This window comes from Nannobrachium achirus (genome assembly GCF_963921795.1).
Source record: "Nannobrachium achirus genome assembly, chromosome: 5".
NCBI classification, from domain to species: Eukaryota; Metazoa; Chordata; class Actinopteri; order Myctophiformes; family Myctophidae; genus Nannobrachium; species Nannobrachium achirus.
Window position 1 is genome coordinate 38,762,670 of NC_137814.1, and position 72,089 is coordinate 38,834,758.

At 41.7% G+C, this 72,089-nt stretch overlaps 2 protein-coding genes across 2 annotated transcripts in view; one reads left to right on the forward strand and one right to left on the reverse strand.

Moving 5' to 3' along the window:
- Nucleotides 1–273: 273 nt before the first annotated feature.
- LOC308285052 (uncharacterized protein) lies at nt 274–50,176 on the reverse strand (the record flags this gene model as incomplete). Its single annotated transcript, XM_080725770.1, has 41 exons — nt 274–352; nt 2,485–2,657; nt 4,041–4,155; nt 12,647–12,824; nt 14,752–14,961; nt 15,214–15,309; nt 15,805–15,930; nt 16,846–16,920; nt 17,429–17,501; nt 18,778–18,908; nt 19,278–19,460; nt 20,197–20,295; nt 20,796–20,876; nt 21,182–21,308; nt 21,962–22,104; nt 22,858–22,864; nt 23,138–23,236; nt 23,604–23,719; nt 24,101–24,232; nt 24,641–24,727; nt 25,681–25,845; nt 27,083–27,196; nt 27,676–27,845; nt 29,120–29,264; nt 29,838–29,945; nt 30,095–30,184; nt 30,383–30,554; nt 30,697–30,885; nt 31,057–31,127; nt 32,167–32,256; nt 32,526–32,705; nt 33,372–33,407; nt 35,294–35,375; nt 35,606–35,647; nt 37,010–37,075; nt 41,655–41,717; nt 42,357–42,401; nt 42,560–42,604; nt 43,981–44,070; nt 45,014–45,067; nt 50,000–50,176. 41 exons carry the CDS (start codon nt 50,174–50,176, stop codon nt 274–276), a joined length of 4,524 nt encoding a protein of 1,507 aa, XP_080581896.1.
- A 19,620-nt stretch (nt 50,177–69,796) lies between these two features.
- Nucleotides 69,797–72,089, forward strand: part of LOC308285054 (uncharacterized protein) — a gene marked incomplete at both ends in the record, with an annotated part of 40,707 nt that continues 38,414 nt past the window's right edge. The window contains 2 exons of the mRNA XM_080725772.1: nt 69,797–69,868; nt 70,826–70,897. Of these exons, the coding sequence (XP_080581898.1) occupies nt 69,797–69,868; nt 70,826–70,897 (144 nt within the window). The remainder of the gene's footprint in view (nt 69,869–70,825; nt 70,898–72,089) is intronic.

Consider the following 72,089-nt stretch of genomic DNA (forward strand, 5'->3'; position numbering starts at 1 on the left):
CCCTTATCATTGAAATGCATTGGCGGAACGCAGATTCCACTCTCATAGGTATTTTGGTGTGAGGGCACCCTAACAGAGTATTTCTACATTGCAAGATTGATACTTTTACTCAAGTAAAGACATTTAGTACTTTTTCCACCACTGCTTTTACTGCAGTTTCCAAATAAGAGAGGATTCTGTAGGTATCAGGGAATGGTTGGCAACCCCAGCGGTTACCTCCTATAGGAGGAGCCTTGCCCCCTGTGGTGCATTTCCACCTGAATGGCCAGGTTGCTATGGTTTCCTGCAGACACGACAGCGGCTGATGACACTCTGTAGAGAAGGTCCCTTCACTGTCCGAGAAACAGGTTTACTGTGGAGCAACACACATACATACACATTACATACAGTATGAGAACAGGTTTACTGTGGAGGAACACACATACATACACATTACATGAGAACAGGTTTACTGTGGAGGAAGGAACACACATACCCACACATACATATCGTTGTTGTCGGGTGTCCTTTTGGACATATTATGTCCAAAACCTTAATTTTTTTGTTATTATTTTAAAAGCAATTTAAAATAGTGAAAATAGCTGACGCATTTGTGATTGTAGATCTGCTATTTTCACAACTTTAGTGCAACACTCTTGTATGATGAAGCAGGGCTTTACTTTACCAAAAAAACATACACATTTGAAACTTGGAGATACAAGGTTTCTGCCTGACAGTGACGATATGCATTCGATTTAATGCAAAATAGAACCTCTTGTCGGAATTGTTATTTTAATCCAGTTACTGGCAAGTGGCAACTATGGCATCAGTCAAAATTGCCTGCTGTGAAGTGTGGGACAGAAAGGAATTCTTTGAATCACTTCTTTTTTTGCCTATATTCAGTATAGATACAACAAGCAGTCATACATACTAGATAAGACATAATGTTTTCTTGTCCACAAATGAAAAGTATGTTACTTTGATAGCGTGTTGTTTAAACAGATGCTAGGTTTGATGTTTACTGGGTATCATAGTTACATTGTAGCACTAATTTGTTAAGTTAAGTGGTGTTTTTGCAAGTCTCTGTATGGTGTTTCTTGTGTCAAGATCCAGTCACAAAACATTACAGGTGTGCACAGTAGTTGACATTAAGGCTGAGTTCAAAGATGAGTGTGGTCCAAGCAAGGGTATTAATTAAATTATCATTGCCACACCAAGCTAATGGGGCTGTTAAGTATGACATCATTTTGTAGGCAGAGGAGAATTTCTGCCCCCAGTTTCCGTGAATCTTTTTACTATTTTTACTATTTACACATTTTTCTTCTCTTTGTTGTTGAAAGGAAAGTGTTAGAATTATACTTTAGTCGTTATTCTTTAGTCTTTGTTTTTTGAAATAGCGAGGGACAGAAAATGCTCTGGGGGCAGATTCTCCTCTGCCTACAAAATGATGTCACAGCTTAAAAGCCCCATAAGCTTCCACTGGATACTTGTCTGTAACTGTTTGAACAAGCCCCCCTTGATGATATATGAACTGTTACACATTGGCTTTGGGGTTGCAGCTGGTGTGATCCCAGAGTGTAAAGAAAACTAGATACCATCTTGCAATGGTCTCTCGTTGTCTTTGCACTCTGTTTACTTGACCTTGTTGTTTGTTGACTAGGGTCCATGACAAGCCTACTCCAATCTCACAAGTTGCACTGGTTAAATGCTTAAATTGTAAATTGTAATGTGTGGGAGGGAGAGAGAGAAATAGGGAAGAAAAAAACAACAACAACACAAAGAATACATGTTGGGGAGAGGTTTAGTTTGAACTAATTTATTTAGTTCAATGGCGTAGATAGATGATGTATGTACATTAAGCCTCCCTCTAGCTAGCGTCACGTCTATACTGTAGCTCAAAATGGACACAAAATGGTAAATGGTGCATTTATATAGCGCCTTTATCCAAGAAGCTTTACGGAGATTATGCATTACATTCACCTATTCACACACACATTCATACACCGATGGCGGAGGAAACCATGCAAGGCACCAACCTGCTCACTGGGAGCAACTCTCCTTTTGCACAAAGTAGTGCAATGCAAGATACAGAGCATTGATTCTAGTTGTTTTCTCCATTAGATTAAAGTGCTTACTTTTCACTTTTTTCAACTTGTATTACTTGTCAAAATACATTTTATTTGTCTGCCTCATCTTTTTACCATCCCAAGTAATAAAAGTTGAAAAAAGTGAAAAGAAATCTAATGGAGAAAATGACTAGAATCAATGCTCTGTGGATGAACAGGAAGTAGTGGTAGGGTGTGACTCAAAGGGATCTGGCGCCCTCTATCTTGCATTGCACTACTTTGTGCAACGACACTAACTCTTGGGGAGCCCGGGATCGAACTTGGAACCCTTGGGGAATCCTCCGTGTTCTAAGACGGCAACTCTACCCCTGAGCCACTGCCCCCCCCCCCCCCCCCCCCCCCCCCAACATCTTTAGCCATGAGAAGTGAAAGGTTTTACCTGAACATTTTGCTGGGGTCGAGGGAGGACAACCAGTAGCTGTAGGAATCCGGGTAGTAGTTACAGGTTCCTCTGCCATGACACTCTATGAAGGGCACCTGGCGGAAGGCTTCCAGACAGGAGCCAGGGGACGCCAGGGGCTGAGAGGAACCCTCTGCACCTGCACCCGTTTGCTGGGAGGTGGAGGACAGGTTGCAGGTGTGGGAGAAAAGGACAGGAGAAGAGAGAGGCAGAGTGAAATGAGGTGGATCACAATTGGACCACAATTAATGGAAGAACACCTGGTTTTCATCCAACATGGACAAAAGATATCAACGCCAGCTATGAAATACCAACAGAAATACTGTCAACAGATCCACAAGAGAGGAACCTCATAGGCTCTAGGACCCTGTGATGACACTAGGGGCCCTAATATGATGCTCTTATGCCCACATCGTATGGGTTAATTAAGTGATACCGCCACCATCCCGACACCATCCTTAACCCATTTAGGCCTAGAATTATTGAATGCTTTAACCAGTGAAAAATAGCAGATATACAAGTTCACAGCGCGGCACCGAGTGCTTGTAGATCTGCTATTTTGGAAAAAGTCGTGAAAATGTGTGCAAATCTTTGAATATATGTATTTTCAAAGCGAACGTTTGTAACTCAAATTTTGCTTCTGGGTGGTCCCTGGAACTAGATATTTTGAGATGGGGGTCTGTGGCCAAATAAATATCATTTTGGGGGTCCTTCTAATGCAAAGGTTTGAGAACCACTGACATAGTAGTCTCTCAAGAGCCAAATAACTGAGCTCCATTTAAGTGAAAAATTCTTGGCTGGCCAGATTGCTGACATAGAAACATAGGTTTTTCAAAAAATCTTAGAAGGATTCAAAAGACACTTCGAATCGGGTAAAAATTATAATTTCACGATTTTTCAAAAATAGCAGATCTACAAGCTTGCAGCGCGGCACAAATTATAATTTCACGATTTTTCAAAAATAGCAGATCTACAAGCTTGCAGCGCGGCGAGCTTGTATATCTGCTATTTTTCAATAGTTAAAGCATAAAATAATGATACACAATAATGTGTACCCTTTCTAAATATGCAAATCGTGCTGAATGCAAACAGTTAAGGTTTAGACTCTGCAGGTTTTACCTGCCTTGCTGGGATCGAAGGAGGGTGAAGTGGGGTACCATAGGTTTAGAGCAGTGCTTCTTGAAGTGGTGTCTGCAGGGACCCCTAGGGGTCCTTGAGAGGGCTTCCATGGTGACCCCATCAAAATGTGTTAATATAGCATCAAATCAGTTGAACCACTTACAGTTTAATATTTTTCTATTTTTATAATTGAAAAATCTTTAAGAATTGTGAACAATTTAGAAATGTTTTTGGGGGTTGTTAATATAAAATATTTTCAGAGGCCAAATACATTTGTGGGTCCTTGACAGGAAAATGTTTGAGGACCACCGGGTAAGAGAATTATGTGTGAAAGTAAGACAAACAGATAAACTGAAATGGAGGAAGGACAATCACACAAATATGTTTGTCCCTGCAGATGCGGCAGAGAGCATTACCATGACAAAGGAGTATCCAGTCCAGAGGGAATCCCAACCTCGTGGACAGTTTGGAATCTGGATGGTTTGACTGTGGATGGCTATGGCATTAGAGGTGAGCTCACACACCGAACACCTAGATAACATAATGTGAACACACGCACACACACACACACACACACACACACACACACACACACACACACACACACACACACCTATACTGGTAGATGTGGTTTAGCAGGACCCTTTAGCTCAAACCTGCGGTTTACAACATTAGCAGGACACCACTTTCCACTTGCTTTACTAATATGTGGAGCATGTCAAAAAATCTATTTTGAGCCATAGAACACATATTTCACTTCAAAAGTTGAATAAACTCAACACAACTCAAGTTTTAACAATCTGACAAAATCCTACATTAGGAGGACATTAGATAATTAGGTTCTAAGCTCCGCCCATGTGAATTAACAGGACTAACAACATTAACAGGACAGCTGCAATTAAACACATGAAAATATGTCACTGCAGGGTATTTAAGGGTCAAATGTGATTAAATGTGACATAGCTAAACACAAACAAGGCATTCTATTGATGTTTTTAAATCTCTTCCTAAGACACATTTGTTTTTTCGCTGGCTTTTAATGTTCCTTAATTTTCCTCTACACTCATGTCATCAACATGGATCTGTCCCATATAGCGCCCCCATCAGGCCGATTTTTTCAAACACATTTTTTGACACTGCTCCTACAAATTTTGCCCTAAAATCACGAAAATCGGTACACCCCACATTCTCTGAGCCAACCAAAACTATACATTGTCCACACAACTAGGAACCAATGCCAGTTACATCCGTCTTTGTGTATACATGTGACCTGACGGTCGCTTATCTCCCGATTAGGGAGTCTTACTGGTAGGCCTGTTTGTCATTTATGCACCATGTACAGCACTTCGGTCAATGTCTCTTGCCTACAGTGGTGTGTTACTGTTTCAACACCTGACTTGCCCTCAGGATCAACCATACAAGTGGAATATAAGCCAGTAAACATGCAGGACTGGAATGACATCGATACAAAGCTCACTAACTAAGTGTTGTTGGTGCCACTGAGATGGTAAACTACAATTCAATGCAATATGACTACTGTGTGTGCCTGAGAACAGGCTGAGAGATGTGATTTCAACATCTTCAATGTTGAGCTACTGTTAATAAAGTTCTGCAGTGAACAAAACTAGCATTTTCATCCATCTTGGTCGAAGGGGGACATTGAAAATGTCATGACTGAGGGGTCAATAGACTTAAGCTTTGTGAAGTTAACTTTACAGCTCGTCTGTTATTCTTGACTTCTTTAGAGATTTTCATAAGAGATTTACTGGAAGGGTTATAAGACCAAAAACTATAGCTGAAAAACACACCAATCATGAACAAGGTTCAACATTTATTTTTTGTAGGACACAGGAATGTAGCCCTGCCCCGCTGTAATCAGACAAAATTCGGGGAAGACCGCCAAAGCACCTCAGACCGTAGGGATGGGACAATATACGATATTATCGTTTATCGTGATAAAAAACACTCACAATAATCATATTGTGGAGATTTAATTTATCGTGATATCATCCTCTGTCATACACTGGGATCAATTCACCTTTTATTTGCCGAGCTGCATATCCAGTACTATTTAAACCCTCTATAATTGGTAAAAGGTACATAATATATGTACTTGATACAGTAGTTTTTTCACTCTCTACCAAATCTCTTTGCCAAAAAATAGACGATCTACAAGCTCACAATGCTTCGTGCTGCGAGCTTGTAGATCTGCATGATTACTGCATGATTGATCTGTCGCAAAGCCCTCTCCCTAACTGTGAGGATTGGACGACAGCGTAGCAAAACACTTCCACCCAAAGTTGGCTCCCATAACCCGCTAAAAAGCCCGTACCTTGGCCCCCCATCGACCGGGAGAGACGGGGCCAGCACCCAGGGGGTACCCAGGGGCCCAGCCACCGCCAGGGCTCCCCACGGACCCCCTGAGAAAAAAATATGGGAAAATAGTCAAAAGTAGCCGATCATAAATGTGACCCGATTAGGGAGTCTTACTGGTATATAGGCAAATTAATATCAAAAACATTTATATTACATTATTACGGCCATGGTGAAACGTTGCTGCTGGGGGACCTGCTACAGTGATTATAGCTACCCAGAACATTTGAAGGGAGCATTTTTCAAATCATTTTCCGAAACCAAAATCTGCCTTAGACTGCAGCCTGTCGATTGTAGGTATAAATTATCGATACATTTGTTGTTTTTGGGTCAGTTTTAAGTGCACTGCAATTAAGCAATGACATTGTTTTTTCCAGCGGGTAAATGCACAGGAAGAAAAATTAAGTGAATCTTTAAAATATAGCAGATCCACAAGTCTAGGTATGCAGGTCGCCGGTTCGATTCCCGATCCGGACGACCTTTGCCACATGTCATTCCCCATCTCTCTCCCCATTTCCTGTCTGTCTACTATCCTAACAAATAAAGGCATAAAAAGCCCAAAAAACTAATCTTAAAAAAAAAGAAAGTCAGGTCTGAGATTTATCACCCAGCCCTACTTTAATGTTGAGTTACATGTTGTATGACATCATTTTTGTAGCTGCAAGGAATAATTATGGCAATTATAATTTGATAATTGATTTGCAGTATCTCATAAGCTACAGTGCGTTACTGCATCCCCATTATTCAGTTGCCTGCAAATGTATAAATAGGCTACTTTTTCCAGAATTATGTTTAATACCAGCGTTAGTCCAGAAACCCCCACATTTACATAAATCAAAACATCTATTTTCAATAAAGTAGTAAATGAGGATCTCCCTCAATTGATCTTTTCGAGAAATTAAATAAAGGTTGAATGAATGCAAATCTTTTGTATTGCTAAATGCTCATGATGTCCCCGAACATGCCATGACAAGGCAAATGTTTTCTTTGGATATTAATGTTATCACCACCGGCACCACCAAGATGGTTACTTTGTCAACTATCATTATTCTGTTATTGCTACCATGCTGTTATGTAAAAATGTTCATATTCTGTTCACACAGTGGTTCTCAAAGTGAATTCCAGGTTGGAATCCACTTTGAGAACCACTGTTCAGGCCCAGGGACTCTGACACTGTTGTTTTTGACAACAAATTTTGATTTAGTTTTGAATAAAATGTCATTTAATTTTAGTCATAATTTAGTGACCTGAAGAGTTTTAGTTTTAGTCTAATTTTAGTCGACTAAATATCATACATTTTTAGGCGACTAAATCTACAGTTCATTTAGTCAACTAAAATGTATTTTGGCAGGCCTTGATGGCATCGTAATGAGTGATTTTACACTTGGTTGTGTGCTGAAAATAGCAGATCTACAAGCTCACAACGCGTTGCGCGACACGTTGTGAGCTTGTAGATCTGCTATTTTCAGCACGCAACACTTGAGAACAACCAAACATAAAATGACTCTCTACTCCACTAGTCCCTCCCTAACGTTTTAGTCTAGTTTTGATTTTGTTGACGAAATTGTCAATATAATTAGTCTTAGTTTTAGTCATCACAGCTTAGTTTTTATTTAGTTTTTGTCAGTGAAAGAAATGCAATCGACAAATACTTTTCGTCATAGTTTTAGTCAACAACATCTACACTGCTCTGACAGTACAAATGGAACCAAATGAACACTAAGTCTCATGATGCAAGGTTAAATTAACATTATCTGTCTGTCTGTCTGTCTGTCTGTCTGTCTGTCTGTCTGTCTGTCTGTCTGTCTGTCTGTCTGTCTGTCTGTCTGTCTATCTGCCTGCCTGCCTGCCTGTTTGTCTGCCGATTGTTAACCAATTTGAGTTAAGCTCTCCTCCACTCTTTTCAAAGATTTCACCTTGTGCAGGGAAACCCTTTCACTCATTCTTTCCACTGTAGCCCACTTGCTGATTACTAGCTTGCAATGCAATCAGCCACTGATCAAATTCACCTGTGCTGCCTGCCCATCCCCCATCCCCCATCTCCCTCACTGCACTCACTCAAAACTGTGTGAGTGAGAAGCTGCCTGTACAAGGCAAGGCTTTAAATACTGTGAATATGTGTGAAAGTAAATCCTACGTGTTACTTTATGCTTAGGGTAGTCTTACTAGTGACTATATACAAATGGAACCAAATGGAACTCATAATCTGTGTAATCTATGCACATGGCTTATTTTTTTGTTCTGGTTAGTTAAAGCAGTGGTTCTCAACCTCTGGGTCAGGGAATTATTTTGGGGAGGGGGTCCCCAGATGATTATCTAAATGACTGTGCACCATTGCTTTCTCTCTGAACAGTAAACATACAGCATAAGGTTTAAGTGTAAGGGTATCTTCAGATTTCTAAAGTACCCTTCCGTAATCAATGGGGGCAATTTACCCCTTTTTGTGCAGATATATGACCGATTTGTTGCATGTCTGAGTCATCATGTCATCACTGAGATGCCATAGACTCCTACCTACCCACTGTCTGACGTGACCTACCACTGCCGGATGCACCCACGCACACGCGCACACACGCACCTCATCCCGGATTGTATAACAGATTTCTTAAGCCCGGTTCACAATGCAACATGCTAGCCCAGATGATCCTTTTGCCGTCCTATAACCTAAAAGCCTAACATGGGTTGTGACAGCACTGAGAGTAGAGACGTGCTACAGCCAATCAGAGAACAGGACAGGTGGCTTGTTTGATTTAATTCACACATTATTTTCTTTTATATAATTAAAAGACTGTTTGTCTGTCTGGATCAATCAAGTGATATAACTTTAATAATTCTCGTGGGCGAATCCAGGTGTGACAGAACACTCTCAATGGAGCTATTGTAGTCCAGCCTGAGGATGCAGTAGCCTAGACTCTGAACCTCTTCAGGCGATAAAAGCAATATAGTTGCAAATTCTTTATCCTCACGTGCGTTGTGTCCCACTTGAGCTCCTCTTTATTGTGTACTTCAAGGAACTTGTGTACTTCAAGGAACTTTAAATCCCTGCTCCCTCAAGCAAGGAGATGAGGATTAGATTTGAGTCTGGAGGAATCAAGCAGGTTAGACTGATTGTAGTCCGAGCATTTCAGGCAAAAAAGTGCGTGATTCCATCAAAATACTGCACAAACTGGCCGGACTATAGTAACATTGTGTCACATATGAGGAAATGGCATATTCGGGACAACCTTGGTAGTAGGCTAATAAGGCTATGCTTTATTCAAGCCAAACGAGACACTCTATTTGGTGCTTTATGATCCCACAGGGAATGCTACAATTTGTCAATCAGTGTCATCACCGATAAACAAACTTTTACTGCACTGTTTTTACAGTACAGTAAAAGTACAGACAGTACAGTACAGACAGTACAGTTCAGTGATAAAAGGTCAAGGTCACAAGCTTATTTAGAATAATTTGACCTTAGAATTGTAGTAAGCTACTTTGGTGTCATATACTGTATCTGAAGGCTAGTGAAGTCACTGATCTACAAGATGTACACACAATTCGTAACACAAGAATTTTGCCTATACTGTGTAATACTGTGTAGAGGAATAATTCTAGAATCAGTATCGGGATTTAAAGGGATATTCCATTTAAAAAAACTCTGCCTTGCATGGGTCTGCCTCCCCAGGCTCAGGGCCTCTCCCCACACACACCCATTGTAACTTCAAACTCCATTATAATTTTTTCTGGTGACTCATACTACCCTCCTAATACATGAGCAGGCCATGTTTTTTTTCCGATACAATTTTTCATTTATTTGTAATAATTTTAATTTTTCAAATTTTCCCAAAGAATTATAAAAAATAAATGAAAAGGGTTATTGAGAAAACACGGCCTGCTCACGTATTAGGAGGGTAGTATGAGTCACCAGAAAAAAATAGTGTGTGTTTTTAATGAAGTTTGAAGTTACAATGGGTGTGTATGTGGAGAGGCCCTGAGCCTGGGGGGAAAGATAACATTTACATCAAATATATAAATATTAAAAACTGTTCAGGGTGTTCATAAAAGCCTGATTAGATGATAAAGTGACCAAAATGATCTGTAGGCTTGAACTTAATTAGCATTTTTACCCAAGGGTAAAAATGGTGCCTGGGTGCCTGCCTACTCCTGTATGTCGGAGTTAACTTGAACTCATATGTACTGTACATGATGTCATGGTCATGATGTGGTCATGTGATACTGTATATAGGAGCTACGCTGATCAGCATACATGACTGTGCAGAGCTGCTACCAGTGGTGCTTTGGGGTTTTCTTTTCAGGGCGGACGGTCATTTATTGACGTCACATGCACAAGCGCCTTTAGATGTGTGCGTGCTAACTAAAAGTTTGCTTTGAACAAATCTCATCTATCACAGTAATGGAGCCAGGTAGCCTGAGACACACACAATGCACATACAGTCACCGCTGGAAACCTACAGTAGGTGTTAAAGTAGCCTATCCATATGAATAGGGGGGTATGTGCAAGCCCACCACTCACTGCCTGCCTGGTAAACCTGTTATGCGAATAGCCATTTGATTACCATGGTCATCACTTGTATAGCTACACATTTTTAAAGTGACAGTTTAAGTACTTTCTAATACCTCTAGAGTGACAGTTTAAATTAAACATTGCCAAATTGACAAATATTATGCAGAAATTGTGAAAATAGCCAATCTACATCCTCGTGAGCATGTAGATCTGCTATTATTATTAATTTAGGGGGTTGTGTCCTGAAAAGGTTGAGAACCACTGCATTAATCCATTTAGGCCTGGGGCCGATTCTAAAAATGCCTTTTAAATCCGGCCAAGATTTTCATTAAGAAAACAAATGCAATTCATTAATAAAAAATAGAAACATGTAAGAACCACAAAATGTACAGTCAATTGGATGAGTGGTTTGTAAAATATGCATAGCCTCCTTGGAGTGAGCTAAAATGTTGGCAAACTTGGAAAATGGACATTAATATAAACGTGATTTTTTGGGACGTTTTGATTAATTATTACACAAAATAACAATACAACAATTGCAATATCTGGTTAAATTTGTATAATTAAGAAACATTGTCTGTATGTTATGCAAATCATGTTGCAGGCCCATGGTGTGGCAAACCACCAACATGGTAGACCCCTGAACAGTGTTTATGCCAAGTTTAGTGTGCATTGGAGCAACGGTGTGCCTGTGGCAGCCAGGGGCCCCTGGGAGCCACATTGGGCCCCTTGTGTTGCTATTATAATGGCCGACCCCTGAACGGTGTTTGTTCAATCAAGTTTAGTGTGGATCGGAGCAATGGTATGCCTGTGGCAGCCAGGGGCCCCTGGGGGCCACATTGGGCCACTTGTGTTGCTATTATAATGGCCGACCCCTGAACGGTGTTTGTGCAATCAAGTTTAGTGCGGATCGGAGCAACGGTGTGCCTGTGTCAGCCAGGGGCACCCGGGGGCCACATTGGGCCCCTTGTGTTGCTATTATAATGGTAGACCCCTGAACGGTGTTTGTGCCAAGTTTAGTGTGGATCGGAGCAACGGTATGCCTGTGGCAGCCAGGGGCCCCTGGGGGCCACGTGGGGCCTGTGGTGTTGCTATTATAATGGCAGACCCCCAGAACGGTGTTTGTACAATCACGTTTAGTGTGGATCAGAGCAACGGTGTGCCTGTGGCAGCCAGGGGCCCCTGGGGGCCACATGGGGCCCTTGGTGTTGCTATTATAATGGCAGACCCCTGAACGGTGTGTGTGCCAAGTTTAGTGTGGATCGGAGCAACGGTGTGCTTATGGCAGCCAGGGGCCCCTGGGGGCCACATGGGGCCTGTGGTGTTGCTATTATAATGGCAGACCCCTGAAGAGTGTTTATGACTAACGTTATTCACCCAAAATGCTATGTCATTGAAATGTTCATAAAAACATGTATGTGCATTAACAGGACTCTGACACCCAGCCAATCAGGTGCTTCAAAACATACACTGTGTGTGAATATTCATGAGCTTGTGTATGAACATGCAGTAGCATTACACAACCTATGGGGGCGCTGTTCAGACACAAAAAAGTCGGGTGTATGTGTATTAACAGGACATCAACAAAAAAAGGTGGATTTGGGCTCTCTAGACCAATAGAAACACTTCTGCTATTTCAGAATTGTCCATGAATTAGCAGGACACCAGTCCTGTCCTGCTAATCCAAAATGTCCTGTTAGTGTGGTGTGTATTCAGGCCAATTGTCCCGTTAAACCACATTTACCAACACACACACACACACACACACACACACACACACACACACACACAGTTCAGTATAGGCTAAGCATAATAGTTCTATGTTCTGTACAAAGTAAGAAAACAGCTTCAGGTTCATGGTGGTCTATAGTTATAGTGCAACATATTTGGTTTTATGTGTGTGTGTGTGTGTGTGTGTGTGTGTGTGTGTGTGTGTGTGTGTGTGTGTGTGTGTGTGTGTGTCTGTGCATGACATAGCAATAAAATCTGCACACATGAGCAGCATTCTGGTGTGCAGATTTCATTTCGAATTTTTGATCCAGCACCCTTTTGTCACTTTGGAAAAAAGGACCTTTGTCACTTTGTGGCCTTGTGTCACTTTGCGTGTGCTTGTTCATAACACGTGCATGTGTGTGTGGCTACCTGCTGATGTAGCCAGCCAGCTCGGCTCCACTGATGGACACCATGGTGGCAGGCATCTGCTTGTCAGTAGACAGCCAGTAGGAGTAGTCGTTGCGGGAGGCATAGCGACAGTTGCTCTCCGTGTCACAGAACAGGTAGGGCATGGTGGAGAACCGAGGGAGACAGCTCCCCATTGTACCTGAAAGACAGTGTCAGGTGTTTGTTCAAACAATATCAAATCAACATTGTTAACTTTTTCAGTGCCAGATGTTGTTATTTATTATTGGGTTTTGTGCCAGCAAAAGCACCGTACCTTTGCGATGTTATAGACAAAGATGTATTATTTTTTTTTCATCATTATTATTTTATTTTCTCCTTAAATAGGTGTACCGTGGCTCTACCAGCAGTAGAGGGCAGCCTCATGCAAGAATTAATGTGAAAATGGCCGCAGTAGGCTGCCGTCCGTCAAGGCAGCTCAGTCGCTACAGAGCAATAGATCCAGAGAAAATAACATGGAAGTGTTTTGTTACTCCATTGATGCTAACGTCCAGTGGGTTTTTGAGAGTACTTTTACGGGAGCTGTCTCTACAGTACACACCCGCGCGACCCCTCATCAGTTTACAGACATCAAACCAAGGTACAAAAGAACGAGCCAAAGAACGTACAATTGGCATTGCGCCGCCGTCAAAAATGGGGCGAACGGGAACGTCCAAAGCGTGGATAGAGTTAAAGAAGATCCTAAAATAATTCAGAATATATCGTTGCTGTAGGGCAGAAACCTCCATATCTCCATATTCTTACTTTTTGTGATTTTTCGTAAATTAACGGCCAAGCCAACAGGCTGGCCTAGCCTACTTGATCATACTATATAAGCCCCTTTTCCACTGGCCCAACACCACACCACTTCACACCACACCGCCTACTTGTGCCAGGTTTTCCACTACAAGGACCTGGGTAGAGTGGTGTGAAAGTGGTACTAAACGTGGTACTAAAAAGTATCCAATCTAGAGTAGGTCTGAGCTGGGCCAAACACTTCATAATGATCACTCACTGACTTCTCATTTAGACCACCAGGATATAGTTGTAATACATGATAATAGATTCTATATAACCACTATTATAATCTAGTGTATTATAATTATCATAGTAATACATTAATACTTATAGTGTATTATAATCACAGTTATAATCCATTATAGACATAGTGTATTATAATTTAGGATAGTTGTAATGCAAATTTATATTGTATTATAATCACAGTTAAAAGGGTCAATTTGTTTCTTACCGATAGGGGTATTTTTGTGTAATGGAAAATGTAGATATTTTTATGTGGTGCAGTGTGGTGTGGTGTGGTGTGGTGCTAAAGCTGCAGTCGAAAAGGGGCTATAGTGTCACACAAAAGCTTATCCGCAAGCTCTAAAGTTTTGAGCTTGTCGATCTGCTACTTTTGCTATTTTTGAATTTGAATCCTGAATAGTAACTGTTTTGGGCTTATGAGGTTTCCGCCCGACAGAGGTGATATACTGTAGGTACAATCCCATCAATGTATTATTATTTTAGAACACTGGTTCTTAACGTGGAGTCCAGGGAACCCTAGGGGTCTTGGAGGGGATTCCAGGGAGTCCCCAAATGATTCATAGTTAAGAACCGTGACTGTAAACTCCCAGAACCCCATTTGGTTCCATTTGTACACTCTTGGGGTTAAAATGAACACTGATGATTTTACAGTGTAGATTGGGGTTCCAGAGATAATAAAAAATGTATCAAATGGGCGTCTGTGGAATTCATAGGAAACTGGAGGATCTTGTAATGGCACAGATCACTGGTTTAAAGCATAAACCTTAAAACTACTAGTTTTGGGATTGGGAACGGACTTTACTGTTTGCTTTAAGGCTTCACAAACAAAGAAAAAGATAATAACAAATAAATCACTACATTCAAAACAGCGGGTATAGGCTATAGCCAATCCACAAGCTTACAGCGTGCCGCGATGTGACGCTTTGCATGGTTGTAGATCGGCTATTTATGACAATAATTATTATCTAAAGAAATGCGATTAGGCGATAATGTAATAACTGTGACAGGCCTACTGTAGTTCTGATCAGTAATAATCTTTGTGTTCTAACCAAGGTCTTGCCCGTGAGCCCTTTCGTTCCCGTTGATGAACAGTAGAGAGTAACCGGAGTAGATGAGGCTGGTGCCTTGGGGACAGTCAGGGACACGGATGCTCTGGCTGTGTCTGGCGATCAGGAAGCTGTCAGCGGTCCCTGGACCGCCACTACCTGGAAGCCCCCGGTAGCCCCGCTGGCCTGGGGGCCCAGAGCTTCCTCCTGGACCTGCTCAGGGCAAAATGAGTCATTAACTACAGCAAAAAGCCAGAGTTTCAGGGTTTCAGGGTTTTTTAGGGCTTACAGCCAGCATACTACAGTATAGTATATCATATTAAGTAAATGCTATTATGAATGCTTGCAGACACACACACACACACACACACACACACACACGCACGCACGCACGCACGCACGCACGCACGCACGCACGCACGCACGCACGCACGCACGCACGCACGCACGCACGCACACACACACCTGGCAGCCCCGGGGGTCCTTTGTCTCCTTTGTATCCTTGAATCCCACGTGGGCCAGGTGGGCTGGAACCCAGCACTCCCTTGGGGCCAGGGGTGCCTTCATATCAAGAAAAGGTTAAAGGATTCAATGTCACTGCGCAAAACAAACGTCAAAATCTTAAATCTTTTCTTAACTAGTGTTACTGATGAAAGACAGCAGGTTTCATAATTCTACAGTTGATTCAATTGACGTACTTGGACTGAATCCACAAAAGATGACACAAAGCTCCAGCTCATCCAGAGACAAGAAATGTTCTATTATAATTTTGGAATAGAACCTTTACTGGTATACCCCCCCCCCCCCCCAACAAACATTCAAGATTCAATGTTTGTATTGTCAGTAAGCAAGAGTAAAATTGTTTCTTTTCATCAACACTGTAGCAACAATACCAAAGAAATCATAAAGAACATTGACAGAAAAATAAATTGACACTAAAATGTATAGCAAATGTAATTCAACCATGCTTTACAGTAACACAACACCTAGGCTGGCAATGTATAACCCATCTTATTATTCCAGTGAGCATACTGAGATACAGAGAAAGGTTCAGACCTGCTCGGCCTGGTGGTCCCGAAGGCCCTGGGTGGCCCAGGGCTCCTCGATTACCAGGGGGACCGGGCGAGCCAAGAATACCTGGTTCATAAATAATTCTGCCAAGCCCTGGCTCACCCTTCAAACCTTTTGGGAGAGAGGGAAAATCATTAGCGTTGTGTCCCCTAGAAACATACAATAAACCGTCGTTGTCGGGTGGAAACCTTGTATGTCCAAAACCTTCCCCTTTTTGTTATTTTAAAAACGATTTAAAATAGTGAAAATAGCTGAGCTACAAGCACACAGCGCCTCGCGGTGCGAGGCGTTGTGTGCTTGTAGATCGGCTATTTTCACTAGTTTTGTGTGACAGTCTTGTATGGTGAATAAGGCTTTACTTTACGAAAAAACATACAAATTTGAAACTTGGAGATACAAGGTTTCTGCCCGACAGTGACGCTATCATACCACAGTGCTTGGTGGTTTGTGTTCTTGTGTTCGAAATAAGGGCTGTAAACTGAACAGCTGTGACTGTGAGTACTGAGTGGTCACCTGATGTTTTGGTGGATTTTGAGTCGGTACACAGTAAAATACTTATTAATCATGTTCATCTTGTTTTTAGCATTAGCAATGTTTTAGCTGTAACACAGCAATGGAATTCAGTGGATCCAGAGATAAACGTATACAAATAAGAACGCCTGTGTAAATCGGCGTCGTTACACCTGCATAGCAACCGTATTGTGTTATGTTGGCATTTACTGATATCTTACTATAAAATGGGTGGAGCAGGCGCAAAAATCTAGTTATTTACAATGATGCTGAGTTTATTCCATGGGAAATACAAACATCAGCTAATAATATCAGTTGAAATAATAGTAGCAACTAACAAATACTGTATATATAATTTAGTATAGTAAATACCCACTGTATATAATGAGTATATAGTGTGCACGCACATGCACGCACACGCACACGCACACACACACACACACACACACACACACACACACACACACACACACACACACACACATAATAATAGTAACAATGAGACTTGGGACACACCTGGTGGTCCAGGGAAGCCTTTGATCCCTGGTGTACCAGGTGGGCCAGTGGTGTAGCCAGGGTCCCCAGTGTCTCCTAAAACATCACAGTTCACAACAATGAGATAATATGACCCATCGTATTTTTTGTACAAAAATAATTGATTTTATGGACCAAACAATAAAACTGACTACTTTTGTCCCCTCTCTCGCTAAATTACATAAATTATCTGAATTTAATTCATTCAGGTAATTTCTGTAATGTAGAGAAGAGTCAGTAATGTAGATCAAACACTGACTATTGCATGTCAGATATAGTGCAAGGTCAAATTCTATTTGCTTGTAGCCTACTGCAATATTCAGCAAAGAAATCGTGCTTTTTGCTTTATTAATCTCTCGTCATATTTCCAATAGAGATTGAATGTCTATTCCCCCTCCTTGTTGTGTTCTAGCCTAGACCTCGAAGCAAAAATCAATTGCGTATTAGTATTACAAAAGACGCAAAAAAATGCTATTTCATGGTGACAGATCCGCTTTTGCCTCTTTGTGAATACAGATGACAGTTAGCCCATGCGGTGAAGTAAGACGATAGATTACAGTATTACCTGGGGGTCCTTGGTACCCAGGTGGACCAGGGTCTCCTCTTTGTCCCGGGTTCCCAGGCCTGGCTCCTGGCCCCTAGGGATAATGTCAGAATAATACAAGGTTAAAGGTGTATCTTGAAGTATGGTTCTCATACCGGGGACCCCCCAGGGTTCCATGAGAGGGTTCCAACTGGACCCTTACAGGTCCATTTGATTCCATTTGCATACTGTGGGAATTATGGGGGTCCTATGCAGGACATAATCATGCATACCAAACGGGGGGCCTTTGAACTAAAACATTTGGAGAACCACTACAATAGAAGTTTGGTTTCTCCAGAATGCACAAGCACGACACAGACTCTGGGATGACAAACCCCCTGAAGACTACAGTTATTACACTGACATGACAATAGACATATATTATGAACCTATCATAGCATAGGGCACAACCTAAAGATACACAGACATTAAAATGATATAATATGAACCTGCATTATGACATGCTGACAATGAACACCAAATGGTACCGTACTACAGGAGGTGGCTGGGGAGGTGGAAAAAGAGTTTCACCACTGTCAGCTGCTCAGCTGTCATTTGAGGTAGCAGCGATCGATGTTGAGCATGTATTGTAATAGTGAATTATGTTTAAATAGACAGTATAAATTAAACCATTAGGATCCTGTCAGAGTTTTGGTTTTGTCAATAAATATACTTGGCCAAAACGGCGAGAGAAGCACTTCCCCGTCGGGTGTGGCCTCTGCTCAGCTCTGGTAGGAAAAACGTCCTTACGCCTGAACTACCCCAATGCTTTTGTTGGTATCTTTTCACCGACTTCCCACTCGGCACATCATGCCCAAGGCCAGGGGTCTTCAACGTTTTCAGGCCAAGGACCCCTTAGTTGAGAGAGAGATGAAGCAGGGACCCCCACAACCTTTTCATAGATTCCATCGTTTGACAGCGCAATCATCAGTGTACGGTATTTTGGATTCATGTCAATTTGTGTTTTTGGATATTTAACCACTTGAACCGTCAATACTTAAAAAACTTGATCTTTCACTCTGTATTTAGTCTGCTTTTTTCCTCCCTCTACATACAACCTCTTTGCCTAGCTTTTGTCTTGCTTGTAGATCTGCTATTTGTGGCTAAAGTTCTCAGAATATGGACAGTGGACGCTATAGGGTTCAAGTGGTTGATATAAAAAATAAAGTTTCTATCACACAACAATTTGGAGGACCCCCTGTAGTAACTCTGAGGACCCCCTAGGGGTCCCGGACCCCCCGTTGAAGACCCCTGCCCTCGGGTCCTCGCCGATATGCACGGCGAGTTTGAAATCCGTTGGATCAGCGGTTCTGCAGAATTATGTGACTCACCGGTGATCCCGGGGGGCCCATGTCTCCTCTGGGTCCAGGAAAGCCTGGACTTCCTGTTGGGCCTTGGTCCCCTGAGTCTCCCTTTAAACATGGTGTTATGGGGGCTGGGGGTCCCCGTGGACCAGGCTGACCTGCAAGACGGAAGACACCATCACAACAGTGATATGAGACTCATGCTTGGTTCATTCTTAGTTGCGTGTTGTTGCGCACCGAAAATAGCAGATCGGCAACGACAAGATTATAATGGGTTGTGATCTGCTATTTTAGTTGCACAACACAATGCGCAACAACAATGTACATTTGTCAGTGTCAGCCAGATGAGAACCATTGAAATAAAATTACAAATTACATTGTTAGCTTGAATGTTTTTCTTAATAAAACAATGCTTGTAAAAGATTGTTTGGGGTCAACGTCAAATTTGATTCAACTACCAGAAAGGTGATGAGTGCAATTCACTGGCTCAAATCAGAAGCTAAAGGCTTGTAGCAGTAAATGTCCACCTGGGACGCCAGGGCTTCCTGGGAAGCCAAGGTCTCCTTTTGGTCCAGGAAGACATCTCTCCACGACTCCTGGTGGTCCTTTCACACCCAGCAGTCCGCGTAGGCCCGGCTGACCTCTGTCTCCTGGGGGTCCAGGATGTCCTGGGACGGACTGACCAGGAGGTCCAGGCTCCCCATCTGGACCTACAGTACCATGGAACACAGGACATGATAAAGCGATGACAGTTCCAATCACTAGAACTGTACACTGTTAAAGGGGAAGTATGAACTATGTCATTAATATACCTTAGAGGAGTTGTGTGGAAATAGAAAAAAAAGTTCCCCCCCCCCCCTTCTGTGTTGCCTAGAACTGGAAGATTGATTTGGGGGTTTGTATTGTAAAGTACAACTTGTTGACATCACACCGTTGTACTTTACAATACAAACCCCAAAATCAATCTTCCAGTTCTAGGCAACACAGAAGGGGGGGAACTCTTTTTCTATTTCCACACAACTCCTCTAAGTTATATAAATGACATAGTTCAATATTGAAAATGGGTGGTCTTCCCATTTAATGACTGTGGCAGTGAGAGTCTGGAGGTTTCTGAGATATTACCACAGGTTTTGTTTAAGTTGAGTTATATACTGTATGATACATGTCCTACTGTACTTCATGTCTTAGGGAAAAACTCCAAAGTTCACCTGGTTTCCCTTCATCACCACGATTTCCAGGAAGCCCTCCTAATAAAACTGCAGAAAGAGGAAGGAACTTTGTTCATAGTCAGTCAACTTCTACAACAATTATGAGCACTGACAAATAACCTACAGTATGCATCAGTCTCAGGATAGAAATGTAATTATCAGATTTAGATATGATGATCAGAAGTCTTTAACTGCTGTAGCAGAAACACAGGGCAGTCTATTTGACATGTGTTCTTACTTGTGTCTCCCTTCGGCCCTGGAGGTCCAGGGATCCCATCCAGACCTTGGTTTCCCTTAGGCCCTTGGGGGCCAGCAGGACCATGGGGGCCTGGGTTACCTGGGGTAAGTGTAGATGTCAGAGATACGACATTTACTGTAAGACATTTACTTCAAAAACACTTAATGTATCTAACTAATTTAACTAAAGTAGTAGTAGTAGAAGAAGACAGTGGTAGGTTATACTTTTTTTGCTTTGGTGTTTAACCATATTTTCCAGTGTACTATTCAATAATAGTGTGCACTTGCATTTCATTTATTTTTAAATAATTTGTTATTATTTATTTTTGTCTGGGACCTTGACCCAGCCAAAAGTAAGTATGCATAAGTTTTGACTGACTGACTGACTGACTGACTGACTGACTGACTGACTGACTGACTGACTGACTGACTGACTGACTAATTGACTGACTGAGGCATACAAGCTCCAGTCATACTGGGTTTTGACCCAGGCTTGTTTTTGTTAATCTAAACAACTAAATATGTCTGTAGCTGTGTTAGATAACCAGAAAAAACAACAAAAGAGAGATGACAGAGAGGAAAGATTTCAAAAGGCCATGCCTGGATGTCCATATGGTCCGACCGCTCCTTTGAGTCCTGGAGGCCCATCTGAGCCCTGAGGGCCCACAGAGCCTGGTGGACCTGGATCAGAGCAAGAGAAAAAGAGACACATGGACACGTATATGATCTGTTAAATGTACTGCCACAAAGAGGGGATTTTTCTTAGCCAAATGTGTAGCCAGATTAAATTATTATTGGCAACAGTTCCTCTCCACACACCCTTTCACCCATCTATTAGGAGCAGAGGGTGCTACTAATGAGCATTCAGGAGATAAATGTCTTGCTCAGGGACACTTGGACACATAGATCGGGCCGGGACCTTTTGATTCCATATATGGCAATCCTCTTTTTTTCTCTATTGACATTATGTTATCAGTGGTAGTAACCCTTTTGTCCATCAAGTCCTGGGTTGCCTTTGGCCCCAGGCGTTCCAGGAAGACCTTGGGTTCCTGTAACCCCAGGTTCTCCTTTCTGGCCCTTCAGCCCATCTGTACTGCCAGATCCTGGTTCTCCCTGAGAAACAAGGAGGGAGAGAGAGAGAGCGAAAGAGAGAGAGAGAGAGAGAGAGAGAGAGAGAGAGAGAGAGAGAGAGAGAGAGAGAGCGAGAGAGAGGTATCATTGTCAATAATTCATAATACATCATTGTCATCAATAATCATCATGGTCATCAAAATCATTCAACAATGAAATACAAAGTTGTTTTGCTAATATAATCCGTTAGTAATCGAGTGTGTGTTCACTAGGGGTCACCCTCTCTCTCCAGTTCTTTAACAAACAAGCAAACAAATAAAAACATTTTCAGGTAGGTTACGCATTTCATCCAATTAGGAGAAAGAACTACACAAAGATCATTTCAGCTTTGATCCACTTCCGATTGAATAAAGCCTCCAGGCTTTATTCTGTTTCATCTATTATTTTATTTTATGTGTGTACTTTTTATTATGCATTGCATATTTTTCACTTGTTTATCTTGTATCCTGTATGAGTTCTCTCTCCTGATAGGATGAAATTGATGTCCTTTATAAAAGAGCTGGGGAGACAGACTAGCAATAATTGCTATGGGAATATAGAGGTAATTAACGCTTAAATTCTTGAGTCAAACTGTAGGCTGTGCTTCAGTGTCATTCCTGTCTTTCATCAAACATTTCTGGTCAGTTATCAAGTACCTTCTGTCCACGTGGTCCAGGAGGTCCATATCCATATACGTAGCCTGGCTCTCCTTTAATCCCTTTGTATCCATTTAGACCGGGTCTCCCGTCAGAGCCGGGCCCTCCAGCAAAACCTGGGTCCCCCTTAATCCCGTTTGGACCTGAGGAAGAAGATGATGCATTTTATGGACTTAGTATTTTATGGACTTACTTGTGTTATGGACTCCAACTGCTTCATTTAACATTTTGCCCTCACATTTGGAGGTTGCACTCACCATGCATGTTTATGATGACCAATGTTCAGAACTGCCAACCTTGGTAAAATATTTTTGAGTACCAAGGGTCCCACGCCACTTAACTTTGAATGCGGTCATGAATTTAGACGATCTACAGTAAAAGATCACAATGCGTCGCAATGCAATACATTGAGCTTGTAATCCCTATTTTTGATCTATCTTTTTACATTTTGCATTAACAAATATTAACAAGAGCTTGTGACAAAATGATAACTGTATCCATTGGAACAAAGACTCTTTTTTTATGGTTTAGGTCTTTAGGACATACAGTATAAGGGGGAAATTGCGCTCTTTCGAAACGACCATCATTTCGACCAGAGGGTTAGCGACTCACTCCACGGAGGTTAGGGTTAGGGTGAGGGTTAGAGTCGGGTGTCGAAAAGATGACATGTAGTAACAGCGACACGCTCCCGTACAAGGTTTCCACCCAACAGCAACAATATCAAGTTATTTAACAGCTTTTTATTCTGAGCAATAAACATAAATATTGTGATTGATATCCTTATCAATCACAAGTAAGTTATATCGATTCATCTCTAAAAACATTGTCATCAGTATCATGCAGCCCTAATTTCTTCATGGAATACTTGCCTACGTACAAGATAAGTACAGTCAGACTGCTGGCCTGATCATTAACACTGGAACACCAATCAAACATATTACCACAAAGTCAAAGGCAGTCATACATGCGCACACACGCACGCACGCACGCACGCACGCACGCACGCACGCATGCTTTCACACATGTGCATGCACACGCACGCACGCACGCACAATATCATTCACGCGATGTGTTGACATCTTTGCTTCACAGATTGTGGCTGCATTCTCTGACCAGCCCATGTTCTTTGCTGCATTTCTGATCTTAACAAATCTGCCCGAGTCTTTTGAGTCTTACCTGGTAAACCTCTGATTCCTGGATCTCCTGGTTTTCCAGCAGGCCCTGCGCCTCCTCTTGAGAATGATGGGTGATCAAGACCAGGATCACCAGCAGGACCTGGAGACATACACATACACACATAACAACACAAGAGGCAGCTCCATAGTAAGAAGGCAACTATCATTATCAACATGATGATGGAAATGTGTTAAATTAATTTGTTGTCTGGTCTCATGTAGAGCTCAGGCCAATAAACTGAGTGCAGACCCTTGTCGAGTCGGGGCCGGGCTGGGGTCGAACAACACAAGGCAGAGTTGGGCTCGGGCTGGAGTTTGGGCCCATGCCGCGTTTTAAGTCTCTATCACACAGACAGAGATACGCATGCACGCCACACACGTGCACACACGCATGCACACGCACACGCACACACACACACACACACACACACACACACACACACACACACACACACACACACACCTACCTTTTGTTCCAGTGGTCCCTGGTGGTCCCTGTAACCCTCTTGGTCCTTTAGGTCCAGTTGATCCAACATTTCCTTGAGGACCATCAGGACCGGGTGGACCTGCAACAGTGTATATCCTGTTAGCCTCTCAACACTATCATGATATTGTCCACAAATGTTACTTTTCAGGAAATGCAATGGGTCCAATTATTATTTAGCCACAAGCTCTTGTTAATACTTTTCATAGATACAGTACACGTTCATGTTCAATATTGTGAGCTTGCAGCTTGTCTATTTTCACTAATTGTGACACTGCTGTACAACAAAGCAGGGCATTAATTTACAACAACAACAAAAAAGAGTAAAAAGATGAAAGCGGGAGATACAAGGTTTCTGCTGACAGCAATGATACGGTATACAGTAGCACTAACATCTAGTCAACAGATCTATACCAACTCACTGAAAGCCCTTTTGGTTTTCAGTGACTACTATTCCAAAATGAGTACTGTTGCATTTACCAGGGGGTCCTGGGGGCCCTGTCCCACTGATGGGAGGTGGAGATGGAGACCCTCGGGGTCCTCTGATGCCTGGATCTCCCTCCATTCCTGGTGGCCCCCTGGAACCTTTGGCTCCATCTCGGCCTTTGTCACCTGTGAAAGTACCGTATGGCTTTAATATCAGGAGCATACCACTAAGCATTATCTAACCGCTACCATTAAACATATGTATTGTACATACGTTGATACATACATTGTCTGAAAGAAGCCGTACAAAAATAAGACTCTTGTGTACCTTGCACAAAATGTAACCATAAACTACAATAATTGAGTGCAACATAGAAATACAATACTACACTATAGCACTATAGGACAGAATTCGTCCACTGTAGAACAGTCCCTGCTTGGTTCTTTTTTCTGCTTTTCCAAATGACCTAATAGTCCTTACTCCTTAATCACCAGACTTAACGTTTCCTTCCTTTAGTTAGGTTAGGTATTTATTTGTCTGTTTTGGTACTGTACTAGTCCTCTCATCTGTGCATAAGAGAAACAGAGAGTTACCTATTGCACCTGGTGGTCCTGGTGGACCGCCTGGTCCATCTGGTCCTAACCCTGGTGCTCCATCTGGTCCAGGGTCTCCTCTCAGACCTGCAGTAGTCACAGTGATAGAAGTCTCTATAAAGGGAAGCACACACCGGCCGCGGGCGGCTGCGCAGCTTAGCGTTGCAGTATTGACGTGCATGAAGTGCCGCACATAAACACCAACTGGATGCGACGCGCTGCTGCGCGGTGCATCCATTTCCCCTGGTGGGGAAAAACACTTTCACCACGCGGCAGCGCCTAGAAATAGAACAGCAGCGCATCGGCGCGGCGGGCGAGGCGGCAGACCCGCGCCTTCCGTGGCCGGTGTGTGTTCCCCTTAACAGTGGTTCTCAACCTGTGGGTCCCCAAATGATTTTGGGGGTCCCCAGGTGATTAACTTAATGTGCAACATTGTTTTCTCAGTAAACAAAGCAACATAAAGTTTAAGTGTACAGAGGGTATATGCATTATGCACATTTCTAAAGTGACAATTTAAGGACTTTTTAATACCTATAAAATGACAAATTAAACATTGGCCAAATTGTCAAATATTAGAGGCAGAGATTGTGAGAATATTTTCACAGTAGAACCGTGCCATACAAAATGCCTCAACTCTTAGTGCTCGTCAAGGTGGGGGGGTTCCAAGTTGGGGGTCTCGGACTGAAAAGGTTGAGAACCACTGCTCTATAAAACTCTAGGGCTTACTAGGTACTACTGTACTGTGCAAAAAAACATATTTCTGCATAATATATATATAACAGCTGGGCATTTATTCATGGGCAGGATTCCAATTTCAAATATTGCAACATTTCCCACGATAGTCTGCTGAATATTAAAGATCTGTCTGGAAAGTTAGTATACATACATAACAGCTGGGCAATTATTCATGAACAGGATTAAAGTTTCAGATCCTGTCTGAAGATTAGAATCTGTGTAGAATGTTGGACAGCGGATGGGTGCGGTGCACTTATCCACAACTGAAGATGTGAACGTGAGATATTTGTGTAACAGTCCAGTACCTGGTGACCCCGGTAGGCCATCTTTGCCCCTGATTCCCTTTGCTCCAGGAGGCCCCGGACCACCTAACCCAGGCACGCCAGGAGGGCCAGGTTCACCGGCCGGACCAGGCCGACCAAACCCAGGAGCACCCTGGTTCCCCTTTTCACCAAGATGGCCGTTGAGACCTATAGGGAATGGACAGGAAACGGTGATGTCTTTAACTCTATCCGTGCCAGAAGCCAAAATGGCTCCAAGGTAGATATACCAAGATTTTGTATGTTTTTCTTTACTGTGAAATGAAAAAATATTTTTTTGGGGGGGGCCCACTGATTGATCACAGAAACAGACACAGTCGTTGTGATTCAGTGGCAAAAATAATTTTGTCAATCAAATGGTTCCAGAGATAGAGCAGAATGAATCAAAAAAAGTGTCCACCCACTAGACTGAACACACATTTTCTCATTCAGCCAAACGAGGGAGCCAACACACAAACAGAAAAAAGCATCTCTCTGATCTCAGGTCATTTTGACAACTTAAAAAAAAAATAAAGAAAAAAAAAATGTTTTTTTTCTTTATTTTTTTCCCCCTTTGATCTAAAGACGTCAAAGACGTCATTAGCACACGGGGCCCTTTGAAAAAAGACGTCAAGAGACGTCATTGGCATTGAACTACAGGTAGCCTACCGTTATTTTGTTCCTTTGCTTATTTTCTTTATTATTTGTGACTACTTTCAGTGTAACGTAACTCCACAAGGGCAACATTTCCACACACTCTCAGTACAGTACTTGAGGCTGTGCTATACAGTAGTTATGTGAGCTATTTTAAAATGTTTAATTTATGTAATTTCTTAGATTTTACTGTATATTTATTTGACATTTTCTTGCAATAAAAAATGTAATCAATAAATAAATAAAAAGGAAACCCACCCCATAGAAATGCGTCCGCGACCCCAAAAAATTGTACCGACCCAGTGTTTGGGAACCACTGGTCTAAACCAATGAAAAGAAGCAAATCACTGTTACCTTGAAATGAGAACGATTTACTGTACCTCCAGCTCAGAATCACCCAGGGCCATTATCTAAGCTTCTGTATTTCCACCTGATACATGCGTTATAATCGGCTGGTATTTCAGTGAGGTGAGATTTTTTTCTTCCCCTTTTTAAAAAAAAAATTTTTGTGGGCTTTTTCTGCCTTAATTGTTAGGTATACAGTAGGTTGACAGAAAATGCTGCGAGAGATGGGGGGTGACAGACACGCAGCAAAGGTCGTCGGTATTGGGACTCGAACCCACGACACGCTGTCAGGCCGGATTTCCAGCCTAGGTGCCTGGACCGCTATACCCTGTGGCCCAGGCCGAGGGGAGATTCTAATGGGCTGAAATGTCTCCCTTGTCTAAATGTCTACCGTAGTTGAAAGACTGACCTGGGGGTCCTGCGTGACCATCTGGTCCTGGAGGTCCCGCTGGTCCTCCTATAGCACCTTTACAGGAGTCCTTATCACCAGCTAGTCCTGGTGGTCCCACAGAGCCTTTATTACCTGCAGACATGCGGATATTAGCAATTCAATTACTTTCAAGGTTGTGTGTGTGTGTGTGTGTGTGTGTGTGTGTGTGTGTGTGTGTGTGTGTGTGTGTGTGTGTGTGTGTGTGTGTGTGTGTGTGTGTGTGTGTGTGTGTGTGTGTGTGTGTGCAATGTCAATCTGTGCATATACACAGCTTTTTTTATCGCATACCCTGGGGCTTGTAGCATATGAAGAAAGATATTAGCAAGTCAATAACTTTGTGTATGTGTGTGTGGGTGTGCACACGACTGTGTGTGCGTTTGTGAGCATACACAGCTTTCTTATAACGTACCCTGGAGCTTGTAACATTTGCAGATTTTAGTTATTCAATGCGTGAATGTGCGTGCTTGTGTGTGTGTGTGTGTGTGTGTGTGTGTGTGTGTGTGTGTGTGTGTGTGTGTGTGTGTGTGTGCGTGCGTGCGTGCGTGCGTGCGTGCGTGTGTGCATCTGCAGACATTGATATTTCCAAGGTACCCTTTTCTCCTGGACGACCAGGAAGGCCTGGTAGTCCAAAGGCTCCAGGTAGACCGGGAAGACCAGAGTCTCCTGTGGAACCTTGATCTCCATCTGCCCCAGGGAGTCCTGGAAGACCTTTAGGGCCGGTGTAGCCTGGTCCACCATCTCCCTGCCCACCAGAAACAGTCGTATTGAAACAATTTAATCATTATTCACAGTGTGCAAGCAGCATGGTGTGTTGTCAGTTTCTGACTGTCACTACTAAAACCAAATGACGTGGGTTTATTGGCAACACACTCTGGGGCTGTACCTGAAATTACTGTCACTAAACAGTAGTGAGCTCATATTATCCCACACTGCATTGTGAACGAGAGTGAACAGTAGGGTACAGCCGGTGGTCACTATCGCAAACCCTATTACCATACCATATCATCATGCATTGTGAAGAAGCTCATAATGTTTGTGTGGAGAGGGGTTGGGCGCATGCTGGACTCGGAAGCATTTATCTTTCAAATGAACTTTCACGGTCGGACAATGAACGTTTTCTGATTCGACATGACCCTGGGGCGTCCTTTGAATGCTCCTGTGCGCAGATCTGAGCGACGCAGAATATCCAGCGATTTTTCAAAGGTACGTGAAAAACGAAATATCTTTCAGATTTTTACATATGAATATAGTCTCTGCATAGAACTGCCTGTATATGGAGAAGAGAGTAATGATGTCCCCACATCAGGACAGTCCTAAGAAGGGCATCATTAACTTTGAGAGTGTACGAATGTCAACATAGATGCACCTTTGGTTAACTTTGTACACAAGTTAAATGAACACTGCTGGTTTTACATTGTGGGTGTTACTGGGCTGTTACAGGGTTATTAATTCTGACACACGCACAGGACACGAGTCACAATGGATATTATCCAGTATCTACACAATCTAGAGGACAGTAGGAGCTCTCCGTGGTGCTGAAAGAGGTGAATGTTCTGTGAAATCGAGAGAGAATAAGCAAAAGGACAAGGACTCCTGGTTCTTTCAACACAGCGCTCCAATTCAGAAGGTCAATTTTCATTAAAGCCCCATGTAGAAGTTAACAACCTTCACACAATTGTCCTTTGCAGACATAAAATCTATGATAACATAGTTGAGAATGATTGTTTTTGTCAAATGGCTCCTTTCCACAAACCGACCCTAACTCTCTGTCTGTATGTAGTATAATACTGTATGTAGTATAATTGGTTTGGAATGGATGTTTTTTATCACAACTCCAGAAATTGCTATCTCTTAGAATTATGAATAAATAAGTAGCTAAATGTATTTTGGGAAAATAAAGCATGCACATTGGGGCCATATATAATCTCTAGCCCTGCTTTTGGTCTGCATAGATAATGATATAGATACAGTAAGAGAGCAGCAATAGTAATCTTTTTTCTCTCCCTGCCCTCGTACTTCTGGTACTGACTGTACATTTTCAAACAAACATCCTGTGTAGTTCTAACCTTCTGTCCTGGAGGTCCAGGCTGTCCTCGAACGCCTTCTCGGCCAGGAAAGCCTCTCCCTGGGGCCCCTGGGAGCCCTGGCTGTCCCTTGTCACCTATAGGACACATATACACACTTTTCTACAGCTTGATTTCATTCATTTACATTACTGTCAGTATCACAACTGTTTAAAACAGGGTTCCCCAATAGGCGGCTCGCGGGCCATTTGCGGCCCGCGAGGGGCTACTGTCTGGCCCTCACCAACTCCAGTAATAATGGTGGTATAAGAGCAGCAACAACACTAGTATATCGTCGTTGTCGGGGGGAAACCTTGTATCTCCAAATTTGTACGTTCTTTCCCAAAGTAAAGCCCTGCTTCATCATACAAGGCCGTCGCACAAAAGTAGTGAAAACAGCTGATCTACAGATCGGCTGTTTTCACTAGTTTAAATCATTTTTAAAATGATAAATGCAAAACAAACGGTTTTGGACATTTTCACCCGACAACGACCATATCTGAACTGTCGCTGGAGTAGCGGGAACGCCACCGTCGCCCCCTGGCCCCTGCAATGTTGTGGCCCTCGGCTTGGTACCCTAGACATAATTCGGCCCTTGGGGAAAACTAATTGGGGAACCCTGGTTTAAAAGAAACACAGTTTGTTTGTTTGCTCTACGCCAGGTCTGTTACCTTTATGTCCTGGAAATCCTATCACTCCAGGGTATGAGATGTCTCCTCTTTCTCCTTTCTGTCCAGGAGAACCAGGAGACCCTGGATGGCCTGGTGTTCCTCCATTCCCTGTGAAGTGAAGTGCACCAATGACTGTAAAGTGATCCATCTGTTACATCAGTGGTTCTCAAACCTCTTTCACTGCAAGGACCTCCAGTTTGGTATGCTTTTAGGCCACGGAGCCCCATAACTCTGAGAGTGTTCCATGTGGAGGTTACCTGGTCTTCCATGTGGCCCAGGTAGACCTTTATATCCAGGTGGTCCAGGGTCTCCTGTAGAGTGAATGTGGCTGGGCTCGCCTTTCTGGCCTGTCAATGGAGGAGCAAGGGCACATGGACATGCACAGCTGAAGGATGTTACAGGAACAGTCCCTAAATAAACAACCCCCTGCCTGTCCATTCCTCTGTCTGTCTTACTGTATGTATGTTTTTGCTTGTGTGTACCTACCGGTATGTATCAGTATATATATACATTTTGTGTCTGGTGAATACATTGTTTGACTGTACCTGGTAGTCCTGGGTTGCCTGGTAAACCTGACACCCCACTGTCTCCCTTTGGTCCAGGGAGTCCAACTGGTCCAATTCCCAGGGTCCCCGGGTGGCCAACTGGTCCTGGTAAACCCGGAAATCCAGGCATACCTGGAAGACCACGGTCTCCCCCAACACCAGGGTAGGCATACTGGATAGAGGAGATTAACTGAGCATATATTCGGTACAGCAGTACATTTATCAACCTATTTACTTATTATTCTTCATTTCAGCAATTGATGGCAAGTGGAAAAAAAGTCAAAGGCAAAAGCCAAAAGTCCCAAACCCCTCACCGAATCCCCCTTGGGGCCGCGATGACCCTTTGGACCTGGTAACCCAGGGGGTCCGTGGAGACCATCAAACCCAGGCCTTCCTAGTATGCCCAGTTCTCCTTTCTCCCCTTTTATCCCAGGGCAATGGTAGCAAGCTGAGTCTCCCTTTGGTCCCGGGATGCCTGGAAATCCTGTTTCACCGTTTGGACCCTACAGAGAAGTTCCAAGTTCAAAGGTCAAGGTTGACCTCATTGTCATAATATGATAATGAGGTTCTCCTATATTATAGGAGAACTTTTGTTGGCCGGGTTACAGTAAGTGGACAAACAGAGAGTACACTGCAAAGCTTCTACAGTAGGTCTAGGAGACAGTGTTTCTTACTGGGAATCCAGGGAAACCTTCTGGTCCTGGTAAGCCTGGATCTCCCTTGGGCCCTGGCCCTTCACTATAACCTGAATGACAAGACACATAGAATAACCGTTCCTGGAATATGGCCTCCTTCATTTTTGCCAATGTTTCCAGGACATGACTGGGAATTAATGACAATATGGACCCAGACATATTCACAAGAAAGCAGGAAACCATCCTGACTGGGTTGGGTTTTTCACAACCCCGTCTGGATTATTATAGCCCATCTACAAGCATTATGAGCATGTAGATCTGCTATTTTCTGTGCATGACACTGCTTGCAAATGAGTGTATCAAGGCCTTTAGGGGAATATTGTTACCTGGGATGCCAGGCAGACCTGGTAGACCTGGCGGGCCTGGTAATCCTCCTGTCCCACACTCATAACAGGGGTTCCCCTTCTCTCCTGCAGACACACACACACACACACCACACACACACACACACACACACACACACACACACACACACACACACACACACACACACACACACACACACACACACACACACACACACACACACACACGTAAAATCCACTGTGTTATTTTAACTCTCAGAGTTGCAGACACAATACAATCTCTTATAAAATGTTTGTAGCACTTCAATATAATTGACCTTTGCACTGACTGAGGCTGCACTGAAGCAAACAAAAAATATGACTATAGAATTAATGGTGTATCTTTAAAGATAATTGCTCAATTTGACCAATGAGAGATTTAACTCATACAGTGCCATCCGGCCACAAGGGGTGCTAGAGTGCCAGAAATTTCTCCATTGACCTTCTTTATAGCTTTCGTCGACCCTCTCCCAACTGGCTTTTGTTTTCACTCCGGTCAATCCTATGGGTGTCCAGAGGAGGAAGCTAGCTGACACGTAGCCAAAATGCTAACCCATTTAGAAGCCCGATCTAAAGCTATTTCAGCCGCAAAAAACTTTCTCTTTGGGTCTGGGGACACAATCCGGAGAAAATCCTGTCTAAAGATGTGATTTATTATTGGAGTGGGCGGCGCGATTCGGCCGTTAGCGCGAATACGGCCCGTGGATGGCCGAGTCTAAGTCCCAGAAATACAGAAAGTTCACACCTTTTATTCCAAACTGTCCATCATATCCACGTGGGCCTTCCATCCCCTTCATTCCTTTAATTCCTGGAAAACCCTTTGTGATCCTGCTGCCTGCAAGAATCATCATGAGCAAAACAGGCGAGAAAAATATTTTTTATTTCTTTATTTAAAGAGGATTGAATCCATATGTGATGTTGTAGTTTGTTTTACATTTCAGGTTAAAAACCACAGCGGGGTAAAACATAGCAGGCTGGATAATAGACCATATTCACATGGCGGACAAGAAAGAAGTATATAACAAATGATTTTTTTTTTTTTTTTTTAATTGAAGAGGTTACACAGTATTACTCGACACAGTATGGTGTTGGCACAGTAATGACCTCTGTCTTCAGGTGGTCCAGGTGGTCCTGGATCCCCAGGAAGTCCTTTATCTCCAGGATCCCCATCTAGCCCCGGGGGCCCAGAGTACCTGGGCCCTGGCTCCCCTTTATCCCCCTGAGGGCCTGGAAAGCCAGGAGGACCAGGTGTGCCCGGGACGTATGACCCAGGAGGTACCCCGCCTGTATGGGAGAAATGAATGAGAGAGAGAGAGAGAGACTCACTGGGTGTCTAGCTGAGGTCAACACAAAGGTACTGGTTATATTTCAACAAACAATGTCGCATGGTGTATCCTTTCTGGTGTACAATTCTTGATTACCTATCAAAATGGTTGGGATTCACCATACCCCCACTACCACTGCTCTGTCTTTTAGGAGACAGGACAGTGGTCCCTGGGTTAAATAAAAAAGCTTTTGTAATAGTAAAGGTTGGACTGGTCACAGCAGCCAGAATCCTGCTGCGGAACTGGAAAACCCCAAGAACCCCTGTTTTTAAAGAGTGGAACGAGGAGATTATCAAAATCACATCGTATGAGTACATGCTGGGAAGAGTGAATGGTATGGGAAAGATGAAAGAGATATGGGATAGTTTTCTAACATATATGACACTTATTTGAAGATGTGAAGAGGTTCCTACTTTTATTTCCTTTGTATTTTTATTTTGTATTTTTATTTTTGTATTATCTTGGACTGACTGTATATGTTTGTACCTGTTGTTGTGCTGCACTGTACCACCCATTACCACTTTTTGTATTAAGAAGAAAAAATAAAAAACATTTGAATTATAAAAAAAAAATATTTCAACAAACACTAATAAGCCTGGTCTAACAAATTTATCAGATGACTCACCTGGGCGCCCCTTGGGACCAGGAAATCCCACAGGACCTGGTAAAACAATTATTATTATTAACATTATTATAGCACATACAGTACATTAAATGTAGCTGAAACACAACACAAAGGCGTCAGTGTATAGCAGGGGTGGGCAACTTTGATGATGGTGAGGAGGGCCACTATATTTCCACCTTCACTCCAGAGGGCAACACTGCATATTGTTACGTCCTACTTTGTCATTCTAGTATCTCATACAAAAGAAGAAAAAATAGCAGATCTACAAGCTCAAAACGCATCGCGCTGCGATGCATTTTGAGCTTGTAGATCGGCTATTTTTGCTTCTTTTGAATTGAAATAGGCTCTATGCATATACGCCATTTTGTTCTACTTCCGGGTGTCTTTCGACTTCCTTCACAGGTGTTACCAATGATACTAATGCAGGGTCTGTTCCATTCTGGTCAAACAGAGTCAGGGTGCTGATATTGTGCATGTTGGCTCACTGGAAACACTCTGCTACACCAGTGGAGACCCACTGTGCAATAAATCAAACAGAGCCTTGATTAGTATCATCAGTAACACCTGTGAAGGAAGTTGAAAGACACCCGGAAGTAGAACAAAATGGCGTATATGCATAGAGCCTATTCTGTTTTTTTTTTTTTTTTTTTTTTTTTTATTGGAATCCTGAAATGTAACATTTTGATTGAATTTCAAACACATTTAGTTACATACTCATGTTAACTTTATGAACCTAAATACAAAAACATTGGACATAAATAAAAATACATTTTAATACTACTACAGTATACTAGTCCTAATATAGACTGACGGAATTAAAGCAGGTCATGTTTGGAATTGAAACAGCTGAAATCAATAATATCAGTATTCCGGTATTAACCTGCGGGCCGCATTAAGTGAAGGTGGGGGCCGCATGTGGCCCCCGGGCCGCCAGTTGCCCATGTATGGTGTATAGCAATGACATGTGGCACAAATTATAAGCCTAATTCCACAATATCAAGATTCAAGAGGGCTTAAATGTCACACATTCAAGTACAAGCAGCAACATGTTTATTCTGCCAGACTGCTAACAATATAGAATTTCTTTGATGATGAAAAACATTTGGGGGTCGCGGAGCAACCCAAAAATGAGTCCCAGCCATTGTTTGGGAAACATTGATATATAATACACAGTAAAGAGCATAGTGCTAGTATGATATGTACAAAGTACAATATGTGCAGGGGATTTTGACATTGAATATGACATCGTATCCTCTGTTCTCCTTCTTTATTTTTATTAAATGACGTCTCACAGTTGCAACTAAACAATATACGCAAGTGCATCTTCTTTGCTGGATTAACAGCGGCAAAGAAGATGGTAGCTACGCGGTGGAATACGTTAACGTTTCACCAGTGGGCCTTAACCTTTCTAGATAATAGATATAGTATACTTAAAGCAGTCGATAGCAAGGTTACACGGAGCAAAAGAAGAAAACATTAATATATGGTCTGACATTGCAGATAAGCTTAAGGCTATGATTCAAGAAATCGCTATATAGTGGTACAGCCTAGAACAGGCATGCACTATTGGACATTCCGTGTTGGTCCGAGGAAAGGGGGTGGGTGGGTTTTCTCTTTTTTTTCTTCTCTTGTCTTGTTATTGTTTGTGTTGTTTGTCTGGAATTTGTATTTTTCTTTTGATTAATGTTTTACTTTTTCTAATTCTATTCATATGTATGTCTATAATCTTGATCCACTCATGTTATGGAAAAATTTAAAAAACTATTGATAACAAAAAAAAAATACATTGTATGCTCTGTTGTGAACAAAGAAGTGTGTTATCCCACCAAAGAAAAGCTTGACAGTGAGTGACATCCTCTCTGCTGAACACTATAATAATCTATTATGATTGGACCATTACCTTTCCTTTTCTATCACCCTACCTTGACGTCCGGGGACCCCCGTTGGGCCTGGAAGACCAGGGTCGCCACGGTAACCTTTGATGGATTCAGCCACACCCCTCACCTGTAAAGAACACAGGACGGTATGGGTCAATTTGTTTCCTAACTATCAACCTTGTAGCTGGGGACCTACGGGAATCCCGTAAAAGACCTGTGGGTGTCCCCTGACCCCACGTTGAGAACCAGGGCACTAGACTGCAACCATGGCTCTACCAACGTTGTGCAAAAACTGTCGGCGATAATAACATAAAACAAATGTTGTTGGATAATGCAGAAGAAGACAATAGGACTCACCTCTCCAGGAAGACCACGGGGACCTCTGTCACCCTTCTCACCCTATGGATCAGAGAACTGTGTATAAATGACAACTAGCACTGGAACATTTTACATTGACATTAAACTTGCAGATGACTATCATGCAGTGTCTGGTAGTAACAGCTTACTCACCCGGTCTCCTGATGTTCCTGGAGATCCTGAATAACCTCTTGGACCAGCCCAACCCTAGAGATATGTCATATTCAAAGCCTGAAGTCACTATTTCATGCACACACACAAATGCACGCATGTCGCACGCGCGTGTGCACACACACACACACACACACACACACACACACACACACACACACACACACACACACACACACACACACACACGCACACTTGCAGAGTACATGTACATGCTGTATAAATCGCAAAGATGCATACACATATCAATGCATTATATATATATATATATATATATATATATATATATATATATATATATATATATAATATGCATTATACTGCAGTTGTACACATGTAAACACATTTTACATACAGTTTTTCCAGGTGGTCCAATGTCTCCATCCTTCCCAGGCTTTCCCTGTACAAGTGAGAGAGGACAATTATCATGTAATTGCTAATTGTTCCATTATGAATGATTTGCTTTCAGTTACATTTATAGAAATGTGTATTTAGATGTACTTATACAGTGCAGTGGAGTCTGTGCAGTTTGTTGTATTTCTCTACTGTATGCTACACTCCAGCTCACTAGACTTGAAATCAAACTATGGAAATGGGGGAAAACTGCAGACTGGGTATTTACTTCCATATCGGGTTTCCTGTGAACCAATTACAGCCCGTTTTAGAGGACCACGACACCACGTGTAATTGGACAACTGACTACTGAACTGTCGCTAAGTCAGCTCAGCTGTGTGTCATTGGATCATCTGTTCACACACACAGAAGAGCTACAGTAACAGAAATCTTGTTGCTATTATTATAGATAAATGTCAACACCAGTAAAGTTGGTCATCATGAGGCTAAAGAATCTAACTAAATGAATCAGAGGGAACAAAATGTCTTCTCCTGGATCGGATGCACTTGTCTTTATTGATGTCATGTCGGCTGACAGCAGCAGCAGGACGAATTCTGAAGCATACATAAATATCTTGTCTGGATCGATATGTAAGCAATACAAATGCACATGGTAACCTCCGTCCCTCGTCTGGGCTGGCATGACATTAAACAGCTTTGTCATCATAGAAATTGGGTTTGTTGTCTCTGTGATGTTGGACCACTTCATCCACAGTCATCTAATGAGTCACTGCTAATACCATTGTGCATTTATTGCCCTTTCTGAAATCCTCTTTGCTGCTGTCAAGGTTAGCAACATTAGCTCGTCTTATCTTTAAGTGAAATCAAACAGAGTTTTACCTCAGGGCCTTCGTTTCCTCCGTCTCCCTTTGTTCCTTGAGAATGGTAGCTGGAACCAGGGTCACCCTGGGGAGGGATTTACAAAGGAACAATAATCGGGAAGACTGGCAGATCAAATGAAATCAGTCCACTTCTGGCGTTGACTTAATTCATAGAGGGCCATGCAGTTCAAAAGGCTTATTTCCAGCTTGTTACTGGTTTGAAGCTTAGAAGAAAAACTTACAATTGATCCCTTGCAGCCTTTCAGCCCTATATCGCCTCTGTCTCCTTTAACCCCCTGAGTGTGTGGAAACAAAACAAAGGATTATGATTTAGACTCACCAAATTTCAATCCCTTTCATATCAGACCTCAGTCTGTCCCAGGGCATGTTCCTAATATTTTAAAACTAGCTTTGCTAAATGTTAGATCTTCACAGAACATACATTTTACAACAAATAATAGTTTAATGATACTTCTTATAAACGTTCCTAATAATAAATGTTCCTAACTAAAACCTAGTTAGACAAAAACAACTTTATTAGGGAAGGAGTAGCTGCCTTAATGATGTCTTGAGGAAACACTACAACACCTCCATGCTGCCCTGATGCATTGCCCAACAGTTCAGCTCTGCCACAGATTTACTGCAAACAGTTCTCTCCTATCGGGCAATTTTAAGAAGGCTTTGAAAACTGCAGTTAAGCCTCTATTAAAAAGTCTAACCCAGATGCTTCTGTTATTAACAATCACAGCTGTATGTTAAATCTAACTTTAAATAACTGTAAATAAAATCATTGAAAATGACAAATTAGTATTTTTTTAGTAATATATATTATTCTTTTCTCCTTTGTTTCAGCTCAGACCAGTTTCTGTTTTTTACTTTATTTTCATTTCTGTAGTTCTCTAGATGCTTTTAAATGCATGTTGTATGCCTCATGTAAAGAACCTTGCATTGCCTTGAAAGTAATGTATCAATCATCGGTTCTTTTACTTTAATCAAATAAAATCTGCTCCCAAGATCAGTCTGTCTCTACACAGTACTGCACCTTTAATTGGATGGCACCTGATTGGTACTCCTTGATGGGTCCTGGTGGTCCAGGGGGTCCTCTGGGTCCTCCTCTGCCCTGCGAGTGAGGCAATATTTATAGTTTGTGGGAAATAATTCATCTTCAATGTATGTGTAAAAACGAGTTAAAAATGAATGAATGAACATGTTCGAAAATAATTACCCTTGGCCCTGGAGGTCCAGTATAAGCATTGCTGCCTTCTTGACCCTGTGATAGAAAATATTACTTGGAAGTTGGCACAGTTGTTTGTTACTTCAGAACGTATTCTCACTAGTAGACTTGTTTTTCTGTTAAGTCGCTTGAAATTATTGTTGCGGTTTGTAGTGTAGTTGCGTATTTGGGCTTGCTTCCTCATGTTGTTTAAATCAGTGTTTCTCAAACAGTTTCATGTCAAGGATCCCCAAATTAATATGTATTTGTCCACAGACCCCCATCTGAAAAGCTTTTGTGCCAGGGACCCCTACAGTATACAAGATTTGTGTCGTTTAAAATGTTTCATAAACATTCCGGAATTTCTTCAAAATTGTATTGAAAATCGCAGATCTACAAGATCAGCAACCTTCTACAAGCTTGTACGTAGATCGTCTATTTTCACATAGCCGATGTATACATTAGTGTAGGTTTAAAGTGGTTAAACTATGTATGTTTTCTGGAATTGTGATCTAATTCAGTCATTCTGGAACAAGGCCCATGCACTTTCACACTGAAATGGGTAGGGTATTTACACCTAGTTTATACCATGGTTGCAGCCTGGTTCTGGACTCGGACTCTAACCGTTTACCAGACATGGTGATTTACTGTATCTTCCCAAAAAGTGCATTCTACCAGGTCCACCCCTCAGATACCTTGGAGAAACTCACATACTGCATGACCTTTGGAGCATGTGGTCCCTTCTATTGTGTGTGTGTGTGTGTGTGTGTGTGTGTGTGTGTGTGTGTGTGTGTGTGTGTGTGTGTGTGTGTGTGTGTGTGTGCGTGCGTGCGTGCGTGCGTGCGTGCGTGCGTGTAAGTAAGTAAGTAAGTAAGTAAGTAAGTAAGTAAGTAAGTAAGTAAGTAAGTACATTTTATTTATATAGGACTTCTCACAGAGAAAACCCACAAAGTGCTTGACATACAATAAAAATACAACAATGACAGTAACTGTACAATAGAACTCAAAAACAACAGACATATTACAGGGAGGACAAAATCAAAATCCAATTTCATTCAGAATTTGTGTGTGTGGCCTAAGACAAGACCGGTTGTTTCTCTTGCAAAAGTCATGCCCAAAATAGGGACGCCAGGAGTGGCTTTAATGCTCAGGCAGCTACCTTCTTACCTTAGCTCCCGGATGTCCTGTCTGGCCAGGGAATCCCTGTTCAGAAACAATGACAATGTAATATTAAGCATTACCATCACAACTTTGTTTCAGCCATGTGTGCCAAATAAATAAGTTAACTCACAGGTTGGCCACGTGGTCCTTCGTCCCCTCGGAATCCGGTCTCACCACGCAAACCTGGGAGGCCCTATAATAAAACAGGTAGGTTCATCTCTGTGTCCGCATCTATAGCTGTTAAAGAAATGTTGAAATGAGATTCTAATCAGGTCTAAGTATAGTTACAGGGTCTCCATCTCTCCCCGGCAGCCCAGGTGTTCCTTTTATTGCGGCCACTGATATTTGGGATTCACCCTACAGAAAAATAAATAGATAGTAGATTGAGTTGCAGTGGTTATAGAACCATACTGCCATGTGATTATTTATTCACAACTTTTTCTCTGCAGTATAATGTACATTACAAAAACAAATACCATCATTCAGAACCGGGGACTGTGCTATGCAAGCAGTCAAAACGTGGTCGATCTATCACTTGTTATAAAGGTCAGGGCTAAATGTACAACTGCACATATGCTGCTTTCGTTTAGCTCTCAAGTATGATTTATGAATTGTTTTTCAGCAGTACAAATATTAAGGTCATTGCATTCAGCACCCTGTTTTGCTAAATACTTGTTGGAAATCAGTCTAACAAGAATGTGCATAATGTCACAAATTGATATGTTTTGCGCGCACTTTGGTTTTGTATTGCGCTTTAAAGGTTAATTAGTCTATTTGTTGAATATAATTTTTTAGGAGGCAGATCATTGCATTTGCAGAATGAAATCATCTGAAAAATCTGCCTTTTGCCAATACATCGCCCAAGCCTACCATTGGTATGGTCCTAATTCTTTAATTCAGCGCTTGATTAAAGAAAGGGGTGATAGGAAGATTACGCAATAGTGCATTATGATGACGAGGAGGAGGATGTTGCTGGAGAAGATAATGATAATATCCATCATCATCATCATCATTGTGATTCCATTTATGAAAAGATTTACTTCCTGGCTGTCAAAACTGGAAAGCCCATGTCAGATTATTACTGGAGCATGAAATTAAACATCAAGTTCACTCCTCAACATGCCTAAGAATTAGCTTTGAGAACAGATTAAAGGCAGAATGGGATTGGGAGAACAGAGTTGGTGAGGGACGTTTTCATGTGTGTACTGCACACAGTGGTGGACAAAGTACTCAACGCCCACAGGCCCACTACTTGAGTCATCCTCCTGGTCATACAGTATATTACGTTAAGTTAAAGTATTGGAGTACTGACACTTACCTTTGGTCCCTGTGGTCCTGGTGCACCCTGGAAAATAAATATACTACATTTTAATGACTAGTAAGACGCCTCAGGGCTTTTACATACGGTAGGTGATGTCACAGTGATGTGTCAAGGTAAAGGTTTAACTTAACCCAAGGAAGTGTAAAAAAAAACTATGTAACACACTGGGTTTTGTGTCCATTTTAGCACTTAAATTAGCACCAGATTTTGCTGTAAACTGTAGGCATGAAAGACTTTAGTGAACAGTTTTGCACAGAGAATTGGTTACAGTATAGTCATGCTATATACTTGTGATTGTTTCTTACCATTGGTCCATCTCTTCCTGGTTCCCCAGGTAAACCAGGAATTCCATCTTCTCCCTAAGAGACAAGCACAATTTGGCTAAGCAGTGACTTTCAAGTTATCTTTATGGCACAAATATTGTGGTTTATGTAAAAGTTTCTCTTTGGATTTCCTTCCTTTTCAAATAGGTCTTTATTTGTACTTTTTTACGTTATGTTTGATATGACCAATCAGCTGACTCATTAAAGCACTTAAAACTACAGTAGGTTGAACAAAATCACAAATACAGTATTGTCAATCATCTTAGATCTGTTGCTTCTGTGCTCTGATTGATTCTATTCACTCTGTATGGGGAAACAGGTCTCAAATCACACATGCAGCACATTAATGCACAAGAAGATACAAAACAAAGAAAGTCTGCCTCTTTTTCCTAATGGTATCGTTACTGGTCAAACATGAATAAAGCATTTTCACTTTCTCAAAATGACACAATACAAGGATTGAGACCTAACATGAAAATGATCTACAGTGTTTGGAATCTATTAGGTAAAGTTTAATATTGCTTCAAAAACTTGTGTTTCACGCCTGTTAGGGGACAAACAGTACAGTACAGTACAGTACAGTACAGTACAGTACAGTACAGTACAGTACAGTACAGTATATTCTAAATGTGTTACATCATCTTACATCTGTTCCATTGCATCCAGGGGCTCCATACAACCCCGAAGGCCCCTGCAATCCTGGGACACCCTGTTGAAAGAGATCAATATTATACATTATACAGTATAGGCATATACAGTATACTGTATAATGCATAGGTATATTACACACGCACAATTAATCAAACAACCAAACTATTTATTGCACATTTGATACAGCAAGTGCAACTCAATATTCTCTCAATATATATTATACATTAAAATACATTAAACATAAATGAGAGAAAATAAAAGTAAGGTCCATAGCTTCTTCCCCATAACAGTTAAGAGACTAACAGTCCTGCTGGGCACATAGCTAAAAGACATCTCATATAACTAGACAGGCCTAGGTGCATTGCCATTTGGTGAATTAAATAACAGCAAAAGGATCTTAAAATCAATTAACAGGCAACCAATACAAGCTCTCTGTTTGGTCTTTGTCAGCACCTCTGCTGCTGTGCTCTGCACAGGTTGTAACTGACCGAATGCTTTTGAAAAATACACCAGACAGGACTAGGAGAGCATTACAGTAATGAAGTAGTCCGCTAGTAATAAAACCATGAATAAGACAGTAGAAACAGGGAGACAGACAAGGGACGGATGTACAGTACGGAGAGACGGATGGAAGGATAGACGCATGCGCACGCATGCACAATTAATGTACTGTACAGTAGAATAAATTGACACCTACTGGTAAACCTAGAGACCCAGCAAATCCTTCTTTACCCTGAAGCCCCTGTGATGATGTGATACAGCAAGGTTATGGCAGTGTTTTTGTATATACTGTGTACATACATGGACAAAATAAAACATATCATCCCATTCTGATGTAATCATTTTAATAAACATAATTATAGATTCTTCAACATGCAACACAAAAACAGGTTACTATACCCGACTGCCTTTTGGCCCCAAGGGTCCATCATAGCCACTGTTACCCTGCAAAGACAAAAACAAGAATGTTAATACTGTATGACAATGAATTAGTCATGGGTGTGCTTTAAATTAGACCAATCATCAGTGTCGTCTCCGATTCCCTTAAAGTAAGAAGACCTACAGTAGTTATATGGCACATTAATTATAACATGATAGATTCAAAAAGTGGATCTCACGTAAACTAAAAGCATCATCTATGGGAGCAGCATCAAAGAGGGCTTTCAACGTGAAAAAGACTGTAAAAGGTCTTATTTGAGATGTTCCTTTTAGGCATTAACTGTACTTGTACTGTACTACATTTCAATTGTATTGACTACACGTGTACTGTTCTCCATTTTTGTCTAATAAAATAATCAATCAATCAATCAATCAATCAATCAATCAAAAGATGTGATATAATGATGTTAGGGGACACAAGGTAGACAGGTGGAACACCCAGTGACCACGTCTCCCTCCTGTAACCTAATGTCTCCTCCTGTCTAAGACAGAACACTTCTGTGATCTTGACAACATAATAATCCCATTCTCAGTTAGTTATTAGGTTCTTTTTTAAACCATTTATCAAAGCATTACAAAGCACGTTCTGTGTGTGGGAGACCCAAATGAATGCAGATACAGATAAAGAAAGCCACATTCTTATTATTCGTATCAATAGGAATAATACAAAATCAAGTGTTCTTTTTTTTTGCCTTTCTAAGCACACAAACAACCTTACAGGATGGCAAATTGCAATGCAATATATACTGTAGTAGCCTATGGATAATATGGCCCAGATCATGAATAGTTTTTTCAACTTCAGTGCTGAGTCTTTCAGCAATGTCATCTACCCTGTTGAAAGTGAGTGTTGTGTTTAATTCAGATTGTAAGCTGTGTCTACGTATTGCAAAGGCACCTGCCACCTACTGTACCTTGTTGTGCATCTTTATACAAATAATGTGCTCTTTCAAATAGTAAGGATATACCATATCTGAGTTGAATTCAGCTCAGGGGTGGTCTAAGCCAAGGTATAATCTCTTTTTTAATTTTCTCACTGCACCTAAGTAAGCAATGGACCAACATACCCAAAGGGCGCAGAGATAAGTGCATTTGGTAATTTTACCACATGGGCAAAATGACACCTGCGTTTGTTGTAGCAATTGATGATTACACTGTGCTTAGCGCTGTTAGCGCCAAGCATAAGATAGTGCCCACTGTGTTGAAACATTGGAACTGCACATCTTTGCATCTTGGCTACGAGTTGCTTGACTGCTTTGTTCTTTTTAACACTGATAGTTTTCTCAACACCTATGCACCTTATAAAACATGTATACATGTATGAAACATGTATTTCCTAGGACACAGACAGAGCTGTAAAGAAGAGGGAAGTTAAGACCTTCTACCTTTGGTCCCATTGGCCCAGCATGACCCTCTGACCCTGGATGGCCCTCTGGTCCTGGGAGGCCTTTATCTCCTGGAAAACCTTTATCTCCCTGTATGTGTGCATGTGTGCATGTGATGCGTGCATGCGTGTGTGTGTGTGTGTGCGCGCGTGTGCGTGTGTGTGTGCACATGTGCAAGGCAGAGTCAGACAGAGAACATTGTCACTTGGAGTTCAGAAATAACATGGAAAAACAGATGAATGCTGCCATCAATTACACCCTCTCTGTCCTCGCTAGCCCTCAGCCACCAACCTCCCAACATGCCCAACTAGAAAGCCTTTACTTAGTTGCATGTAAAGTTGTTTCTGATTCTGGAGTCGTGCACCGTAAACAGCAGATCTACAAGCTCACAAGTCGCTGCAAAGTAACCAATTATGAGCTTTTTTCTGGGCTTTACTCCAGGTAACTTTGTCAAGAACTACTGTATGTGTCACGATAGCAATAATGTTAATTAAAGTGTACAGTAAACACAAAATGAAACTGATTGCAACGCTAAAAAATTGACCTGACAACCTCTGAGAGTTCGAAAAAATTTATATTTTACGGTGTAGTACATTTTAGGCACATAACACACTGGTATTTAAAGGAGTAGCTCACGCCCAAAATGACTTTTTTTCTATTGATTACTCACGCCATGGAGACTTGAGTTCAATACGATTTTTAGTATTTTGTCGCATTCCTAAGACAATAATTTGATATTTGATTTGAATTTGAAATGTATCCCCATTGATTCCAGATGGGGACCCAAACTCATTTGGGTCCCCATCCGGAATCCATGGGGGTAAATGTATTGTTATCAAATTATTGTCTTAGGAATGCGACAAAAAACAAAAAATCTTATTGAACTCAAGTCTCCATGGCGTGAGTAATCAATTAAAAAAAAGCCATTTTGGGCGTGAACTACTCCTTTAATAATATCACTGTATTGTAACATTCTAACACTGAGAAAAGGGCAATATGACTTCCTTAGTAAATCATAACTTTGGCCACTTACTCTGCTCCCTTTTACTCCTGGACAGTGGCACCTCGACCGCCCACTGCAAACACACTATCAAAACATAAATCAAACACATTCATTACAAAACACAGAACAACACTTGATAACAATGGCTGTATGTTATAGTCATGAAGCCTTTAATTCTAATTCACATGCTGTGAGTGTATGTGAGTTACAGTTAATTCATTAAAATAGAAAATGAGAGAAATACGTTTCATATTTGTTTGTTTGTTTATTTGTTTTTTGTTTTCTTAAAGAAAGAAACGAAAAAAGGCAGATCTACAAGCTCACAATTTGTTGCGATGTGACACATTGTGAGTAGTTCCTTTATTTTCTAAACCATTTGAATAGGGCTTAAGAAGTGGTTAAGCCTGTGTACTGTAGACTAAGCAGCTACTGTAGGCCATATAGAACAGTCATCTGCAGTGATCAGGAATGTCCACTAGATGGCTGTATCACATCCCTATGGTCACATCTGTTTGGACTTCCCTTTAAACCACCTGAATGCAACACAGGACGGAACTCGAGGAGGCTTTTATTCCTTTTTGGACCACTGACACCAAACACCATCAATACAATAAACAGATTTAAGCATTAGACAAAACTGGACAAAACAAAACCACTTGATGATGTCACTCCAGAAAAGAAATACTGTAAAAGGTAATGAAATTAAACAAGCCAATGCAAGGCAGATTTAGGGCCAGGATCTGATTAATGAAGTGAAGTAAAGTTTTATTATGTGATCTGTCAGGTCTATTTACTCCTGTCTGTCTGTTTATTTGTTGAAAGAATGATAATAATGTAACTTGACAACAAATGGCTGGGTGAAACAATGATCAGTTGGCTTCCCTTTTGAGCCACAAAGCTCAAGGTCACAGTTGTGGTTCAAATTATCTTGTCTTTCCATGACAAAATCCTGTTAGTTTTTCTCATTTGCAAAAACACAATTATTGAACCCCAAACACTTTCTCAAAACTGTAAGCTCAAAGTCAAACCCCACAAAATTAGCACAACATTTCACACTAATGTAGGCCTAAAGCAAATGTCTGTCAGTCATTGACATACACAAAAAAAATAATAATAATAAAATAGCTGATCTACAAGCTTACAATGCATCGTGACGGAATGCATTGTTAGCTTGTTTAGAAATATTTTGACATGTTTTGCATATTGTACATGCCAGGTTAAAAGTGGTTAAATTAAAAAATCAGTTTTTTTATGCTGGGTTAGAACGATCCATACTGTAAATCAACAATAATGCATACAGTATCAACATGTAACTACATCCACAGGAAGGAGGCCGGGGAGGGGGCAGGATTTTTAACACTGACGGCTGTCCGGCCAGTGTGGCAGCTAACACATAGATTGAACAGAGAATAGACTAGAGACTGCTTAATGTACCACCTGAGATTCACTGTGGGTAGAGGGGCGAATGATAATGAACGCGAAGTGACAGACAGCACTTCTAAATTAACTTGTTATTGAATGAATGAAGGGGCGTCCGGGGAAGATGGCAACAACAACACATCCTGCCTTCCATATATAAAAGAACATCCGCAGGCTCAATTCATTGTGCAAATCCTTACATGCAAAAAAAGTACAAACGATAATTAATAAATTGACACTCACGATCTAGTTATCTAGTCTCTCAAAATAAATTCTGCAATTTATCCAAAATTATTACTTAAAGCTCAACGCAACCAATCACTACATACTGTCTACTTTACATAAAGTATTAACGGCAGGTGCAATTCTGCAAACTATTAGATCAGAGCACAATATATTGCTAAGCTACTGGCAATTCTTTTCTTACATAATGAAGCTTTAGCGTTAGTTTATGCAGGACACAACATTCTCTCTCCCACCCAGCTGTAATCAGCTGTCAGTCAGCTCCTTTCCTATACCTCACTTACAGATCTGCTGGTCATTACGTCACTCTTTCTGACTGTCATACTCCAATCAGAGCTCAAGCTCAGTAAGGGAGGCACCTTTAAATACGTCTTGCATTCATGCTCTGCTTGTGTCTTATTAGATCGGATTCGCTGCTACTTAACTGCCTCCTCCACCTCAGCCTCCACCTTGATCAGAGTATGGCATATACAGTAGGCTCAAATACTTGTGATTTACGTCTGTTGATTCAAGCTTATATGTCAATGTATTATTATATTGTACTTCTAGGGTTTTGCTTAACGTTTTTTTTTTGTTGAGAACTATTTTTAAAGGACATTCAGGACAGACCATTTCATTTTGATAATGATTTTAAGCTTGGTATTGTGTGTCTCTGTTTATGCACAATAAAGATTTTTGGTGAACTTGTTGTACTCATTTTTTAGGGCATATTGCAGCTGCGAATGTGTTTAATGTTTCAGGAATTGAGGAAAACTTTTAAGTGTATAGCAGACAAGGATTTTTTGTTGTATTCGTTTCCTGCCAAAACATCTGTTTACTGTTGTACATACAATACAAAATTACAATTCCATTGTGTTGCTCTCTCCTCACATCTTTATCACCGACTGCCATCTTATGCTGTCACCAAACCAAATAAACCTTTTTTCCTCTGTGCAGCTTACTTGGCTTTGTGACCATAAAAGGAATTTAACCACTTGAACCCTAGAGCAGTGTTTCTCAAAGTGGATTTCAGTGACTCTCTAGGTTCCTTTATGGGGGTCTAAATTGACCCTTACAATTCTGTAACTTTGACAGCGTCCATTTGGTTCCATTTGTACACTGTCAAAGTTAAGGGGAGACCTTCACATGTCAAAGTTTGAGAACCACTGCCCTAGAGCATCCATATTCTGGGGGGAACATTAGCCTAGAATTGCAGATATACAAGCTCACAACAAGCGATGTGTTGTGAGCTTGTAGATCAGCTATTTTTGGAGAAGAGATCTGGTGTGAAAAAAGAGTGCACCATGTACAGAGGCAAACATGTCCAGTTCGCTGTATAGAGTATTTAAGTGGTTAATGTAAACTTTAAGATACAATCTGTAAGTTGTATGTCTGATTATTCCCTCTGCCGATGGAGATCTACTTTAACACCAACTAACCATCTGCCGCCACCAAACTACCATAAATATTGCAGTGCCATCTTCAAATAACTTTACTGACATTGTCAACCAGTTGCTGTCACCTGATGCCAGGCAGCCATGTAAATGTATCAATGAAAGAGTTGTACAATCACAACAGATGAGCTTGTTATATTGCATTAACTGTCTACCATATAATGAATTAATATTGCATTCATCAATACAAGTCTTGGGTTATAGGACTTATAGTCCTCACTCATTCCTCTCAACTCTATTTCTTTCTCACTCAAATCCTCTTCACACTAGAAATGATGGACTTATTAGTCTAAATACTCCTGCTTGCATGTGAGTCGTCAGACTAAACATTCCCCTTAAAACAGGGTGTATACATACACAGGACTTCACTGCAAACAGATACACGCTGGCCTGTTTATGTCAGGTTTACTATCCACATTATGACCATAGAAGCTGTTTGCAGATGAGCTCATACATTGCAGTTAAGAGGCATGGTGTCAGTGACAATCAGGGTGCCTAAGCAGATGCCCACAAAGTGCATCAAACACATGATTGCATTGCCACTGGTTTGATTCTGGCTGGAGACCTGTGTTGCATTTCATTTACCCTCTAAACATCAAACTACTGTCTCAACTATGTTATCTAAATAATGTAAAAAAAAAAACTTTCATTAAGTATCTTATAAAGGAAAGAGTATACCGGTATGTGGCATGTAAGGCATTAAGTAACAGTGTCTTTCCCATGCATAATAGTCTGTTCCAAATTCTCATAAAGTGCTAAACAGTGCAAAGCCCGATTTGTATTTATTTAATGTTGTTATTAATTGAACAACTAACAATTACAAGACGAGAAAGATTTAACAGCACATTTACAAGCAGAGTGGAAGTATTATTGACATAATGTACTGCAGCAATTACAGCAGTATAGATCTATATTATAATGAAAGTTCAAAGCCAGCTCGCTCTGCTCATTGCATCATTTATTTTATGTCATATCCGGCACCAATTTGTGGGGGGCAAAGGCCAAATCCCAGGGAAGGAAGGCCATCAAATAAAACGATAACCCTAACACTAAAGAGAAGGAGAAAGAGAAGAAAATAACAGTGAGGCTGATGAAAAAGATAAAATCTTATAGTAACATCTAACCTAAAGGCAAGCAAAGGGTTATGGTTAGGGATAAACAACCATCATGAAGATAAACCCAAACAGCCATGGTTCTGAAAAGGTTTTGTATGTGTAAGCTCGTGGGAAAAGGGAGAAGTGTACTGAACTGTCATGGGTCAGATATACATAATGAGTTGATGTAGTAGGCTACACTACATTAGTCCGACTCCTCACTCTGTCCTCCAACAGCTGAACAGGACTGAACGCTGATGGCCCAGTCCAGATAGTCCAAGATCTGTATTCCTACAGTTATCTTTTCTGAGTCAGTCTACTGTTATACAGTAAAGACTGGACCACACACAGTCTCATTTCATTGTTTAGTGAGTCATTTTAAAACCAAGACCACAGAGGGTAGAGGAAAATAGCAGCACATTTATCATTAGGATTGATCATCAGGAATTCAGGATGTAGGCCTATAGGCTAGACAGACAGACAGACAGACAGACAGACAGACAGACAGACAGACAGACAGACAGACAGACAGACAGCACAGTCATTTGATTAGGTTTAAGTCAGTGCTCAATCTCATACAGTAACATGATCATGGGCTCACTTAGCCTATCTGTCAGAAGGCAGGCCTGTGATACCTCTGCTGTATTTTTGAGTAAAGCTGATATAGTAGGAAATCAAAAGAAACTAAACATTTAACTCCTGGTCTTGATATGACTATTGTTGCACTATGAAAAAAAAAAAAAATACAAAAAATAAATAGTGTACTTACATTGTTTGCTTCAGAGCGCAGTAGCAGCATAACAGCACACAGGACCAGCGGAACCCACCATGCTGCTCTCATTCTGACACTGGACTATCAGCACCTCCAGACCAGGACAGCACACACCTGTGCTGTGCGCGGCAGCACTCCGGCAGCAACACGTGGGAAGGTTGATGTGATTCCTTCCAGCGATGTCTTCTTGGCCGTCCTGCTGCTCTACATCTGTCGGTGATGTCGACCCCATTGCTTTCGTTTTGAGTAGCCAGCCTAAATAAAAGTTCAAGAGCGTGTAGAAGGGGCGGTGCCGCGTCGTGTTAACTTTGAATGGCTGCAAACTCCACAGTTCGCTCGCTCCCATCTTTACAAAACGCCAGGCAGTAGGAGATGTGTCCAGTCCACTGCAAAAGTGCAAAAGTAGGTGTGAGGCTTTTTTTCGCTGAACTTGTGGACTAGGGGATACTGGAGGAGAATTGATTGGCAGCTCTGATTTCACGGAGGCACTGGTAAGTTTTACATGTTGGTCATTTAGCAAGTAAATGTTCCACTTTATGGACATATGGATATGCATGCAGTAGGCTAATGAAGACATGTGATCTGTCGCTGTTGTCCCAAGGCCAGTAGACTATATATTGGCTAGGCAACTGTTATTTTTGTAGTCATATAGAACAGTTGTTTGCGTTAGTCCATAGGCCAACAGCCATGCAGATTAAAGGGGTAGGCTACTGTCACCTAAAGGGGTACTGTCACCTTAAGAAGTAATCTTAAAATATAAGTTAATATTTTTCATTGTGGGAATGCACAATTATAAGCCAATCAAATTAATTGACTGTACTTAGACTACTTACTGTACTGGTCAGCTGTTGTTGGGGGGCGAGTGGCAGATTACAATGTGACAACATAAGTTTCAGACTATTTCAGACCGTTTTCAGAGAGACCACGTGACCTACTGTATCATAATATTATAATTTCGGGGCGTGTCAGCGGGCCTTTTGTAAAATATACATTTTGTTGCCTCAATTGTAGACAGATGTGTCCACTGTCCAATACCATTATTCACACCGACCGCGGCCATCTTGGATCACATGACTTCCTGGGGTAGCAGCCTGCACAAGCCTGCATTACAAACCATTGTGAACAATGGAGCGATGGTCCCAAAATATGAGTTCTGTTCAACCAATTTATTTTTACAAAATTGATAAATGGGCAGATGACAACATCATCATCCCCAAAATGATTAAATAGAAGGGTATTATCCACAATATTCATGGTAGTTAGGCTGCAACCTTACTGTGTACAAAGACTTGCTATCTGTGCAGTGCTTGGTCAACTTTTTCTTGAAAGGATGCTAGTCTAAAAGACTAGAATGTAAACAAAGTGTCGGTCCGATAACGGCCAAAATGATTATTTTAATTTTATTTTACGCTTTTTGTGGTCATTTTTGAATAGAAACACATGTATGAAGCTTATTTTTTTATAAAATATTTTCGAAACATTATTTTTATTTTAGCATCCGTTTTTCAAGAAAAAGTTGTAATATTAACAATATGAAGGCAGAGCAAGCACTAGTCTGCATACTGTAGCAAGTCTTTGTACAGAGTAACACTGCAACCTAACTACCATGAATATTGTGGATAATACCCTTCTATTTAACAGTGATGTCATTACGTGCGCGTCACGCGTCTCTGACGCATTCACGTTGCCTAAAGACGCATTCACGTCAGTGTCCTTGGGTCCCACGGACGCATCGCCTCCATTGGAGTCCACGTTAAAATAATTTACCACGTTGCGAAAAAAAAAATATTTTAAAAAGTCCAGACGCCACCATTGTTCATGGGTGAAGGCATGCTACTTAACGCTATGTTAACACAAATGAAATCCGCGTAGAAAGTCTTAAAACAGACGATAGAACTAACGACAGTGTGTTTTGAACGCCATTGTGTATCCGTGGATGGTCACAGAATTCAATGGGTGCCTGAGTTTTAGCGTAGCACCGGGCCGCTCTCTGACCATAGTGGCACAGCGTGTTAGGTGATACACCAAAAAGTGTTCCCCCACAGAACGTGTATGGCGCAGAAACATGACATGCTCACTGCTCACACAGCGACCCGCCTCCTCTCCCTCTGTCCTCTTCATTCAATAACAACTGGATACACGCGCTATTGTTTATAGATGTGGTGGACATTGGACAACGTGTTAGAAGCCACACAGGTCTTCATTGCGTCTTTACAACAATAGCGACGATTAACGTCGTGGTGAACGTGGTCAAATAACCTTTATTGGCTCAACTACAACACGGAGGAAGCAAGCTAGCCTAGCATGTACGCTATCGGAGACAGTATGTATGTAGCCTAGGCTGCCTAACTGTTTGATTGATATAGTGTTTTCGTGGCGGCGCCGTCCATTTGGTGGTCCGCCGGGGCCGCGGACCACCGCGGCCGCCTGTGCCTTGCCCTCCCGCATCCAGAGGGGCGGCACGTCCCTCTATGATCAACCGTTCAAAACAAAAGTAGCCGATCTACAAGCAATCCCTTTTGACCCAGTCCACTGGTTCTCTGTACAGTAGAGCAAACACAAGCACGGCATTTCCCCCATTCCATAGAAGCAGTAACAGTACAAACAGGAGACATCATGATCTCACTTAGAAGATCCATATATTATCGATGTATATAAAATAACAGGTGGCTGACTGGCTGTTGATTATGAAGACTCGGTAAAAGCTTCTATCTACTCCCCCAAGTGGTCAACATCCGATATTACCGGTTAGGTATAAAAAAAAAAATCAAACCATCACATGACTATTTGGAAGTATTAAAATTGTAAGATTTGGAATTGTGGTTCATTTCTTTCAGACACATTTCTACGTAACATGAACATAACCATATAATAACCAATTCAAGTTAAATGCTGCACTTTGTCAAAAATGACATGATGCGTTGAATTTTTGTGGGACCCATAAAATATCCCTGGGACTCATCCGAAAGACCCGTCTTGGGTCCCGGGACTCATTACATTAAAAACCTATTAACATCACTGATTTAATAATTTTGGGGATGTTGATGTTGTCATCTGCCCATTTGTCAATTTGGTAAAAAATAAATTGGTTGAATAGAACTCATATTTTGGGACCATCGCTCCATTGTTCACAATGGTTTGTAATGCAGGCTTGTGCAGGCTGCTACCCCAGGAAGTCATGTGATCCAAGATGGCCACAGTGTGAATATGGTCTATAGTTACCTATTTATTTCTGCCACAGGGGGCAGTACTGAGCAGAGGACTCACCTCTAAAGACGACCAAAGAGATTCAACATCCGCTTTGCGACTCTGTCCATACTTGGGTGAGTTCTGAACTAAACAATGTTTTATGAAACATGCATAGAACTGCATAAATTGACCATTTAAGCTGTGTAGCCTAAATGTAATCCTGTAGTTCATATTATCCTCACTGTATAGATGTAAGCTGCATGAGTCTTAAACATTATAGGCCTACAGACCTTATATATAGGGTGTGCCAACATGTAGTTTTAGAGCGGCCATTTCTTGGGTCAACACAGCCTTAAGCCGTGTGCACACTACAGCTATAAAGTTATAAAAATAAGCAAGCTAAACAACCAGGCAGCCAACGTTTAGCTTTATAGCTGTAGTGTGCACGAGGCATTACACAGGTGTTCTGATTGGAGTAGAGCATTAGTTCTATGCCAATCAAACAATTGAAACACCTGTGTTTGACCCAAAATATGGCCGCTCTAGGACTGCAATAGCGTCATGTTAACCATTGCACTTCCCCTTTCTGATATCCCAAATGTACTTTCAAATTAAAAAAGCCTTAGACCTGAAGCAACTATTTAATAATCATTAGTGATTATGTGACAAAACTGTTTGTGGAAAAAAAAGCTTAACCCCTAAAAGAAAAAGATGCATGTAATTTATTGTTGTTTAAGGCCCTTCAACTCTTTTTGTTATTACACTGTATACAGTATAGTACTAGAGTGAAAGTATTTAGAAAAGAATAGACATTTATGATGTGTTATGCTAGCTAGACATACAGAGATCTTAGTCCTCCAAACAGGGTAAATCTAGTAAATTCCTGGTGACAAACATTCTTATTGCATGTTTACTCAACACATCTGCCTATGTGCATTCCTTACACTTCCCTGATGTTTACTTAGATATTCAACACATCTGGCTGCCTACAGTATGTGCATTCCTTTTTCTTTCACACACTTCATACTGTACATGCACACACTGATGTGTACAGTAGATTCAGGTGTAGTCTCTCAAGAACAGACAAACTGAGCTCGAGTTATATGGATCGACCCTTTCTTTGACGATGGCAAGCCAGATTGATTCAGATGTGACTCTACACACACACATACACACATACACGCACGCACGCACGCACGCACGCACGCACGCACGCACACACACACACACACACACACACACACACGCACACACACACAATCTGCAGAGCATCAATATTGAGTTGAAAGAATTGTACCAAGAAGGGCGGGGGGGGGGGGGGGGGGGGGTTAATTGTGACATTGTTAATTGATTACATTGGCATTACATACCGGCTGAGAAAATACAATTGAGATCAAATGCAATGCCACTCTTAACATTTTACTTTGCTGTATTAATCTACAATACTTCGCTTCAAAGGAAGTTCTCAAGCAGTTATCCAGGCTATCGCTCGTAGCCTGGTGGCACAAGGGGCTGCAGTTTTTGCAGTGGTATACAAATAAATAATCCTGCATCGTGGCTATGAGTGTGCAGCCTTTTCTTCACTTTAAGACGTATGAACCAAGGTCAGCTGCACCTCATCAATACTGGTGTGCCACCTGTTTCGAATGATATCAACGCACTTAATGCGAAATATTCACGTGCTTTCAGACGCTTCAATGCAGAGGTATCCATCATGGATACTGGATACTGGGTATCCAATTATCTCACCAATGCAGAGATATTAGTAGTAAAATGTCGACATCTAGTGGTCAACCTCAGAGGTACACAATAATAAAACCTGAGCTGAATCCCAGCATCGAACTAGAGGCCATAGATTCTCTGTTCCCCGGTGTAATGCTCCATGCCACAGACCCCGACGGAGCGGTGCGGTATTGGGCGCCGATGACCCCCGTGAGTCGCCACCGAGGCGAGCGCTAGCGAGCCGAGTTGCCGCGACGAGCGGTGGGAACTAGCCTGCTTCCAGACCAGAGACCCCGCCCACTCTCAGAGTGGACTCTTTCTCTGGTCTGGAGCTTAGTACATGAATCGGTTTTTATTTTCGGCTGTCCAATGAGCGCGCGGGGTGGGGGTGGGGGTGGGGTGGGTCTAACGAATATCCAATCCGCGCAGCAGTTGAAACGATTCAAACGAAGTTCACACACACAGAAGAAGGCACACACACACACACGCACGAGCGCACTGATTTCACCAAGCTGTTTAATGTTGATTACAAGTTTCTGGTCGCAGTTCTGTGTGGAAGCAGTCACTGGCACAGACAGAGACACACACACAATCACACACACACTCCCCGACGGTGCGTCGCGTCCACCGTGCGTCTCGATCACCGTGCGTCGCGATCACTCGCGCGCGAACACGCGCGTGCACGCTCGCAAAAAAGTCCCCCGTAAATCGCTCAGAATGGAGCACAGTTTCAGACTAAAGCGTGAGCTGAGTCTGAAATCAGGCTAGGTGGGAACGGCGACCAATCCCACTCAGCGTTACCGAGATATGTGCCGTTATGGACAGAATAGTAAATATTCAGTCCCTCACTATCCACGTCTACCCCACTGCACGTCTACCCCACTATCCACGTCAAAGATAAATGCACAAAAAAGGAGTCACATCATCCGTTCATTAGCTCAGTCAGTAGAGCACGGATGCAACAAACCCACGGCTTGGGTTTGATTCCCGTGAGGGGAATATAATATTCAAGGCGACAGATATCGGCGCATGCGTACATCAAAGTGCACGGAAACAGGATACCACGTGGATACTCCGTGGATACTCTGTGGATACTCTCTGCATTCAAACGTCTGAGAAATGGTGAAAAAGTCTGATTGAATGCAAAGAGAGCAGTCGAAGCTGGTGGGTGTGCACCCGTCTCCTGTTTGTTTGCCTCATGACTACTCAACACGTGGAATGTTGCTTTCTGTGCCCCTGTTTCAGTGATCCAGAGAGAGTCAACAGACATAGCACAATATTGATCATTACTCCTAAAGACATGGTGATTAAGTTTGAAAAACAACAGTATTACTTTAAGTGTTATGCTGTAAAATACACAGGAACTCTCTGCTTTATTCTTGAGGTGAAAGTGTTACTACTTTTGAATTTGTACACAGTTAAAAGGAATACAGGAAACTGGGATATGATTTATATACAATTCTGCCACACAGTCTGTGTCTTCTGGGCAGTGAGCCAGGGTTGTGTACATGTGTGCACCCAACAGAATAGACACCATCAGAAATCACCTCAGCTTTAACCACTTAGAATAATGTATTGATTCGTTGACACAGGGGTTATTTGAAGAACAGGATGCCCTACTTGTCTGGATTTGAAGTATCTCATCATGAGTCCTAGCGTTCCCTATTCTGGGACAAACATTATGCAAAAAATTGCAGTTGTGAGCTGAGCTTTACAGTAGATCAGCTACAGGGACATACTGTACTAGTGGAACTAGTAGAGCACAGTATAGTATAGGCCAGGGGTCTTCAACAGGGAGTCCGGGGGTCCCCAGAGTTACTACAGGGAGTCCTCCAAATCTTTGAGTGATAGAATCTTTTGTTTCTCCTTTTTTATATTAACCACTTGAACCCTAGCGTCCATATTCTGAGAACTTTAGCCAAAAATAGCTGATCTACAAGCTCACAACGCCTCTCGCTGCGTATTCATATCAAAGTACACATAGTAAAAATGGAACTGCAGCTTGTTGAAGTACAGACAGTATGCGTTTCTAAAAACTGAAGATATGTGAAATTGCTATTCAATGTTTTGGCAAAGATTTGTCACTCAAATTAAATATTGTGAGAATTATGAATGATTTGAATTGATATGTTTAGCTAATAGGCACCCTTGAGCAAGCCGTTAGCGGTGATTTAGCTTCTGCTGACTTTGCAATGTTGGAGTTGCATACTAATAGGCAGACAATCATTAATCATCATCATCATTATGTCCTCATAAATACGACGGGGAGTCCTGTCTCATCAAAAGGATGCCGCATAGTCAAATCTGTCCCAACTCATCACTCGTTTGCCACAACGGGTGGGAGAATGCGTTGAAATACTAATACAGTATGAATTACAACTATTTGCCATTTGTGGTACTGTTTTATTTAGATTGGTGGAATGATTTATATCTGAAGTAAACATGAATTAACTAACACCTGGTACTGTGTGTGTGTGTGTGTGTGTGTGTGTGTGTGTGTGTGTGTGTGTGTGTGTGTGTGTGTGTGTGTGTGTGTGTGTGTGTGTGTGTGTGTGCGCGTGCATGCGCGAGTGTGTTTTGCTTATACTGTACAACATACAGTACGGCATTCAACATATCCTACACCTAACATAAACAATGTTGGAATGCAGGAGTACAGTAGTATGTCCTGACATCCCACACCCTCCTCTCCACTCCACAGCAGTCTCAAGGTACTATGATCTCTCTGGTGCTCTTGATGACCTTTTGACATTTTGTTTTTACATCCAGGAACATGTTTTCCCCACACAGAGACTAGTGTCCATGTCCTCTGCAGCCCCCCAGTTTTTATTACATGCAGTGTGCAATCTGTGCATCACCTCTTTCACATACGTACTGTATGAATGTATGTTAGTTGAAATATGAGCATGTACGGTTATATTCTGGGACATAGCTGACTGGTTATGATATTTATCTGGCCTCCATCGGACCCTCTCTGATTTAATCCAGAACGTCCATTTTCGTGGGCAGGATTTATGTTGGTTGAAATCAGGTCATATTCTAGGCCAGATCTGACAAGTCATGGTTTGACTTGATCTGGCCGCAATCGAGAAGTGCTTGATGTAGACTCCTATTGATGCACCCATTATTACATTTTATTTGTAAGTGTATTTCACATGTTTTAATGTTTACAATAGAGGTGCAAAGGGAGCATACAGGAAGCCAGCAGGTTCATGCTACTGTATCAAAGACAGTTACTGAACACAATGAGTAATGATAATATTCTTATTCATTGCATAGAGAAAGCTGTGGTAAATTCCACTTCAGTGCGATGTTAAATGCGCAACTGTATTGCTAGAATTCCTGGCATGAACGTGGATGATATTTGTAGTGGTGAACAAGAATTTTAACAGTAGCCTTTTAACAGTAGCCGTGTCCTGGAACTGTTTCTTGGTTTACGTTGAGCCTGCTGTTGTGCAATATGCGCTGTTACAAGGAGACCTGCCAATGTTCTCACCTCTTACTGTGTTCTAACAATTGCCAAATGCAGTGCCTTGCAATGGCTCCTTCAAGCTAGAACCATTAAAGGATTAACCATTGTTGTATGGTGTGTTGTTTTCTGAAAGATGGAGGACACACATGAGAATGTGGGTCAGATTTATCAGCAGATGTCCAACAAGCCCCCCTTCTTCGCCAGTGTAAACTCACAGACATCTAAATATTTAGTCATCTTCAGCAAAACATTGGTCAGTGTTTGTGAAACAGGAACTGCTGCACAGTATCGGCACTTATCCCACACTCCAGGGAATTCCTGGAGTCTGGAGTTGAGGAATCACACAAAATGTGTGTAAACCGCGAAGGCATCGAGAGATAAGCTATACTCACAGGTGCCTTCACCTCTGTCTCTTGGAGGTCAGAGATCTCATTATGAACTGTTGTCTACATGAGAATAGGCCTAATCATTGGTTACTTTAAACCTTATCTGGTCTGTGCCTCCCAGTCCAATCTGCAGCAGGAGCTGTGTGAATTCAATATCTGACCCTCGCTCTACTCACTGATGTCCTCTGTGAAGTGAAATAGTCTCATAATAATCCCTTCTCTGCTAAAAATGGCATTCAGGGTGCAGTCATTGTGGAAGGTGGATAGTTTATACTAGTGTTTTTGAAACAAAGTGGTTTTGTCTAAAGCTTTATAACTCATTATCACTCTAAATGTTAATCTTTTTTTTTAATGTCAAAGTTTAACCACTTAAGCCCTAATTCATACTTTAACAAATAGTGAAAATAGCCAATCTGTAGATCTGATATCTTTTCACGAAATCTGCAGGGGGAAACTGAAGTGCCTATGTATTGGGAAATTAATGCACACAGCACAGATACTGTAATACTGATAAAATAACTTTTTAATTTAATTCATCAATTCTTTTATATTCATGTACTGTATGTATTGAAATAATGTGTTTTCTCACATCTTAAAGGAGTAGTTCACTCCCAAAATGACTTTTTTTTTTCTATTGAATAGTCACGCCATGGAGACTACTAGAGTTCAATAATATTTTTTGGTTTTTGTCACATTCCTAAGACAAAAATTTGATTCGAGTAAATTTACCCTCATTGATTCCGGATGGGGACCCGTTTCGAAACGGGTCCCCATCCGGAACGAATGGGGGTAAATTTATTGTTATCACATTTTTGTCTTAGGAATGCGACAAAAAACTAAAAATATTATTGAACTCTACTCTCCATGGCGTGACTAATCAATAGAAAAAAAGTCATTTTGGGGGTGAACTACTCCTTTAAGGTAGCCTGACACTCAGCCTGAATTGACATTTCGTTTCACTTCATTATTCAGTCTGAACTCGCTTCCCCCCAGGGCGATTGCAGGGATGGGCGTTGCCAAAAAGAGGCAGTCTTCAGCGATTGGTTCACCGAGTGGCTTGCCTGTTGTATTTTACCGCAATTTACCGCAATTTACCGCATTTTACCGCGACGCGATGCGCGGTACGGTACGGCGGCGGCGCTGGTGTACTTGGAAACACACATGAGTTCTGGGAAACCCCCACCCACGCTAATCACAAGACGCTGATTCGCGACGCTGATTCGCCGATCAGATTTTCAACCGAGGAAGGACTCTTCAATGAGAGCACTTCTAGACCCCTGAATCGCCAAAACAAAAAAAATTAAAGGGGTGTGGCTAGCGATTCAGGGTCTGGAACTAGGCTACCTTTAAGGCACATCTGGACTTGTTACATGGCACAACACTGTTTGGGACAGTTTAGACTAGCTAGTCCAGATACAATTCTCCTTCTGCTGTTTACCTTGTCGTGGTGGGGACACTTGTGTGTCTCTCTGACCTGTTAATATGACATACTGTATGTCATAATATCATTTGTCAATATGTGTTCTTGCAGGGGGATTTACAGGTCCCGTGTGAAGGCAGAGACTGCTCTGAGTGCCGGTGTCTCCCTGCCAAAGGTGCACGGGTACGAACTCTCTCCCTGTTTGTTTTGATACCAGTAAGACTTCCTAAATCAGGAGATAAGCGACCGCCAAGTCGCATACACATACAAGGCAACGGTAGCCAATCAGGAGGGAATATGGGAAATGGGACAGATCCATGTTGATGACATGACTTTAGAGATACTGTGTATCGCTTTTTAGGGCAAAATCTGTAGGAGCAGTGTCCAAAAATTTGTTTTTCAAAAATCAGCCAGATAGTGGCACTAGATGGGACAGATTCATTTTGATGAGATGACTGTAGAGATACTGTGCAAGTATCAGGAAAAAGGGGTACATCCGCACTCTCTGAAGTAGTTTTGTGAGAATTGTGGTTTGCCAGCCAAGGAGTGTGTGTGCAAAGTTTGGCATGGATAGGGGCAACGGTGGCGGAGATATGAGTAGGGCAAAAGTGTGACGTGACGGACTTACTGACAGCCGGTGGAGGTTTTGATAGTAACTGTGACCTGATGGTCACAATTATATACTTGTACCTTGTGTTGTAATTTATGGTTTGGCTATTCGAAAATAGCAGATCTACAAGCTCACACATTGTGAGCTTGTATATCTGCTATTTTTGAAAGATTTTGACAATTGTTTTGTACTTGTAATACCTTTGTACTTTTACTTGAGTAAATAAATCTGAGTACTTCCACCACTGGGTTATAGTAACTTTCATACTAGAATGAGGATCATGTTTTCTTATCCTACGTTTCTCGTAGGCTGGCAGAATGTTTCCAGTGCCCCCTAGAGGGTGAGCACTCAAGACTGAGAAGTGATAGATAAGATTAGATTTTACTTTATTGTAGCAGAGGTATATTTGTTTTGACCGCCTATTGAACATAGAAACGCATAAGGAACATGTCATCGAGGCTGTTTCATTTAATGCCCGACTGGCCGAGTGCATAAATCTCCTGCTAAAGCGACTTCAGCTGTGCTTTAGTCAATAATTCAATCTACTAAAATGTCACTGTGTCTTTGCATGTCTTACTTAACGCATTTCTAACCTCCTTGCATCCTTTTACCATTTCTTCCTTTCTTTATTTGGTACTTTCATTATGTTCAGCTTTATATCTGCTGTAATCAATCATGTTGAGGTCGGAGGCTCGTAAAATTCAGGCAAGGAGGAAGGAACTACTGTATGTTTTTATTCAAAAGAATCAACCTCTGCCACTGTAATGTTTTCTACCTGAGCTGCTGTCTTTACAGGGAGCTCCAGGGAAAGTAGGGTCGCAGGGCGCCCAGGAACCCATGGGTCACTTATGAGTTGTGATCACAGAATTATCTCAGCAAACATTATGTCAACAAGAAATACAAACTCCGACTCTGATCCACTCAGATAGGGAGTGAGGGAGTGAAAGTTATTTAAGCAATTTGTTATACGCCAACGTAAGGCTTAAGTGTTTACTCCACTCCAGCATTCATATCCATTTGAATTGCAGGGATTGACTGGTGTTCCTGGGTTTGACGGTGCTAATGGCCTTCCAGTAAGTGAGAAATTAAATTAGTTATGGTTATATAGCTATAATTTTGTTACTCATTCTGTGGATTTTAATATCTCACACTAGGATCCCATCTTATCACATCTTTGGACAACTGCAACATCATGTCATAGAATGCTATGTTGATTCATTCAGGGTAGTAATAATTACATGCAAATAAACTTGGTAGCCATAAACTTTGGCTACCAATTTGCACCATACTGTATGTCAGATATTGAACTAGAAATGTAATATATTAAGTTTCATGACCTTGTGTTATATATAAATATAAATACACACACACACACACACACACACACACACACACACACACACACACACACACACACACACACACACACACACACACACACACACACTATATATATATTTACATCACTTGTGGGGATATTACATAGACTTCCATTCATTTTTATGCAAGTCCTGTGGCCTTACCCTAACCTCTATCCCTAAACCTAACCCCTAACCCTAACCGTTGTGGGGACCTACTATTTTGTCCCCACACTGTCAGAGGTCCCCTGCAGGTGACTGTGTGAACATGCGTTTAGTCCCCATAAGTATAGCTAGACAAACTCTCTCTCACACACACACACACACACACACACACACACACACACACACACACACACACACACACACACACACACACACACACACACACATACACACACACACACACACACACACACACACACACACACACACACACACACACACACACACAGACAGCAACGTCATGACATTATTTTCACTGTTGCCTTGCAGCTCAACTAAAGCCTGCCTTATACTTCATCGTAATGAATTAGGTATAAAACGAAAGAGCACACATAAAAAGTGCATTGGTACAGGCAACTTACTATAACTGAGGACGAGGAGGTAGCCAAGTGTTCTGCTGTGTTGATGGTGCAGTGCAACTTGAATATGATGTGAATAGTGCACCCTCTAGTGGATGTATTATGACATAAACTGATCTGGTTCTCTACAAAGACTCAGTTTAGATCAGGGGTCTCAGGCCAGGGACCCACTACCTTGGGTGGGGCTACAACATAATATTGTATATTTATGTATAGAATTGTGTTTCATGTGTATAAACATACCATGTTATTGTGCATTCAATACTAAGCTATTAAAATAATAGATTAATATATTCATGCTTTTATTTTAAACATGCATGATGTCAATACTATCAATCTATCACTAACATGTCAATTGCACAATAATCATGTATACAAGCCATTAAGATTATTTATTATATGTATACAAGCTGTTTCAACTTCAATCAATGATATGTGTCATTGATTGATTCCCAAGCAAACAGGAGCTGACCAGCCGCTGACCTTGGTAAAGAGGTTTTACAGTGAAGAAAAGGCTGTACACTCATAGCCACGATGCAGGATATTTTATTGAATGAATACCAACGTTTTGACCTGGACGTTCTTCCAAGATGGAGGGACTGATTGATTCCCAAAAGTGTGTGTCCCTTATCAGTTCAATAAGGGACACATCTTTTACTGTAGTTTGCAAATAAGAGACGATTCTGTATCATAGGACAGTTGGCAACCCTAGCTGTTACCTCATAGGAGGCCCCCTGCGTTCTGACTGGCCAGATTGCTATGGTTTCCTGCAGACATGACAGTGGCTGATGACACTCTGCAGAGAAGGTCCCTTCACTGTCCGAGAAACAGGTTTACTGTGGAGCAACACACATACCCACACATTATGCATTAGATTTAATGCAAAACAGAACCTCTTGTTTGTTATTTTAATCCATTTTATTGGCAACTATGAAAATTGCCTGCTGTGAAGTGTGGGACAGAAAGGAGAGAGTGTAGATAGATGATGATTGCAATGCTAAATATTAAATGTTAAAACTTAGGTGGCATTCACACCAGGATGTTTTACTGGGATTAAAACAAATCGTGGTTATTATTGTTGGAAAGTGTGCTTCGTTTGGGCTGGTATGGGGAGAACCGCACAGGTGTTTCTCCCGTAGGCCTATCTGAGCAGAGGAGGGGGCGCGGTGGGGGCCGGGAGGCGTGAGCGGACCGCTGTAAAGTAACCCCCCAGACCTCTCGCAGTTCACATGGCCCCATGCCGTCAACGTTAAATCTCAGCACTTCAGGCTCGAATCTTACCCTTCACCCCCCCCCCCCCCCAATCGAATCGAGTCTAGCAAATTAAGGGCGTGAATCTGCCCTCATAGTAGCTAACCCCCTCTAGTGTCATATCTAGCTCAAAATGGACACAAGGTCCTTAGCCATGTCACGTTTGCACGTTGCCATGTCGTCTCTTTTACCTAAACATGTTGCTGGGGTCGAGGGAGGACAGCCAGTAGCTGAAGGAATCCGGGTAGTAGTTACAGGTTCCTCTGTCATGACATTCTATGAAAGGCACCTGGCGGAAGGCTTCCAGACAGGAGCCAGGGGACACCAGGGGCTGAGAGGAACCCTCTGCACCGGCACCCGTTTGCTGGGAGGTGGAGGACAGGTTGCAGGTGCCAGGGAAAAGGACAGGAGAAGGGAGAGGCAGAGTGAAATGAGGTGCCATAGGGTTAGAGCAGTGCTTCTTAAAGTGGTGGGAGGCCTCTGGGTCCTTGAGAGGCTTCCATGGTGTCCCCATCAAAAATGGGTTAATATAGCATCATTCAAATCAGTTGAACCACTTACAATAAATGTCATTAATTTCATTTAAGGTTGCAGATTGTGTACAGTATATACAGCATGGGTATTCAAAGTGGGTGCCGGGGCACCTTGGGGTGCTGTGACGGCAGTCCAGGGGTGCCGCGAGATAATTTGATAATATTTTGAATTTATTTGGACGCTTAAAAAGTATTTCACATCATTTTAAACTTGAAGTACAAAGTTATTTTCAGTCATTTCGAACCAAAATGGCTATTATCTCAATGTTTTCCTCGCAACATAATCGCTCAAAAATGGCATAAATATAAGGCGCTAGGAGTGAAAATTATGAATATAATGTAGGGGTGCCTCGGATAAAAAATATATTTATAGGGGTGCCCTGAGCCAAAAAAGTTTGGGAACCACTGATATACAGCACAGATTGACTATAGGCTTAAATGAGTAGTTCACCCCCAAAATTACTTTTTTTCTACTCATGCCATGGAGACTTGAGTTCAATAATGTTTTTTTTTTTTTTTTTTTTTTTTAAAGCCTTGTTTGTCACATTCCTAAGACAAAAATGTGATTATAGTAAATGTACCCCCATTGATTCCGGATGGGGAACCGGATGCATGGCCCTGGATGGGGAGTTTGGGGACCCAAATGCATGGCACTGGATGGGGAAACCATCAGGGTATTTTATTTTTATATATATATATATATATATATATATAAAAAACTTTTTTTTAATTAAATTCTTTCTTAGGAATACGACACAAATATTATAGAACTCAAGTCATGGCATGAGTAATCAATAGAAAAAAAAGTAATTTGGGGGTGAACTACTCCTTTAAGTCAGTGCTCATCATACAGTAGGCTAACTTCACCATGGGCTCACTGTATCTGTTGGAAGGCCTGTGATGATATCTCTACTCTGCTGTATTCATGTGTTAAGCTGATAAATAGGAAATCAAAATACATGAAACTATGCTAATTTTGCTGAGTGGTCTTGATATGGCTATTGTGTTTTAGGCTACTATGAAAAAAAACTAAAACAAAATAATAGTGTACTTACATTGTTTGCTTCATTGTGCAGTAGCATAACAGCACACAGGACCAGTGGAACCCACCATGCTGCTCTCATTCTGACAGTCTGCCTGGACTAGTAGCTCCTCCAGGACACCAACACACACCTGTGCTGTGCAGCGACGGAACACGTGGGAAGTTTAACTTCGCAACCTCGCAGGTTGGCAGTTTGGCACTTCTCTCAAGAACAGATTAGATGTAGACTATAGCTGTTTTTCTCTTTTTTTGGGACGATGAGCTCCCAGATTAGAGGTGTACCGGTATTTTGCATTGCATACCTGCCAACCTCCAATCTGGGAGACTGGGACCTTCGTCCAAAAAAAGGGGGAAAAACAGCAGCACGGAATCTGATTGAGAGATTAGCCTCAGACCGTCAGATAAAAGGAGTTTTTATGTATTTATTTATTTCTGTGGGAAGTGGGAACAGAATGTTTAAACAGTATATTTATTTATTTCTGTGGGAAGTGGGAACAGAATGTTTAAACAGTATTCTGGTGGATTTGGGGAGTTTGATACTTTTATCAGGATTTACTATAAGATCCATTAAAAAGGTAAACGTTTAGGCTATATGCCTACAGAAATTGATTTGAGGGGCCATAGAGGGTTCCCACGGTCATGAAATTCCTGGAAATATTCTGAAATTAGAAAAATATCTTTCCAGTACTGGAAAAGTTTTGGAATTTATCAAGGGTCCTGGAAGGTCCTGGAAAAAATATCTATGCATTGTCTTTGGTTATTGATTTTGTTAATACCTCTGAAATGACAAATTAAACATGGGCCAAATTGTCAAATATATAGAGGCAGAAATTGTGAAAATAGCCGATTTACATGCTCACAACGCCTCGCAACGCGAGGCGTTGTGAGCATGTAGATCTGCTATTTTCACAATAGAACCGTGTTATACAAAATTCCTCAACTCTTAGTGCTCGTCCGGGTGCCGGGTCCCCAGTTAAAACATGATTACTTCGGGGGTCACGGCCTGAAAAGGTTGAGAACCACTGGCATACACTACCTGTCTTTGGGCATTGCGCATAGGAGTAAGCGACCTGTTATTGAGCTGAATTATTGTTATATCGTCCTGGAAATTGGGTTAAATATTCTGGAAAAGTTTTTGAAATGAATTGGTAAAATCAAAATGTGTGGGAACCCTGTTAATAACCACTGAGAGAAAGAGAGAGAGAGATAGAGAGAGAGAGAGAGATGTCTGTTCTTGATCGTCCTGCTCTACATATGTTGGTGATGTCATTGTCGTCCCCATTTTGCTTTCGTTTTGTATAAATAACAGTTCAAGAGCGTGTAGAAGGGGCGGTGCTGGCGCCGTGTTTGACTGCAAACTCCACATCTCGCTCCCAATCCCATCTTTGCAAACGGGCCGGTAGCTGGTGACATGTGTCCACTGCAAACAGAGGTGTCAGGAGTTTTGGCTGAACTTGTGGACTAGGGGATACTGGAGGAGAATTGATTTGCATCTCTGATTTCACGAGGTAAGTTTGACATTTGGGTCATTCATCAATTCATGTTCCTCAGATAGGCTCACTGTTGTCCCAAATCTCCCATTGCAATAGTCTGGGAGCCATGGGGGGTGATTTCATTTTTGTTTGTTTTTTCTCAATTCTTGTAGCTACGGGTCACCTATTAAGAATTCAAGAGGGTGCCCCAGCATTGTTATCCCTTGGGCACAGGGGGGCAGTATTGAGCAGAGGACTCACCTCTAAAGAGGACCAATGAGATTCAACATCAGCTTTGTGACTCTGTCCATACTTGGGTGAGTTCTGAACTAAAACATGTTTTATAAAACAAGCATAGAAATGCATACATTTACCATTTAAACTGTGCAAGGGTATAATCCTGTAGTTCATATATCATCGCTGTCGGTGCTAAGATAGCTTAAATATTACAGTCCTACAGAACTTTCTATATAGGCTAATTCTAACCATTGTACATCCACTTTCTGATATCCTCTGATATACTTTCACATTCAAAAAGCCTTTAGACCTGAAGCAAGTGTATTCAATAATAATTGGTTAATTATCATAGCATAGGATTCTTTTTTCTTAGGTTTTTTTATATAAAGCTTTTTTTAATGACTAGGTGCTCCTTTTACCTACGTTATTTTTGTCTAGATTGATATTTTTTTGCATTTGATGTACTGATGTTGATGTATTACCTTGCTTATTGTAAGTCGCTCTGGATCAAGAGCATCTGCAAAATGCCTAAATTGTAAGCTTACATCCTAAAAGAAGCACATGCATATAATTTATTGTTGGTCCTTCAACTCTTCTTGTTAACACACTGTATACTGTTTAGTACTACAATTAAAGTATTTTGAAAAGAATAGACATTTAAGAGGGATGTGTTATGCTAGCCAGACATACAGACATTTTAGTCCTCCAAACAGGGTAAATCTAGTAAATTCCTGGTGACAAACATTCTTATTGCATGTTTACTCAACACATCTGCCTATGTGCATTCCTTACACTTCCCTGTTTACTTGATTGCACACAGTACTGTATGTGCATTCCTTTTTATTTCACACACTTCATACTGTACATGCACACACTGATGTGTACAGTAGATTCAGATGTGATCCACAGTACAAACACACACACACACACACACACACACACACACACACACACACAACACACACACACACACACACACACACACACACACACACACACACACACACACACACACACACACACACACACACACACACACACACACACACACGGTTTAACCATTTGTTAATGTCCACACACAGGGAAAGCATACATGGACACAAATATTTGAGGTGCAGTAAAGGTTACATTCACAAACACATGGATATGATACAACACAAACTCAGCATTCCAGTCCATGGACACAAATAGTGGCAGTTCCGCCATATATGGCAGCAGAGGCGGCACAATACTCCAACAAGTCTGTGTGTATAATGTCCTAGGCTCGATCACCAGATGAAACAAGTTCTTGGTCTTTCACTGCTTGCATTGCTATTTTCCGACAGTGGACACAGCTCTATTGCCTCTCCTCCCGGTATCTGTTTACGGAATAGTGCCTTCTTGCAAGCTACATAGTCCACATAAGTTGCAAATCCACTGCACCAACTATATTGACTACTATGGTAGTTACAACGGACAACATCATGCCCAGGACGACACACACACACACACACACACACACACACACACACACACACACACACACACACACACACACACACACACACACACACACACACACACACACACACACACACACACACACACACACACACTGACAGTACACTGTAATTCTGTGACAAAGTGACTGGGTTGACTGGGTAACAGCATGTCTTTGTTACTTTTGCAGGTGGATCATAGTCCTGGTCACCTCTGTGCAACAGGCCAATGCAGTGAGTGATCTTCACTTATACCTTTAGCCAGTGAAATACAATGTCAACCCCATGTATATATATATACATGTATATATATACTTGGGCTAAAGATAAAAGAAAAGAAAATCATAAGCTGGACAAACTTGTACAAACTGGAGGAGGCCATAGTATAGAGCTTTGGAAATCCGTTAAACTTATGTATAGGGTTTAAGTTACTGTAAGCTGGTCAAATAACAAGCATCTACTCATTAATATATCATGAGACCAGAATTGTGTACATAATTGTCCTGGGAATAAATGCTATGCATCATTTCTTTTTCATTTCATATGAAAGTATACACACAGCCTGTTGAAGGACGGTATGTGTTTCTGAAAACTGAATATGTGGAATTGCTATTCAATGTTTTGGCAAAGATTTACAACTATTTGCCATTTGTTTGGGCTGCTACTGTTTTATTTACTTTGGTGGAATTAAATGTATGTCTGAAGTAAACATTAATTAACTAACACCTGCTACTGTGTGTGTGTGTGTGTGTGTGTGTGTGTGTGTGTGTGTGTGTGTGTGTGTGTGTGTGTGTGTGTGTGTGTGTGTGTGTGTGTGTGTGTGGTGCGTGCGTGCACGTGCGTGTGCATGTGCGTGCTTGTGTGTGTGTGCGCGAGCGCCCGTGCAAGCATGCGTGTGCATGTGTGAGTGTGTGTTTTGCTTATACTGTACAATATACAGTACTGCATTCAACATATCCTACACCTAACATAAACAATGTTGGAATGCAGGAGTACAGTAGTATGTCCTGATTGCCAAATGCAGTGCTTTGCAATGGCCTATTCAAGCTAGAACCATTAAAGGATTAACCATTGTTGTGTGGTGTTGTTTTCTGAAAGATGGAGGACACACATGAGAATGTGGGTCAGATTTATCAGCAGATGTCCAATAGGCCCCCCTTCTTCGCCAGCGTAAACTCCTGACCTAGACATCTAAATATTTAGTTGTCTTCAGCAAAACATTGGTCAGTGTTTGTGAAACAGGCACTGCTGCACAGTAAAAAAGGAAAAAAAAGACCTGTACACTCCCGCAGCACTTATCCCACACTCTTGCACGTGCAATTCAGGGAATTCCTGGAGTCTGGAGTTCATCACAAAATGACACAAAATGTGTGTAAACCGCGAAGGCATTGAGAGATAAGCTACAGTATACTCAGTCACAGGTGCCTTCACCTCTGTCTCCTGGAGGTCAGAGATCTCATTATGAACTGTTGTCTACATGAGAATAGGCCTAATCATTGGTTACTTTAAACCTTATCTGGTCTGTGCCTCCCAGTCCAATCTGCAGCAGGAGCTGTGTGAATTCAATATCTGACCCTCGCTCTACTCACTGATGTCCTCTGTGAAGTGAAATAGTTATAATATATGTAAAAATCAAACCCAAGTTTGAAGTGAGCGGTGGTGTGTGTGAGAGTGTGAGCCATACTTGCTACTCAGGCCACCACTGCTATTGCAGTTGATGCTCAGGGCAGGTTAGACTCAACAGCACCTCTCTGGTCACCCAGGGGTACTGAGGCTACACCAGAGGCTACATACAGACACACATACCGTACATACAAACATACACGGATACACACACGGCCACGCTATGGAGACGGTGTGACCACCGCTCAAAAATCAACAAACGTGTGTGTGTGTGTGTGTGTGTGTGTGTGTGTGTGTGTGTGTGTGTGTGTGTGTGTGTGTGTGTGTGTGTGTGTGTGTGTGTGTGTGTGTGTGTGTGTGTGTGCGTGTGTGTGCGTGTTGGTGCGTGTGTGCATGCGCTACTCAATCACCCAATGGTGACACACACACGCGCAAGCTTTATAACGCATGTTAATATGACAGTCGGTCGTTATATATTACATTTGTCAATATGTGTTCTTGCAGGGGGATTTGCAGGTCCTGTGTGAAGGCAGAGACTGCTCTGAGTGCCGGTGTCTCCCTGCCAAAGGTGCACGGGTACGAACTCTCTCCCTGTGTACTATGAAACTATACTATTGTTTGCGTATCTGTCTGTCTGTCTGTCTGTCTGTCTGTCTGTCTGTCTGTATGTCACGCCTGACACTGTGGTTCTATGGGTTTGTCTGTGGTTCTATGGGCTTGTCGCTCTGACATCATGCTCTGATGTCACTGTGATGTCAGGGGAACCACTCTTAACAGAAAGGGTTTGCCGCTCTGACATCACGCTCTGGCTTGATGTCCCTTTTATGCCCATACTGTATGTTTTGGAGATCGATGATGTCATCACGAGTCACACTTGCAAAATAATTACGTCCTTGTCCGTTTTATGCCCATACTGTATATGGAGATCCCTGTCCCGATGTCATCAATATTAAGCGCATATCTGGGAATTCCCATATTTGGTAATGCCCATATATGGGCATGTTCTGACATCACATTGTTGACTATCATGCCGGGGTCTCCATACCGGTATATGGGTAACTGGTCCGATATACATCACTGGCCAGATGTCCAAGAATTGGCGCGACCTCGCACTTTGGGGGCGAGGTCGCATGTCTCCCTGAGGCGTCTTACCAGTATACTTATACTTTGTGTTATAATTTATAGTTCAGCTATTCGAAAATAGCAGATAAATTATTTTTACGTCTTGTACTGCCTTTGTACTTTTAGTAAAGATTTTAATACAGGACATTTACTTGTAACAGTATAGTAACAATACGGTGTTTGTATATTGTGTTATACTTACATTTAACATAAGTACTTTCTTTTACTTACATTTACATTAACTTTTATACTAGAATGAGGACCATGTTTTCTCTTAGGTCATTCTCTCGAGACATAGTCTGTAGCTGGCTGAGGACAACCCGAGTGGGTGTTCCCTTTTCTTTGACGATGGCTAGCCAGATTGCTCGTAGGCTGGCAGAATGTTTCCAGCGCCCCCTAGAGGGTGAGCACTCAAGACAGAACACATTGTGAATTGATAGATAAGATTACATTTGACTTTATTGTACCAGAGGTATATTTGTTTTGACCGAAAATGTGTTATGTATTTCAACATAGAAACACATAAGCAACAAACATGTCAGCAAGGCTGTTTTGTTTAATGCTGCAATGGCCGAGTGCATACATCTCCTGCTTAAGTGACTTCAGCTGTGCTTATAGTAGTCAATAATTCAAGGTAACTAAAATG